The sequence below is a fragment of the Culex quinquefasciatus genome, chromosome 3 (assembly GCF_015732765.1).
Source record: "Culex quinquefasciatus strain JHB chromosome 3, VPISU_Cqui_1.0_pri_paternal, whole genome shotgun sequence".
NCBI lineage: Eukaryota > Metazoa > Arthropoda > Insecta > Diptera > Culicidae > Culex > Culex quinquefasciatus.
Window position 1 is genome coordinate 102,240,578 of NC_051863.1, and position 72,089 is coordinate 102,312,666.

The 72,089-nt window shown below is 36.2% G+C and overlaps 2 protein-coding genes and 4 long non-coding RNA genes across 7 annotated transcripts; 3 read left to right on the forward strand and 3 right to left on the reverse strand.

The window, feature by feature from the left end:
• Positions 1-6,776: 6,776 nt before the first annotated feature.
• Positions 6,777-10,119, reverse strand: LOC119770426. Its single transcript, XM_038265301.1, has 3 exons — positions 9,958-10,119; positions 9,705-9,878; positions 6,777-7,292 (listed from the first exon to the last, which is right to left on the reverse strand). The coding sequence occupies exons 1-3, from the start codon at positions 9,983-9,985 to the stop codon at positions 7,174-7,176; spliced, it is 321 nt and encodes a 106-aa protein (XP_038121229.1). The 5' UTR covers positions 9,986-10,119; the 3' UTR covers positions 6,777-7,173.
• A 6,211-nt stretch (positions 10,120-16,330) lies between these two features.
• On the forward strand, positions 16,331-18,636 carry LOC119770427. The gene is made up of 3 exons (XR_005278816.1): positions 16,331-16,482; positions 16,563-16,851; positions 18,211-18,636. It is a non-coding gene; the product is annotated as an uncharacterized LOC119770427 (long non-coding RNA).
• Positions 18,637-25,186: 6,550 nt separating this feature from the next.
• LOC6053753 lies at positions 25,187-30,241 on the forward strand. Of its 2 annotated transcripts, XR_005278679.1 has the most exons (6): positions 25,187-25,278; positions 25,433-25,691; positions 25,758-25,877; positions 26,006-26,759; positions 26,823-27,066; positions 29,821-30,241. It is a non-coding gene; the product is annotated as an uncharacterized LOC6053753 (long non-coding RNA). The 2 variants fall into 2 exon arrangements; XR_005278680.1 differs by lacking the exon at positions 25,433-25,691.
• LOC119770153 lies at positions 28,276-28,997 on the reverse strand. Its single transcript, XR_005278681.1, has 2 exons — positions 28,582-28,997; positions 28,276-28,520 (listed from the first exon to the last, which is right to left on the reverse strand). It is a non-coding gene; the product is annotated as an uncharacterized LOC119770153 (long non-coding RNA).
• A 24,731-nt stretch (positions 30,242-54,972) lies between the features above and the next one.
• On the forward strand, positions 54,973-55,578 carry LOC119770127. Its single transcript, XM_038264473.1, has 3 exons — positions 54,973-55,042; positions 55,106-55,404; positions 55,465-55,578. The coding sequence occupies exons 2-3, from the start codon at positions 55,106-55,108 to the stop codon at positions 55,520-55,522; spliced, it is 357 nt and encodes a 118-aa protein (XP_038120401.1). The 5' UTR covers positions 54,973-55,042; the 3' UTR covers positions 55,523-55,578.
• A 3,760-nt stretch (positions 55,579-59,338) lies between these two features.
• On the reverse strand, positions 59,339-60,189 carry LOC119769806. The gene is made up of 2 exons (XR_005278530.1): positions 59,512-60,189; positions 59,339-59,455 (listed from the first exon to the last, which is right to left on the reverse strand). It is a non-coding gene; the product is annotated as an uncharacterized LOC119769806 (long non-coding RNA).
• Between the last annotated feature and the right edge of the window lie 11,900 nt (positions 60,190-72,089).

Consider the following 72,089-nt stretch of genomic DNA (forward strand, 5'->3'; position numbering starts at 1 on the left):
ACTTTTATAAAATAAAAAAACAGTGCATATTTCAGTTTAAGATGATTTCTTGAAAAGCAATCTCAATAAATGAAGCAAATTGCAAAAATAATATAAATAATTCAATTAATGCTCAAAATGTGCATTGCTGCACAAAATACATTTTTTTATAAAAAAATAAAATCAAATGTTGTTTATTCTTGCCACAAAAGCTTTCTTTAAAAAAAAAATTTACCTTTTTAACGATTTTGTTCTGTAAATGCATGGTAGTATCAACATTTTTAAACTTTTATATTAAAAATGTTGAACTTTCTATTAATATTCACTTACGCGATCTTTTAACCAAACAAACGATAGTTTTTACCGAATAGTTTTTTTTTCTCTGTTGTGTCTACCTCATAATATTTTTGTTTATCTTGAAACAAAACATAGTTCAGAAAATATTATTCTAATGAATAAAACAAAATTATGTGGTAAATTGCTGCAATAAAAATAAAATATATAAACTGAAATAAATGCCGTTCCGCTATATTCGATTTCTATTATATGTCAAATCAATTTTCTCTTCAAATTGTATTTATTGTAGCTAAAGTTATGGATTCAAGCGCTTTTGATATTACCGTAGATTAGATTATTCAATGTTACATTTAATCATGATCAAAACAATGTTTAAGGTCATTTTATTTATAAATACCTTCAAAATGTACTGTGCTTATCATATAACAACAAAAAAACATATTTTATTCCATTATTCTTGTAATGCGTAGATGTATAGATTGCAATCTGACTACTTTCTCAAAGGGTTCCAGCTCAGGCGAAACATTTTTCAAACTACCACCGCAGAGGTCTGTCAGGCTCCAACACGGAGGAGACAATATCCTAACCATAAATTCCTTCAAAACGTATCTTGCTTATCTAAAAACAGCTGAACGATTTTTTTAATGTTTTATTTTTAAATATTTTGTTTTATTTTTCTCGTAATGTAAAATGGGTTCCAAGCAACTTTGATATATTATTTAAGTATATTGTTCACAGAAACTTAATTTTTTTAATCACGATCTTTACGATCCCTGTCAATGGTTTCTTTTCTTATTTAAAATTTTAACTTTTTCTTTGCTGATAAACTCCTGTTATGTAATTTGAAAAAGTTTGGTTTCATAATTATGTACAATCGATTAAAGAACCCCAAAGTTTCTTTAATTTATTTCAAAATAATGTTTCTCTTAATTTAATTTTGATATATTTTACTAAAATTCTGAAAGTTTTTTTTTAACTCAATAAAATGATACATTGTTAAAATTTAGTTTCTATCGAAATTAATGAATGATTTTGAACTATTTTGATACAAATCACAGATATTGCATTGAAAAATAAATATAATAAATATAAATATTTCCTAGTTTTTTTTTTAATTATGTTTTTTTTTCGTTGCTCAAATTGTCACTCATACTTTAATATTAAATTTAATAATATTAATATTTAAATATTAGTATTATTTTCTCTTGTGACGCAACGCTCTCACACTTTAAATTATATTTTAAGCATTTCTTTTTTTTAAGGTAGTTCACAGACATAACGCCAAAATACATATTGCTTTATCTGTGGATACCAAAAAGTGCTCACTTTCACATTTAAATTTATTTATTCATTTTCTTAGGTCAATTTCTTTTGTGATGTTAAAGACGGTCCTTAATTGAATGAAAAGATTTGCTGAACAATATATTTTTAAAATCCATAAGGCTCCTTTTGCGAAGTTATTTGAAAAAAAATCATCACAAAAGTCTGTCGGGTTCCTTTATTTAGGAGATTGTTATCTGACTGCTTTCGCAAAGAACTCCAGCACAGATTTTTCATTTTTTTTAATCTGACTACCATCGCAGAGGTCTGTCAGGCTCCAACACAGAGGAGACTTTTTTCTGACTACCATCGCAGAGGTCTGTCAGGCTCCAACACAGAAGAGACTTCAAAATTAACTATGACTAATCAATTATAACGGCAAAAAAGTTGCTCAAATCAAATTTCAAAGCAAAACATTGATTGTAAATTTCTGCATAAATCTATAAAATTTTCATTAGAATTATAAAACGAGAGTTTTCAATTTCCACAGCATCAAGCAACAATCTAATATTGCATCAAATTCACAGTAAAAAAATATCGTCAATAATAACAACAATCAAATCTTCATTCAAATGAGAACTAAACATTTTTCATTAACCATTACATTAATAATCAAATTTTGCATCAACTTCAAAACAAAACATTGCCCAAGTAACCAATCAGCACTAAATAAAGTCACTGTTCAGCACTAACAGCGCATTTACAGCTGCGGATAAAAGCTAAAATGTTTTGACATCTGCACCAAAAGCGCTTTTACAGCAGATTTGCAGCTGGTTTTGGACTTTATATTTCTATTTTACACACGGAAAGGGGATCGATCGCCAAACCAGCGACCGAATTTTGCTGGGTTGGTTTTGCTGATATCTGCGAAATTTTTCTCTAAACCAGCGAAATTTTTCGCTGAAAAAGGTGGCTGCGCGAAATCAAATCCAGCAACTTGGTTTCGCTGGTTTGTTATTTCCGAAACGGTTTCTTTTCCAGCGAAAGTTTTCGCTGGTTTGATACACATCCTTCCGACAGCCGTCATAAATGTTTGTTATTGTTCACGTTTGGAAGCGATTTGTGGCAATCGAATTGCTTTAGGGTTTTTTCAAAACAAAAAGCATGAAAAAGTTCTGCATCAAGTGTTCAGCATTAAAATACATACTCAACAGGTGATGGTTCTTTTCAATGAAAAAAGCACGTTTCCATAAAGTTCTCGCAGCAGAAAAATACGGTGCAGTGAAGCTGGAGATGTATTTGTACTGCTGCATAGATGAGTGCACAAATTGTCGCAGGTGGCAGCAAGAATCGTAGGCGAGGAACTTGACCATGGCCGCGGAACAGTTTGTACTGTGGCAAGTAAGTACAACGAGGAACTTGACCATGGCCGCGGAACAGTTTGTGCTGTGGCAAGTAAGTACAACCTGGCTGGACTTTCTTTTAATTCTGCTTCCGTTACTGCGAAATCTTTTCTGACGATTGTTCCATCCGTAAACCTCCGTCAACCGGAATGGAACTTTAAGATTTTTAGGTCGGTAACCGGTCACGCGCTGGAAAAAAACAACATTTGTTCAAAACTGTGTCTTTCTTTACACCACCTAGACTTTTTTTTATAAAACTTTACATTCCATTTTTCAAAAATTGTCTATCATTTCGCAATCAATTCTAGCCTTATTAATAGCATAGCATAGCATTGGTGTCTACCCGTAGCTGCTACTTCGTTATTGACCGGGACCCCCAGAAATTGCTCCGTGGACCACAGATGAAAAGTAGGAACCAATCATCACCCCTTCGCAATTTTCAAAGGTCCCTATCATGCTGATCAATACCGACGCCGGCCACGACCAGTGGTAAGACACGGGGAAGTGGATGGGAATGTTAGTCCGATACTTGAGTGATGGGACCGCCAAATCGACTGCGTCTCCGACAAAGTATCACATGAGTTTTGAGGGGTTAGTAAGATGGGTATGAGGTCAGGATTCACTGTGGTAGGTGATGCGACCATAAGCAATTTGTTTATCGGTTGAAATTTAAAATCTTAGGCAGCCGGCTGCGGAAAGATACATAATTAATTATTTAAAAAAGTTTTTTTTATTATCGAACGCGTGCCAACCGAGCAGTAATGCTGTGGGATGGACTTATCAGTATGTCGTACTATTTGTACAATTTAGTTACCGAACGCAAAGAAACACCGCGTAAACAATTGTTATGAAATTAAAACAATAACTTAAACGATCTAAACCGGCGGCGTGCCTTCCGATCAACGATGATTAAAGAAGGACTTATGAAAAATAAAATATCAAATAAAAGGCTTCAAAAAACAGGATGCAAAGTAACTCCGAAGTCCCGCTACACAAAATCGAATCTTAACAGCGATACAACGATAATGGAAAAAATAGAATTGCAAAAACGAGCATGGCGTCCCCGTTGCCAGCGCACTAATGGTTTATCCTAAATGTCAGCGTGTCTATTATTATAAAAATTTATGCACAATTTACCCGACGCCGTGCCTTCTGATCGACGATGATATAGGAAGGGCTTTAAAATCACAATAAAATTAATGCACTCTTAGTTAAAGCACAAAAAACACCAATTACTGAAAAAATAACGCTCGAAACACGAATAATCTTGCAAGGCGTGCGCGCTGCTCCACTGTCCACAATTGACACACTAACTAAACGATCAAAAACGCGTATACTTAGGGTAATAATAAATAATGAAACGACGAAAATATTTAAAAGGAAAATTTATATTTATCGACCGATTTTTTTAATTTTACGCGGCTTTAAATATTTATTGAGCTGAAAAAAAGAAACAATAAACTCAACCACGCTCTCAAACACACATAAACCAATACGCTATTCTAGCCTGAACCATTAGATTTTCGACATAGATTTTTATCATAATCAAACTTCCAAAATAGCTAAGTACCCAAAATTGGTCTGAATTTCCAGTAATAGTAGAAAATCAATAATTACGGACAAGCGTGTCTACTGTTAAAGCATAGAGTTATCTACGTGCGCGTGTATTGCGTGTACGTACACGAAAAAAAAAGTGAGGTTAAATTTTGTACCGTCCAGCAAAACAAATGGCGTGCTAGTGTGCGTGAGAGCGGGCTTAGATAACTCTATAGCATGCCACTCAGTGGCACTCACACACACTCATCATCCATTCTTCTACACACACACTCACACATTCTTAAGACGTCATCAAGAAACGAGCTCACCCATGTATTACAGGCTGGCAACCGCTCGCTTTTCCGCATCTGCTACTGCAACATCAATATTGGGTGTAACCCAACCGCACCGCCCAGACGACGGCAGCGTTGAACAAATCCATTTGTCGTCGGGCCCGCTGCCTATGACGTCCGTGTGTCCAACTTCCGGTCTACACCAACCGTTTCTATTAGAAAGCACCAACACAATCAAACGATTTCCGTAAATTTCACAACAATTTCTTCTCCGAAACACACCCTTTCTTTCCGCTCCCCCTAGACACTCACAAACCCAAGCTCGACATAAAACGAGCTCACCCGATCGGCTCGTAGTAGGCCTCACAAACACTAATCCAGCCATAAATAATAAATAAATCCAATAAAACTAACTCTTGAATTCAACGTATTTTACACAAAACATTTAAATCAAATCCTTCCAAATACATAAGTAGATATATCCAGCATAACTCTTGACGCATTCATGCATATTCCGATTGGATTTCGCTCGGCCGATTTTCAAACACTAAAATCCAGAGAGCTTTTGAACGCATTTACTTTTCTGATCGGGTCACCACTGCGGGCGGCACTTCATTCGCACGCGTGCTTTCTTCTTGGGATGACAGCAGCTGATTTTCTTTTCTCTTTTCTTTCATGCGCTATCCCATGTAAACGATGTAAACGCCACCCGGTCGGAAAAAAATCTGGTAAATTTGAGTGTCTGGCGCAGGCGGACGTTTGTCGTGCAGTTCAGACACACTTGGCACATTTCTTTTAGCCAGGTTTTGCGTGACGCCCGACGAATCTGGCGAAAATCTGGCGGGATAACTCACAGCTGTCTGGCACAAAAACCAATCGGTTCAATCGGTTGAACCGTGCACGACCGGTTTGTTGCATATTCGCCAGAATTCTGGCAACATTCTTGGGCCAGTCGGGGGGAAAATCTGCCAGACGTCTTGCGCAGCTAAGTGCAGCGCCCAAGACAAAACGCCCGCCAGGCGCCCCCCTTTTCCGTCTGGGCACTAGCGCATCTTCCGTTACTCTCACTCTTCCTTCGTGTATTCCCCACCGACAGCGACACCGAAAAAGCTTTACAAAAAGCTTCAATTCAAACCACGTGACGTTTCTAAGGGACAAAGTGAAACTGAAAAACACAAGCGAGCAAAAACAAAACAAAGATTCCTTCCATGATTCGACGAATTCAAAAGCGAATATTTGATTCTAATTTTCGATATTCCGGCTGAACTCCATAATATTCCGACTCAAAACTTCAAAAACTATTATTTACTACAGATTACAAAACCAATGAGCGATTATTCACACTTATTTTCACGATTTGCCGCGGAGCCTCTTCACGACCGACCCGATCCGACCAGTGCTGCCAACCCCTCCAATCAATTCTAGCCTTATTAATGTGGAAATACATAACGTCTGCAATGTGAACAGCTTACCTTAGCTTAGGTAAAACATTATTAAATAAGATTCCCAAAAATTGAACTTTTTGCCTTAGGGAGCGTTCTTTTATTACGTAACGCAGTAGGGGGGGAGGGGGGGTCGGAGGCCGTGTTACGCTCCATACAATTTTTTTAAAATTTGTATGGAAATTTTGTTACGAGGGGGGGGGGGAGGGGGTCTAAAAGTCCGATTTTTCGCGTTACGTAATAAAAGAACGCTCCCTTAAAACTGACAAAGCAACTTCTATCAACTACCCAGACGGAAAAGAAGGGCGCCTGGCGGGCGTTTTGTCTTGGGCGCTGCACTTACCCTGACTGAAAAGTCCGTCGGACGTCCGTCGTTTGTCGTCCGTGCAACCGTACGACGTCGCACGACAATGTCGTGCGACATTCGCACGAATGTCATACGTTTTTGCACCAAAATGTCGTATTTGTCGTGCGATCGATCATCGAAATTGTTCGACATTGTCGTACGACATTCGACCGACGTCGCACGGTTTTGTTATTTAGGTTGTCGTGCCTTTGTCGTGTGCTGTTTTTTCAGGTTTTTAGGTTATGTTGCAGTTAAAAAATAGATGATTGTTTATTTTTAATTTATTTTATTTTTTCATGTAATTTGCACATTTCCCCACAGTAAAAAATCAATTATTTCATTATAATTGTTGTGTCGCGGATCTTCACGTACATCTTGGTGTCGTCTTCCGGTTGGTCTTCCAGATCTCCTCGTCGCTCGGCATCTTGGCCGGATTTTTTTGGCGTTGTCTTCCGGGTCCGGATTTTGTCAGCCATCTTTTCGAGCCGACGCCAGCGTGCGGGGAAGCATCTTGATCAAGAAGGACTATTGCTCCTCGACTAGCCGCAGATACGGCGGGGTGCGGCGCCACCGTTTATGTCCCATGGATTGATGGCCACCGGAGTACGGGACAACGTTTACGAACTTCTGGAGCAGGTGTTTTTGCGGTCGTTACAGCTTCCGTTCAACAAGCTGCGTGGAACAACACGGAGACGCTGGGTTGTTAGCAGGATCAGATTGGAATATGTTTGGTTACCTGAAAAAAGATAACGTCATTCGGCTGAATAATCATATCCAAATCATATCTAGAGTTTTGTTGTTGAAACAAAGGGAATCTCATGACAGATATCATACTCAAAAAATCTGTGAAAATTCATAAAATAATTAATTGTGGAATATTCAAAAGTTTAACTTTCAATGTAAAATTTTGAAAACAAATTAATTAAAAAAGTAGTTAATTAAACCTTATTTTATTCAGAAAATAAAGATTAAAACAAATTTAAGACAACAAAATATTCTAACATTTTAAATTTCAAATTAAAAATCAACATTTACGCAAGTTTAATGAAGAAACCCCACCTGGACCTGTTTAAATATTTTTGATTTTTTAAATTAAAATGCATGTGTTTCTGAAGACTTGGGGTCTTCATGCTTTGAAGAAGCTAAGAACTTAAAAGACTTTAAATAATTTTAAAATGTTCGAATGTTTAAATTAATCGTAAAAATTCAAAATATCTGAATAATTTAAAAATGAAATTTAATGTTTGATATTTTGAAATTTACAAATATCAAGAATTAAAAGAATACACTCAAAACCCGATGGCTTGACACAAACTGTTGTCAAACGAAAGGGGTCACTTTTAGTTTGACACCCATTTTACAAACGAAAAAGTGACCAACCACCGGGGCTGAGTGTAATACAACATAATAATTTAAGAGATTAAAAATTGTAGAACCTAAGAATTCAAAATTATTAAAAAAAATTTTAGAATTTAGAGTTTTAGAACTTTAAAATTCTAAAATTCTAAAATTCTAAAATTCTAAAATTCTAAAATTCTAAAATTCTAAAATTCTAAAATTCTAAAATTCTAAAATTCTAAAATTCTAAAATTCTAAAATTCTAAAATTCTAAAATTCTAAAATTTTAGAATTTTAGAATTTTAGAATTTTAGAATTTTAGAATTTTAGAATTTTAGAATTTTAGAATTTTAGAATTTTAGAATTTTAGAATTTTAGAATTTTAGAATTTTAGAATTTTAGAATTTTAGAATTTTAGAATTTTAGAATTTTAGAATTTTAGAATTTTAGAATTTTAGAATTTTAGAATTTTAGAATTTTAGAATTTTAGAATTTTAGAATTTTAGAATTTTAGAATTTTAGAATTTTAGAATTTTAGAATTTTAGAATTTTAGAATTTTAATTTTAGAATTTTAGAATTTTAGAATTTTAGAATTTTAGAATTTTAGAATTTTAGAATTTTAGAATTTTAGAATTTTAGAATTTTAGAATTTTAGAATTTTAGAATTTTAGAATTTTAGAATTTTAGAATTTTAGAATTTTAGAATTTTAGAATTTTAGAATTTTAGAATTTTAGAATTTTAGAATTTTAGAATTTTAGAATTTTAGAATTTTAGAATTTTAGAATTTTAGAATTTTAGAATTTTAGAATTTAGAATTTTAGAATTTTAGAATTTTAGAATTTTAGAATTTTAGAATTTTAGAATTTTAGAATTTTAGAATTTTAGAATTTTAATTTTAGAATTTTAGAATTTTAGAATTTTAGAATTTTAGAATTTTAGAATTTTAGAATTTTAGAATTTTAGAATTTTAGAATTTTAGAATTTTAGAATTTTAGAATTTTAGAATTTTAGAATTTTAGAATTTTAGAATTTTAGAATTTTAGAATTTTAGAATTTTAGAATTTTAGAATTTTAGAATTTTAGAATTTTAGAATTTTAGAATTTTAGAATTTTAGAATTTTAGAATTTTAGAATTTTAGAATTTTAGAATTTTAGAATTATTTTAGAATTTTATTCTAAGTGTTTGAAATAAAAAAGATATTGCTTTTACCTTTTGTAATCTGCATTTTTTCAATTTGTTATAATTTTATCATAAATTTTTTTCATTTAAAAAATATTTTTGTAAACCTTTAAAAATAATTAATTTTTTTGTAATCTGCTTTGTTTTCAACCTTTTTATTTAAATTAATTTTATTTTTCGGTAAAAAATATAAAAAAACTGTAAAATATTAGAGAATTCAGGATGTTGGTAGTTTTTAAATATTGCAACTCATCATCAAGATGTTCCTGGCGGAGCACTTACACCATTCCAAAATCCGTTTTTTCAATGTTAACTACTTTTAGGTAATAAAAACTGTACAAAAGTTCTGGGCCTTGAAGGGTTAAATCAGAGATACTAAAAATTTCCTTAAGGAGTTAATTTTTGATTAGTCAAATGTTAGAGTTTTTATTATACAATTCTGAAGTCCAATAATCATAACACCCAATATTAGCCCTCATACTTCCGGTCTTCCAAGCTCACTCCCGATACTTTGAAATGCGCCTCTTCCATCATTTCAATGACTTGAAGCAACAGTTCTATTGATTAAAAATCCGGTGGATCAGAAACACCGCCACGAGATGATTATTCTGTACCCTTTTTCTCTTACCTTGGGTAGAACTTTTGACATTCGGTGATTCATCCTCCTCCTCCTTTGGAATGAACCATATCCTCCATAAGCTCGGTTCCTCCCGGTCCTGTCTTCCGCCACGAAGATCTGGCCCGCCGGATTCATGCGTCTCGTCCTCCTCCTCCACCGCCACGAAGACAGAATTCTGAATATCTGGAACATAAGAAACTATAATTTGGCCACTTGCCCACTCCGGCCGGAACTTTCCGACAGAAAAAGAAGCACAACTTACCGGTCAAAATCCTTCCGAAGCCCAACATCAACAATAACTGGTTCGATTCGGTTGCATTCAAGTCCAAACAAGACAAACTGAAGAGAACTGTCAAACTGTTTGCGTCGACGAAAATCGTGACGTCGAATTGAAGGGAAATCGATGGAAAAAACAATGTCGGGCATGTCGAGTGTTTGTCGTCCTTTCGACCAATCGATATCGAAACGGTAAAACCAAAACCGCGCGACAGCTTGTACGACGTGCGACATTTTTCAAACAGGGCTGGCACAAAAACCAATCGGTTCAATCGGTTGAACCGCCCTGTTTGAAAAATGTCGCACGTCGTACGAGTTGTCGCACGGTTTTGATTTTACCGTTTCGATATCGATTGGTCGAAAGGACGACAAACGTACGACAAACACTCGACATGCCCGACGTTGTTTTTTCCATCGATTTACCTTCAATTCGACGTCGATTATCGTCGACGCAAACAGTTTGACAGTTCTCTTCAGTTGAACTTGTTCGGACTTGATTGCAACCGAGTCGAACAAATTGTTGTTGGTTTTAGGCTTTGGGAGGATTTTGGCCAGTTTAAAGGTAAGTTGTGTTCTAGATTGAATTACTTTTTCTGCCGGAAAGTTCCGGCCGGAGTGGGCGACAACCGAATCAAATTGTCTTGTATTCCAGATTGCGGTCTTCGTGGCGGTATAGGAGGAACAGGAGGACGGGAAATATGGATTACTCGGCGAGCCATTCCGGAAGACGGGACGGGAAGGAACCAGTTTGCGATCGAGGAAGCCGTTAGTGTTTGGTGTTTTACTTTCCGCGGGAGGTTGCCTCCATATCTAATGGAACTGGTGAGTCATGTTTTAGAAACGATGGAGGAGGTGTGCTGGGAGTGCGATTGGACGATCGAAATTAAAAATTAGATGAACATCACAAATTCTTAACTTTTTAATCCAATAATGCTTAAAAAACTTCAACGCTGATTTGATTTGATAATTGTAAAATTAAATTATAAAGTTTTTCATTATTAATTTAAAATTCTAGCATTCCAGAACTTAAGAATGCAAGAAATTGAAAATTCTAAATTTATTTAATTTCTTGATATTGTGCAAATTGTTAATATTCTTAAATTATACAATTCATTAATTTAAAATTCTCAAAGTCTTCAAATATTAAAAAAAATTAAACTCTAAAATATGAAAATTTTAAAATTGACAATAATTTAAATATTAAAATTCCCCTTATTCTTAAATACAAAATTTTTCAATTCATAAATACTAAAAATCCAACATTATAAAGTTCATAAATTCCCAAAACGTTAGTCGCACGAGTTGAAATTTTGAATTCTAAAATTCTAAAAATTATATGTTCTAAAATTCCAAAATTGTAAATTCTAAATATGCTAAAATTCAAATAATTTATATTTTTGAATAAAAATTATCAAAAATTCTATTTGTTATAAATTCTACGCATTTTAAAAATTAGTAAGTTTCTTAAAATTCTAAAAATTAAAAAAATCTCTTTTTTTTGCACATCTTAAATTTTTGATAATTTTAAATAAAACAAATTTAAAAAATTCTAAAAATTAAAAAAAAATACAAAAATTTTACAAAATATATTTTTTAAATTTTAAAAATGTTAAAGTTTTTATTTCTTTTAAATATTTTAAACTTTTAAAAATTCTTTTAAAAAAATCTAAAAATTCTTAAATTTTAAAATTGGAAAAAATCTAAATGAGCATGAGCATGAGCATGAGAGATCACCCATGGTTGCCCCTCCGTTGCTGAACAGAACCGTAATATCCTTTCAGCACTACTGATTATAGGCTTCGACGATCTAGTGGTGTTTCCCTTATCAACAGCATGTATGAATGCGCTGAAAAGATAAAACACCATGATTGCTAAAGCTAGATCAGTTGCGAATAGGTAACAGTCATTGGCCACCAACGGCGCCCGCCATGTCAGTTTGTAGACCTCGATTTTAAGGGACGGGAATGTTAGTTAGCGCAGGTTGCTACTAGGGCAGCTGATTTACTCTGTGCTTACACCCCACGAGCGCCAGGAACCTGAAAACTTGTTAGTAGGATAGGGTGTTTGGTCAGGATTCATCATAGAAGATGATGATGCGACCCAAAATCATAGTGTTTGTTAAAAGATGTTATATATTATTCTCAAGGCAAACAATCGGATGCTGCGGATGAGACATTTCCCGTTTATCGGTTGTTAAATTTTAAATGAAATGGTCTAGTCTTAGACAGCCGGCTGTGGAAAGATAGAACAAAAATCATTTGTAATTAAAGAATGAAGGATTAAACAATGTAACTTTTAACTTGAGATGATTTTACGAGTTTTAAATGATTGATGTTCAGTGAGGTACTGATTAACGGTGCGAACGACGAGTTTCGATGTGTATCGAGCTGAAATGGTATGATAGGGTGTTGATAGGGTCAAATCAAACTGGCTAGCTGTCATCGGGAGAGCCAAAGCCAGCCGCACCTTCACACGCACGCGAGAAAAACGAAAAACACACCGACGGCGGACGCGAAAATTCTTACGACCCTACGGAAAGGAATCGCAAATCTGACTGGCTCAACTGTCATCGGGACAGCCAAAGCCAGCCGCACCTTCACACGCACACACGCACGCCAAAAACGAAAAACACACCGACGGCGGACGCGAAAATTCTACGACCCTACGGAAAGGAATCGCAAATCTGACTGGCTCAACTGTCATCGAGACAGCCAAAGCCAGCCGCACCTTCACACGCACACACGCACGCCAAAAAACGGAAAAACACACCGACGGCGGACGCGAAAATTTTACGACCCTACGAAAAGGAATCGCAAATCTGACTGGCTCAACTGTCATCGGGACAGCCATAGCCAGCCGCACCTTCACACGCACACACGCACGCGAGAAAAACGAAAAACACACCGACGGCGGACGCGAAAATTCTTACGACCCTACGGAAAGGAATCGCAAATCTGACTGGCTCAACTGTCATCGGGACAGCCAAAGCCAGCCGCACCTTCACACGCACACACGCACGCCAAAAACGAAACACACCGACGGCGGACGCGAAAATTCTACGACCCTACGAAAAGGAATCGCAAATCTGACTGGCTCAACTGTCATCGGGACAGCCAAAGCCAGCCGCACCTTCACACGCACACACGCACGCGAGAAAAACGAAAAACACACCGACGGCGGACGCGAAAATTCTTACGACCCTACGGAAAGGAATCGCAAATCTGACTGGCTCAACTGTCATCGAGACAGCCAAAGCCAGCCGCACCTTCACACGCACACACGCACGCCAAAAAACGGAAAAACACACCGACGGCGGACGCGAAAATTTTACGACCCTACGAAAAGGAATCGCAAATCTGACTGGCTCAACTGTCATCGGGACAGCCAAAGCCAGCCGCACCTTCACACGCACACACGCACGCGAGAAAAACGAAAAACACACCGACGGCGGACGCGAAAATTCTTACGACCCTACGGAAAGGAATCGCAAATCTGACTGGCTCAACTGTCATCGGGACAGCCAAAGCCAGCCGCACCTTCACACGCACACACGCACGCCAAAAAAACGAAACACACCGACGGCGGACGCGAAAATTCTACGACCCTACGAAAAGGAATCGCAAATCTGACTGGCTCAACTGTCATCGGGACAGCCAAAGCCAGCCGCACCTTCACACGCACACACGCACGCGAGAAAAACGAAAAACACACCGACGGCGGACGCGAAAATTCTTACGACCCTACGGAAAGGAATCGCAAATCTGACTGGCTCAACTGTCATCGAGACAGCCAAAGCCAGCCGCACCTTCACACGCACACACGCACTCCAAAAAACGGAAAAACACACCGACGGCGGACGCGAAAATTTTACGACCCTACGAAAAGGAATCGCAAATCTGACTGGCTCAACTGTCATCGGGACAGCCAAAGCCAGCCGCACCTTCACACGCACACACGCACGCGAGAAAAACGAAAAACACACCGACGGCGGACGCGAAAATTCTTACGACCCTACGGAAAGGAATCGCAAATCTGACTCTTTAAAATTGGAAAAAATCTAAAATCTATTAACTTTTGAAATTTTTCAAGGACTTTACAATGTAGAAATAAAAAAAAATGGTCTAATGAAAAATAGGAGTTGAAAATATCACGAATTGAAGTAAATGATTTTGGTATTGAGGTACTCTCCAATTTTAATATTCAGAAAATTAGAATTTTAGAATTTCAGAATTTTAGAATTTTAGAATTTTAGAATTATAGAATTATAGAATTTTAGAATTTTAGAATTTAGAATTTTAGAATTTTAGAATTTTAGAATTTTAGAATTTTAGAATTTTAGAATTTTAGAATTTTAGAATTTTAGAATTTTAGAATTTTAGAATTTTAGAATTTTAGAATTTTAGAATTTTAGAATTTTAGAATTTTTTGAATTTTAGAATTTTAGAATTTTAGAATTTTAGAATTTTAGAATTTTAGAATTTTAGAATTTTAGAATTTTAAATTTTAGAATTTTAGAATTTTAGAATTTTAGAATTTTAGAATTTTAGAATTTTAGAATTTTAGAATTTTAGAATTTTAGAATTTTAGAATTTTAGAATTTTAGAATTTTAGAATTTTAGAATTTTAGAATTTTAGAATTTTAGAATTTTAGAATTTTAGAATTTTAGAATTTTAGAATTTTAGAATTTTAGAATTTTAGAATTTTAGAATTTTAGAATTTTAGAATTTTAGAATTTTAGAATTTTAGAATTTTAGAATTTTAGAATTTTAGAATTTTAGAATTTTAGAATTTTAGAATTTTAGAATTTTAGAATTTTAGAATTTTAGAATTTTAGAATTTTAGAATTTTAGAATTTTAGAATTTTAGAATTTGATGATGAGATGATGATGCTGAAATTTGTAAACGTTTGATCATTAAATATTTTTAGAATTCTCAAATTTGGCACAATTTTTAAATGATAATAATATTGTCGGATTTTTTAATTATTTGCAGTACTTTGAGTTTTATACGTTTTTAAATTTAAATTTTTAAGATGTCTTCAATTAGAATTCTTTTTAAAAAACCAATGCGCTATGGGTTTTCTATGTACATAGGACATTTTGTATAAGTAAGCGAGAATAAATAAATTTAGTTTTTCTTTCATAGATACAAAATATTTGAATATTTGAAATTGTATTGTTTTAAAATTTTATTATTACTATTATTGAATTCTGAATTTAATTTATAAATTCTTGCCAATTGTTGATTGATGTTATATTTTTTCAGGCAACAAACATATTCTGGTCTGATCCTGCCGGAAACCATGCGTCCCCGTGTGGTCCCGCGTGGCTTCCGTAGAACCCAAGGAAGCAGCCTCTCGTACTCCGGTAAACATCAATCCGTCGGAGGTTTAAGATCGTCGCCAAGGTGTCGCATCCGGGTTTTCATCAGCGCGTCGAGGAGCAAAAGTCCAAAACGGCCAAGATGCTGCCACGGCCGCCTCCAACATCCAAGCCGGAAGCTGCGGTCAAGGCCAATCCCGAAGGAAGCCAAGTTGGAGAAGAATCGGCGATCCGCAAGTGAAATTAAGTGAACAAGTAAATATTTTTGTGAAATTTTGACAGTTGAAATAAAAAAAAACAATAAAAACAAAACAACAGTTTTTTCAACTGCAACATAACCTAAAAATCCGAAATGACAGCACACGACAATAGCACGACATTCTAAATAACAAAACCGTGCGACGTCGGTCGAATGTCGTACGACAATGTCGTACAATTTCGATCATCGATCGCACGACAAATACGACATTTTGGTGCAAAAACGTATGACATTCGCGCGAAAGTCGCACGACATTATCGTGCGACGTCGTACAGTTGCACGGACGACAAACGACGGACGTCTGACGGACTTTTCAGTCAGGGCGTGCACGACCGGTTTGTTGCATATTCGCCAGAATTCTGGCAACATTCTTGGGCCAGTCGGGGGCATGGCTTTCTACCTAAGGTACTCGCGATTGAGTGTGTAGTAGTGCGGTTGTCAAAATCGATATCTCTGACTCTCTCACTCCACTGACACTGACTTTGTTTATGTTTTGGTTTTCCGGGCACGGTCCATTGTTCGTTTGTTATTGTTTTGGTTTTAGTGGCACGGAGTCATGCACTCACACTAATGCAAAGCAAGATCGCGAGTACCTATGATATACAGCCTTGAGTCGGGGGGAAAATCTGCCAGACGTCTTGCGCAGCTACCCTGTTTGAAAAATGTCGCACGTCGTACGAGTTGTCGCACGGTTTTGATTTTACCGTTTCGATATCGATTGGTCGAAAGGACAACAAACGCACGACAAACACTCGACATGCGCGACATTGTTTTTTTCCATCGATTTTCCTTAATTTCGACGTCACGATTTTCGTCGACGCAAACAGTTTGACAGTTCTCTTCAGCTGATCTTGTTTGGACTTGATTTCAACCAAATTGAACCAGTTGTCGTTGCTGTTGGGCTACTGGAGGATTTTGACCGATTGACAGGTAAGTTGTGTTACTTTTCCGGAAAGTTTCGGCTGGAGTGGCGAACGGCCAAATCATAGTCTTATGTTCTGGATTTCCAGATTTCGGTTGTCGTGGCTGTGAAGGACGAAGACGGTGGGCCATGTTCCGGTATCGGGAAGAATCGGTCTGCGATTGAGAAAGCGGATTGGTGTTTTGCTTTCCGCGGAAGTTGCATTCCCAAAGGAGAAGGAGTTTCCGAGTGTTGAATGTGACGGAAACAGAAGGAGGGAGACGGAACATTCAAGCTCGGGAGTCAATCACTGTTCCGCTTGAATAAAAAGGTGGAGGAGGACGAAATAATAAACTCCCGCGACGTTTCTAAACAGCCAGAATTTGTTAATGGAACCGGTGAGTAGTGTTTTGGATGAGGTGTATTGGGAGTGCGTTTGTATGACGCAAAACAAAACATAAACATAATTCGACGAAGAAAAATATTCAATTTGAAATTGCACAATTTTGTATTTAAGATTTTTTCATTTAATAATTCTTAAAATTTCAAAATTCTTAACTTAACTTCTGAAATCCTAATTTCAAAAATTCTAAAAAGATTAAGTTTTTTTAAAGTTTGGAGGGTAAATGATGTATTTAAAATTTTAAAATCCAAACATAAATAAATATATAACTCTTTCGTTCTGAAATAAAAAACTAAAAATTCTTAAAATTCCAAAATTCTTAACTTCTGAAATCCTAAATTTAAAAAAAATCGAAGGTTCTAAAATTCCTAAAACTATCAATCTAAAATTCCATAAATTTTTATTTTTAATTCAAAAAAAAATATAAAAATTTTAAGTTTAAAAATTCCAACATTCTTAAATTTTTAAATTTACACAATTCCTGGCTTCTTTTAAAATTCTTCAAATTGCATAATTTAAAAAACCATTGAATCTTGAAATGAGAAAATTCAAGGTTATTTATAATCTTGAGAATTTGAAAAAAAATAATGTTCCTAGTTTTAATAAAATTCTCAAGATAACATAAAATGCTAAAACTCTAGACTACTATCATAAACATAAACTACAAACATAATAAAATTCTTAAATTCCTACATTTATAGATTCTAAAATTGTGAAATTTTCGGCTTAACAGAACTCTTAAAATCTAGTATTTGAAAATCCTAAAAACAAGTGCTTACATTCTGATATTCTGGAAAATTGTAATTTAATTCTTCAAGTTTTAATATTCCAAATAATTTAGAAGTTTTAAAATTCCTGAAAGTCTTAATACTTTCAAATTTTTTCGTTTTAATATTTTAATATTATAACATTTTAAAATTTCTGATTCCTAATATCTTGAGGTTTGTAATTCTAAAAAATACAATAATAAACTAGATAATAAGTTTTTAAAATTATCTATTTTTATGTTTTACAATTTTGTGATTTCAACTATTTGGGGTTTTTTTTTTATAAATATTATTTATGAACTTTGATATTAACTTTGGAAAATATTTGCAACGGCATTTTGAAAATATTTATTTTTGTCATTGGATATATCAGAACCTCACTGCTACCCACAATAAAATCAAACATAACATGTTTAATTTTTTTAAACCCAAAAATTCTAAAGAAAGTCAGCTTTAAAATTTCAAAACATGAATCTTTCTTTCTCAAAATTTTGAAATGCAAAATATTTATAAAACACGTCATGTCTTAATATTTTCAAATTCTTGAATCCTGCAATTTTTTTTTTAAATTATTTTATTCGTTCCAGCTCTGTACAAACAGTTTCCAGAGTGCTTTTTGCTGGACGTGGACCAGCAAGAGGAAAAGGACAATGAAAATGCGTTGGTGGTGTTGGACTTCTAGCGGAATCTCAAAAGTGCAATTATCAAAACTCAGTCTTCTTCCTGGAGATACTTTCGGCCGAGAACATCCACCGGGTGAAGGCGATCGAGGTGGACAAACTTCCCACGGGGCAGCACTCGAACATTGGAAGGGTAGACAAGCAGAACCATTCCAAAAGTGGTTGGCCATCGTCGGACCAAAAGGAGTCGGTTTGTATTTCCTTCTTGTGCAACGGCCAATCCGTCACTAAGCGAAATTAAGAAAAGTATGGCTGCAGTGATAGTGAATATTTCAAAAACAAAGTGCCAGGAGAGTGCAAACTAATACAAATGAATAAAAATAATGAAAAACATAAACAAAGTGAATTTTATTTTGAAAATAACCTCAAAATACCAAAATGACAGCACACGACAAAGGCACGACATCCTAAATAACAAAACCGTGCGACGTCGGTCGAATGTCGTACGACAATGTCGTACAATTTCGATCATCGATCGCACGACAAATACGACATTTTGGTGCAAAAACGTATGACATTCGCGCGAAAGTCGCACGACATTATCGTGCGACGTCGTACAGTTGCACGGACGACAAACGACGGACGTCTGACGGACTTTTCAGTCAGGGCGTGCACGACCGGTTTGTTGCATATTCGCCAGAATTCTGGCAACATTCTTGGGCCAGTCGGGGGGAAAATCTGCCAGACGTCTTGCGCAGCTAAGTGCAGCGCCCAAGACAAAACGCCCGCCAGGCGCCCTTCTTTTCCGTCTGGGTAGTTGATAGAAGTTGCTTTGTCAGTTTTAAGGCAAAAAGTTCAATTTTTGGGAATCTTATTTAATAATGTTTTACCTAAGCTAAGGTAAGCTGTTCACATTGCAGACGTTATGTATTTCCACATTAATAAGGCTAGAATTGATTGGAGGGTTGGCAGCACTGGTCGGATCGGGTCGGTCGTGAAGAGGCTCCGCGGCAAATCGTGAAAATAAGTGTGAATAATCGCTCATTGGTTTTGTAATCTGTAGTAAATAATAGTTTTGAAGTTTTGAGTCGGAATATTATGGAGTTCAGCCGGAATATCGAAAATTAGAATCAAATATTCGCTTTTGAATTCGTCGAATCATGGAAGGAATCTTTGTTTTGTTTTTGCTCGCTTGTGTTTTTCAGTTTCACTTTGTCCCTTAGAAACGTCACGTGGTTTGAATTGAAGCTTTTTGTAAAGCTTTTTCGGTGTCGCTGTCGGTGGGGAATACACGAAGGAAGAGTGAGAGTAACGGAAGATGCGCTAGTGCCCAGACGGAAAAGGGGGGCGCCTGGCGGGCGTTTTGTCTTGGGCGCTGCACTTAGCTGCGCAAGACGTCTGGCAGATTTTCCCCCCGACTGGCCCAAGAATGTTGCCAGAATTCTGGCGAATATGCAACAAACCGGTCGTGCACGGTTCAACCGATTGAACCGATTGGTTTTTGTGCCAGACAGCTGTGAGTTATCCCGCCAGATTTTCGCCAGATTCGTCGGGCGTCACGCAAAACCTGGCTAAAAGAAATGTGCCAAGTGTGTCTGAACTGCACGACAAACGTCCGCCTGCGCCAGACACTCAAATTTACCAGATTTTTTTCCGACCGGGTACGTTTGATAAATAAATATTTGACATATATGTGACACAATGTAAACAGAAATTTGATTACCTCACTTAACTTAAATTTAAGTTGTTTTATAGCCATAAAATTCGAGCAGAATTTCGTATAACAGTTTGTTTTTCTTGTAGTCTTTATTCCAACCACTCGTGATTTCAACTGTTTTACAGCTTTTTGCTTGTAATTTTTCAAATGATCCGTTATTAAGTAATAAAATAACGCTCCCTACACAGAAAAAAAAATGTAAATGTACACAACATGTAAACAGTGTTTCATATGGAAATTCATAAAATGTAAAATTTAAATACGATGTAAACGGCCAAATTTCAATTTACATGAAATTTGGATGTCATGTAAATTTTAATTCGATGTAATTTTCGAATCTCATGAAAATTTACATTTTTATACGAGTCTTGACAATAACAAAATTAAAAAATTTCGTGTAAAGAATACTATCGATGTAAAAGTTGCGTCATGTAATTGATAAAGCGTGTAAATTTTAATAGACATTCTTAATGACGTTTGCTGTTCATAATTGTTGTTTGGTGCGAAGCGAGCGGAAGTGTAAGATTTGCTAAATAGTAATGTTTAAATCGTTTTTAAATTATTAAGCCTTTGTTTATGCAACTCGCGTCCAAAAAACATCGTCACAGCAAAGAAGCCCCTCGGGGGCGTAGTGGCCCGCGACCGTGAGCCGCTACCCACATTTACTCAGTGCGGACGTTACGCATCGGCGGCCGTTACTGATCGTGTGGTCCGCCCTAGAACCGCCCTGGCGGGCCGAGGGCGAGCCGCCTGGGCGGTTGAAATTTGACATTTGAAATTTTTCAATTTCGTCCGCCCTCCATCCGCCTTGGCGTGCCATGGGCGCATCGCCTGGGCGGTTCAAACTGATCGCTGAAATGTTTCAATATCGTTCGCCCTCAATCTCCGCGGCGAGCCAAAGGCTGATTGCCGTGGCGGTTTGCATCTGAAGGAATTTATCTCGAATTTGACATTTCAGTCAGTTTTCAACGAGCTTCGGTGGGTGTTGTTATTTAATCGGCGGCTGCTGATTTTCGTGGTTAAGTTTGTGTTGGGAGAAGTGTTGTGTTGTTTAGATTGTTTACTTATGTAAACAAACAGTTGAAAGTGCGTTTGAAATAGTGATTGAAGGTTGTTTTGCAAGAATCGTTATTGTTGGTGTAATTTATGTGACACCCTTATAAATATTGTTGGCAGATGTGCAATCATTTGGAATACTTAGAATTTGATATGTTTCATTGTTGTTATGATTTGATTTGTTCTTTTTGTATGTTTGTATGGAAATTTGGTGTACATTTTGGTAAAAAGTATATCTTTCCCAGGGAAACCTCTTGAAGGGTATCGAGGTGGCATTTACAAAGCGGATTTTGTGCCAATGTTTACTCAATTAATGTTAATGTTTTTTTTTTTGTGTGAATGTTAACACTCCAAAAGTTGCGGGTTCAGTGCCAGCAGTGGAGGCAATTAGTGGTGCAGCAGCGATTTTTGTCTTTCATTTGCTTGACGTTTTTTAGGTGTGCATGATGCAGGACGTGGGTAAGAAGTAATTTCAATTATTTTCAATTATCAGTTCAGCGGCAACAATATCATTTAAAATTGTGTTTAATTTTTTTTACAGCTTCCTGGATCATTTATAAATGAACTGCTTATATGTATTTATCTATTCTTCATTTGATTTATTTGAATGTTTATATCATTCCTATTCCTTGTCCTTTTTTCTACCATTCCTCCATACCATATATTATCAAATTTCATGAACTAACGACAGTTACTGAAATAGCAATGGAACCATCTGAAGAATTTTACTTTAAAATATAATTATCTTTCTTCCAGCTTCCGGAAATCTTCTTCAATTTTAATGCCTACATTTATCTATTCACTAGATGATTTATTTAAATGTTTATATCTTTCCTTATCCTATTCCTTTTCTTTCAGCAATGGGACCATCTGGAGCATTTGTCTTTTTAATTATAGTTGTTTGTTTTGCAGCTTCCCGGAATCATCTTTAAAATTACTGCTTTTTGTATTTATCTTTCCACTGTAAGATTTATTTTTAATATTCATATCTACCATTTCTCCATACAATATATGATCAAATTGAATGACAAGTATCTTGGCCACCACAGCCGGAACAGTGAAAAACCAGGATTGTTGTAGATAGGACGGAAAATAAGTTTTATTTCGACTGTTCTTTAGCGAGAGTAAACACACAGTGAGCTCAGTTCATCTGCTTGCGTCAAACCCAATCAACTGCCAGAAAAAAGTACCCGTCACAGAAAATGCCTTACTCTTGCCCACTGCTCTACCTGTCAACACTCCTCCACAAGAGTACAGCAACCTAACCTCTAAGGCTTTACTCAATTGAGCTTGTACAATTTCCCCACCTTCTCTGCTACTAACATCACTTTACCATCTTTCACTACGCAACAATCGTTCTTTCGGAAAACAACTTCAAATCTTTTAGCTACAATCGCGGACACTGACACTAGATTCACCGTAAGTCCGGGAACATACTTCACATCCACCAGCTTAACTCCTCTTGCGTAGCCATTGCCATTCCGTGTGCGTAGATTGACCTCTCCTTTGCCAGCTGACTGCAACACTTGGCCGTCCGCAAACTTTACGCATGTAATCGGTGTTAGTTTAGCTTGATCCAAAAGATCTCCACGACCAGTCATATGCACAGAAGCTCCTGAATCCAGATACCAATCCTCCGTTGTCTCCTCCTGTATCGCCGCCAAGCATATCTCTCCTGAAAAAGATCCACTCTCCTCCTCCACAGTAGCAGACAATGCTCTGTTCTGCTTCCCGCCAGACTTCGATCGTTCGTCTTCAGCTCGTACTTTCTTCAGCAAGTCACAATCTCGCATCAGGTGGTCGGGACTGCTACACGCGTAACACAGCCGGCTCGGTCCAGTGTACCGCTTGTCCTTCGCAGCACTTCGAACTACCATGGCCTTCTCCGACTCCGTCTCGATTTTGTTCTTCCGGCGGTCGTACTCCTCCATAAGCTTCGTCTTTACAAACATCATCGAAAGAACTTCCATCCGACCATGAATCGACGACACGGTGCTGTCGAACGAATCGGGCAAATTTGCCAAGACAAAACAAGCCTTGAGATCCTCGTCCATTCGAATGCCAACGTTACCCATTTTCTCGAAAAGCTCCTCCATGTTCAGCAAAAACTCCCGAACGTCACCTCCTTCAGCTAGCTCCATCTTCGAAAGCCGTTTGATCAGCGCCACCTTCCCGACCGAAGAATCCTTCACAAAGTATTTCCGCAGCATTTCCCAAGCTTCCTTCGCCGTAGCAGCTTCCTCAATCTCCCTCTGCAGCGCATCATCCACCAGGTGGCCGATGGTTTGCAGTGCCAGATCGTCTTTGGCCGCCCACTCGGGAGATTTCTTCACCTCTGCCTTCGCATCGCCGACAACATAGCTCCAGAGTCCCTCCCGCGTCAAAAACTGTCTCGCGCGCCGCTTCCAGGTTTCATAATTGTCGTAACTCAACCTCGTGAACCCGAATTTCGCACCTTCCATCCTTCCGGCAACTTCCTTCGTAAACTTCCAGCAATTTCCTTCGTCACCAAGCTCCACACTAAATCCTCCTTCTTCTACAACTTCCTGTCGCCTGGGCCCATAACCTCTTGGCCACCACAGCCAGAACAGTGAAAAAAACCAGGATTGTTGTAGATAGGACGGAAAATAAGTTTTATTTCGACTGTTCTTTAGCGAGAGTAAACACACAGTGAGCTCAGTTCATGTGCTTGCGTCAAACCCAATCAACTGCCAGAAAAAAAGTACCCGTCACAGAAAATGCCTTACTCTTGCCCACTGCTCTACCTGTCAACAAAGTAAGAACATGGGGTGTAATCTACTAGGATACTTTCTTCGGATTAGCTGCGCTTGTGTTTGATTAGATTAGAGTATGAATTGTTAACATTCAATGCGTTGCCTGTTTATATGTAATTACCAATAATACATGAACATTTTAAATAATTTAGTTTTTAAGAATTAGTTAAAGAATTGTTTTTATTTGCAGGAAATGGAAAATCTTCGCAACAAGTTTGCTTATCAATATATTATTTTGTTTCTTTATTTTTTTCATCATTTCACCTCAGTGAACTAACAACGCACGTAAGATTTATTGAGAACAAAATTATGTTGAAAATTATGTTTTTTTTTTTCATATTTTTGTTTTATTTCTAAATTTCAGCACACATGAATCTACAAAGATCTGCATTTCTATATAAGGCACTTTGTGTTTTTTTTCAGATTTAGACGAACTTGAAAAAACACTATCAGAATCCTGAAGGAACCTGAACGGGTATTCTGCTTGGGCGGATGAAATATGTATGAAAGGCAAATCGAGGGCGGGCCAAAGCGGTTGGGGCTTTTTGGGCGGATGAACTTTATATGGGGGGCGTATCAAGGGCGACCCGCTGGCGAACCAACCTACAGGGGCGGCTGAACCGTATATGAAAGGCGCATCAAGGGCGAGCCAAGGCGGTTGGGGCGTTTTGGGCGGATGAACTTTATATAGGGGGCGGATCGGGGGCGATCCGCTGGCGAACCAACCTACAGGGGCGGCTGAACCGTATATGAAAGGCGCATCAAGGGCGAGCCAAGGCGGTTGGGGCGTTTTGGGCGGATGAACTTTATATAGGGGGCGGATCGGGGGCGATCCGCTGGCGAACCAACCTACAGGGGCGGCTGAACCGTATATGAAAGGCGCATCAAGGGCGAGCCAAGGCGGTTGGGGCTTTTTGGGCGGATGAACTTTATATGGGGGGCGTATCAAGGGCGACCCGCTGGCGAACTAACCTACAGGGGCGGCGGAACCGTATATGAGAGGCGCATCAAGGGCGAGCCAAGGCGGTTGGGGCTTTTTAGGCGGTTGAACTTTCTATGGGAGGTGTATCGAGGGCGACCCGCTGGCGGACCATCCTATAGGGTCGGTTGAACCATACAAAACGGCGTATGTGGGCCGGATGAACGGCGGGTGAAACATTTCAAGGCAAACCTGGGCGACCCCGGGGCGAGTCGCTGGCGGACCAACGTCACGATAAAAAAAAACTGATCGTGCGCCAAATTGTTGCAAATTTTATCCGCCAGCGGGTCGCCCGTGGTCCGCCAAATCAAACGCTGGTGGATCGCCAGAGCGGTTTGGCGGTCCGCCAGCGAACCACCGGCGGGCTGCCCAGTCAATGTGGGTACTGTCGGAAAAGTCAAATCCAGAATGTTTTTGTTTTGATCCGACGGCAATCGGGAGAAAGCGGATCAGGTCTCCGATTCTCGCCGGATGCTAGCGGTGAATGCAGCCGGAAGTTCCGATCGATGGTAAGCGAAATTAACGTACCGCTGGTTGAAGGAGGAAGGAGGAAGCCGTCCCGGTTTTGGTCACCAGGAAAACCGGGACTTTCTGAGAAGTTGAGTTTTCGAGTTCGAGAAACGTCAAAATGTTGTTTATGTTTTTGTCCGTCGTCCTCTTCAGTGCATTCGTGTAGTTGTTGGAGTGTTTGGGTCAAGAATCGGGGGAACCAGATTCCGGATTGTGTTACGACGGTCAGCAACACTATCTGTGGCAGCAGTTCCGGTACGATTAAAATGAGTGGAGCGATAAGGCGGTGGCAGTCAACGTTCGGCGGAGTGGGTTCTTCTCCCGGACCCAATTTCACCTCGAATTTTGATCGAGCTGTGGAGGAGGCATTATAATCGTTCCCAGAAACGTATCAGTCTGCATTAAATAAGAAGTTCTGCCGAATAATCGTTTCTTAGTGGGTATTTTTTTTTAAATAGAATTTATTTTTCTATTTTAGGCTCGTTCCTGATTTACATGTGCAGAAAATAACCAACCTCAATCGATGGGTTGACGGCACCCAAGAAAAAAACAACAATACGGGACAAAAACATCTGAAGAAGATCATGCGTATCAATTGGTAAGCGAATTGTTTTTTGAGTCATTTTTAGTTGGTTTCCGTGAAACATAAAGTAATATAAAAAGAGATTTCTTGCTTTTTTTGTTTCTCTCAAATTAATGAATCCAATTCTTTTCTTGTTTCAATAGTTGTCGGACCCGTTCAACGAGCCAATGCTGGCCACTTGTGGCTGCGACCGCACGATAAAGCTGTGGCAGTCATATTCGCGCATTTGCTACCGGACACTTCAGCTCACCGATTCCGTAGTAATCACGTCGGTCATCATTCCGAACGGGACGATTCTGGCCACCGGCGGGTACTAGTACATCCGGCTGTACGACACAAACTTAAGATATCCGCTGGTTAACTGAAGTGCGTAATGAAGAACGTGACCCTGACCGGATTCCAGGGTGATGGCAAATGGATCGAGGGCCTCGTGGCGCGGTGGTTAGCGGCTTCGGCTGCCGATCCCTAAGTTGCTATGGGGCGCGGGTTCGATTCCCGCCTAATCCTATGGATTGCTTTGCTTTTGCTTTTTTGGCAAGTGGATATTCGGCCTGCAAGTGGATGCCTAGTACCAGTCAACGCGGGTCAAATTGGACGAGCACGAGCAGCTGTTTCCGCAGGTGGAGGCTTCCAACCAAGACACTGGTTGAAACGGAGCCTTTTAGCAATGGTCAACTATAAAGTAAATTGTTGTGCTTGGAGCCTTTGGAACAGCTGAAACAGCGAAACTCAGCTCAAGCGAACGGATCCTAATGTTACGCGTTAGGATGTGAATTCAGTCTCGTTTCAAGCCTGCTGGTGGCCTGTTCCATCGACAGAACAGCGAAGATCTAAGTCACTAAATGCCCTTTAGGTGCAAGACCAACAATAAAAGACAATATTAGCAAAGCCATAAAGGTAATTTTGTATAATTTGAATTTCGAACTCGTCCAATAAAACTAACATTTGTTTTTCTCCTAGGTCAACGTGTAAGCAAATATGGCACGTGTACTGGCGCAGATGTTCTTCAACAAGGTACTAGTCGTATTCAGCTTCAAAGGTTAATCAGACGAGCGACCTTCCGAATAAGAACCTACGACGATATTCACCTCGCATCGTTGTCAACAATTACCATAGCGTTGAGAAACAGACGTGACGCTAGATCAGGGCGAGACGTCATCAAGCAGACCATGGACTGGATGGATTCAGCCTCGGATACTAGCATGTGAGTTAACATACCTATGTGAGAATATCTCTGGTTTGCAAAGTTCTTAACACGTTACCGACCCCCACAGTCCCCGCCCTCTCCACTAACCATTCGGTACCTTTGCTCTGTTGAATTTAGTATCCTAAAACTACAAGGGATTCTAGATTCAACGGGGCAAAAAAAAAAATTGGTTCGTGTGAGTTTACATCGATTTTATTGGAAATTTAAACGTTTTTGAAGTGACTTGGTCAAGGCTCATTTCCAATGAATCTTCTCAAATCCTCTGGTTTATTATGGCATAGGCTTCTGCCGCCAAAACAAAAAAACAAACGTCGGTGATAAAAAACGCTGATCTAGTGCAAAAAAAACACTGGTTCAGTGGAAACATTCGCTGAACCAGCGGATTTTTCGCCGAAACCAGTAGAATAATCTCCTGGTTGATTTTGGTACGAGCTGCTGCCGCCGGAAAAAAAAAACCGGACGTCAGCGATAGAAAACGCTGATCCAGCGTAAAAGAACACCAGTTCAGTGAAAAAATCCGCTGGACCAGCGAATTGTTTCCCAAAACCAGTACAATAATCTCCTGGTTGATTTTGGTGCCCTGCCGCTTTTTCCAAACCAGCGAGAAAATTTTCTGATTCTAGCAAAACTGATCCCCCAAACAGCGACATTTTCACCAAACCAGTGTTTTTTTACTGGTTTGGTAGAATTTCATCGGTTTCCAAACCAGCGAAAAAATTAGCGATTCTAGGTAATTTTGTGCAGGCTGAGAAATTAGCGACATTTTTCGCTAGTTTTAGTGAACTTTATCGCGATTTGGCGATGGATCCCCTTTCCGTGCAGCTGGGCTCCTACTGTTGTTGTTCCACCCCTGCAAAATGTCAAAAAAATTGAGAGGCAAAAATATTGTGGTCTCTTTCCATCTCTCCCCTGCTTCTCTCGATTCTATTTTTGGGTTGTTTGCTACTTTGCCGACTCAGCTGACTGAGAGGGAAGTTGAATTATTTGCTTGAACTCGCGGTGGTGCCGATGTGATGCTGGATGTTGATGATGTTCGATGAATCCTGAGACCTTGTCCTCACGGCCAAATGAGGTATGGAAGTCCAGATTTGTTTTGAGAGCTACATAAGCAGTTTTGTTGTTAAGTTAAATGCACAAATCCTATGTAAAAGGAGCATTCCAATCGACCATGCCACTAGGAACTTTCTCAATATTTTTCAAAACACATTTTTTTTTGCGGATTCAGGATGAATTTATTATGATTTGAAAGCAATCATTCCACAGGCTCTCTTAACATACTAAACCGTTTAATTTCATATTATTCACCGCACCGATCAGCCGTGTGTTGGAAGTTCCTCGGGAAATGCCCATGTTGGGCGTTCGAAGCCGGTTGTTGCTTTCGTGCAATGAAATCTCCGCATAAATTTGCCATTTTTCCTCCGTATCCGTAATTTCATGTCAGCTGGAGGTTACTGCAAAGGTCGTAGAAGTTTTTTTATCATCAAGAAACTAAAATAATGAAATTATACTTACCAACATAATAAAACGGCTTCAACAGCTGCGTAAACTAAATCTTCTAAGCTGACTGAATTTTTCTCCCCGCTCGATTTGTTATGGTTTAATGGATGAGAGAGCAAAGAATATTTTTGAATCTGCTTGCTGGTGATCTCTCTCTTTCGCTCTTACACGGCACAATGTAGTGTTGCCAGTTTGATGAAATATTTGGTTGCAGTGTTGCTAGTAGCAGCATCAAATCAGCTCCATTCCAGCTATTATTAGAGCAGTTGTTTTACAGCTAATTTGCAATCACCGTAGCTGTTTTGTGACTGATTAGCTTGTGAATGCTGTTTAGCAGCTCATTTATGATTTCTTTTAGTGCTAGATGGTTACTTGGGTGTTCATCAATTACCATATAAACAATCAAATATTGCGTCAAATTTAAAACTCAAAATTGCCTATCATAAAACCACAATCAAATATTGCATGAAATTTAAAACCTAAAAAAATACCATTCTATAAGGCTAGTATGCAGATCGGAAGGAAAGGGGTCAAGAAACAGCTTTACGAACAGCAGAACAAATTAGAGGGAGCGATTTCTTGGGGCTTTTCTTCACCCTCTCTGACTTGCTTGCGCTGCCGCTGCTGCCCATTTGAATTTTTTCTTGACCGATTCCTTCCGAAGTGCATACACCGCTATAATAACAAAACGTTACTTAATCCACGTTTAGGTGGTTGGTGCCTTCCTCTCATTTATCGAGAAATTAAAAGTGCAACATGGAGTAAAACTTTTTGGCAAGATGGTGTGAAGTTTTCTATGACAGCTGCGAAAGTTTCACTGCATGTTACCGGCTCACATCTCTCTTTTTAATTTCTCGATTGAATTACCCCCTGTTCAAGATATTTGCAAGAGAAATCCCAATTCGGCATTGTATTCATTCGAACAATCCAGCAAATGCCACCACCTGTCATTTTTGACACTTCGCACAGAAACGAAACAAAAACACTGCGCTGTCGAATCGTCAGAAAAATTTTCACGATCCTTTGCCATTCGGATGTTCCGTGTGCTATAGATTAACTGCCTGTTTGTACGGATAAAATCGTCGGAGGTGCAGGTGAGGACCCGGCTGCAGTTCGGGCCGCGAGTGGCCTTTTACGGAAGAGGTCACTTAGCGCGCATTTCCGATTAGCTGCCGAAAATTTTCCGTCTAGTTTGCTCAAGTAATTGCCACTCATAACAAAGCGATTTTCTACTATTCTTGGTCCTCTTTCTAGCAATAACAATGTTCGGTGTGTTCCGAAATGGCGTCCACTTCCTGAACCGGACGACGCCCATGAAGCCGATTCTTGAGTTGCGAGTGCTCAGTCTACTGACGATCAGTTCGTGCTACATTTCCGACAAAACGCTGCGCGGTTCGAAGCTGTGCAGTTTGGCATGGGTATTGCACCGGCTGTAATTTCCATTTAAATGTTTAAAGCACTGGTGTAAACTTGTGAACTCATTAACTTTGAATAAAATTGAAACTGGAAATGGGTATCACGACATTTAATTCCCATAAGAATCAAGAGGTCCCCATGTTCGGATTTGACTCGCTACAACAGATTTTAGTGTATGTTCAAACATATGATTACTTACCAGACTACGAAACGTTAAATGAATACCTAATAAATGATGTTTAAGTGCTTATTACTATTGATAAAGTTGTCAGATCTATCTATTATCCAAATAATGACTGGTCGCATGATGGAACCGGACACCTTTTTAATCAAAATAACTGAGATCCGGTCTCCAAAAAGTGTATAAATAACACATAAGTGTTTATAACTTTTGATAGCATTATCAGATCTTCGATGTTTTAGGCTTATTTTGAAGGTCTTTCAATTATCTAACTAACGACGAGTTGCATTATGGACCCGGACATAATTTTCTCAGAAATATCTGAGATCCAGCCTCCCAAAAGTGTATAAATAACACATAAGTGCTAATAACTTTGGATAGGGTTGTCAGATTTTCGATGTTTTAGGCTCATTTGAAAGGTCTTTTGATTAGGGGAGAGTGGGGAGACTTGATCCCCTTTTTTGTATCGCACATAACTCTGTCAATTTCTCACAAAACTATGATCTTTTTGCATGAATTGAAAGCTTAAACATTCAACTATGTTTGGCTGATAAGGGTATTTCATCAGATAAACTCTTAGAATAATGCCAAGCGTTTTATAAAAATATTTTAAACCGGCATTTTCAAAATGTTGGGAGTAATTTGATCCCCCTTTCAACATTTTGAAGAAATCTTAAGCAAAATGTTTCTTATTAATCCAAACTTTTATTTTTTTTTAAGATACAGCAATTTCACATTAAACCTGTACGTTTGTGTTCAAAATATAACAAGTTTAGCATGTGAAATATTTAAAAACTTAAAATTTTCTTTTTAGACCAAAATTGAGCATGTTTACAAAAGCTGGTAATTTTTGTTTACAAAACTTTTGAGAAATGGTTCAAACTGCAGTTATCTATGTACAACTATACTGAAGGAAACTATGTACGAAAACCCAGCCAAATTATTTAAACTTGAGGCTGATTCCAGTGACTGTAAAAATGCAGGGATCAAGTCTCCCTAAACGCACTTTTTAAAACAATTGATTGTAAAAATAGTATGACGATAAATTTAACGTCAAATGCGTAAGGGTTTTAGAGTTGATATGTTTATCAAACAATTCATGTATAAAAATATTTTTTTGAATAATTTTTGAGTGTTTTCTATACTTATCAAAACAAAGAAAAAAGATCTCTTGGAAGATTTTTGCAGCACTTCTTCGAAAAATGTGTGTAACTCAATCTAAACATTTTTTATTTTTTTTCTTTGTTTTCTACAATGAGTTTTAGTCAATTTCGCACAACTTTCTAGAACAAAGCTAATTGTTTTACCCACATGCTGACGAGATACAGGCTTGGGATCAAGTCTCCCCGGGGATCAAGTCTCCCCACTCTCCCCTACCTATCCAACGATGGGTCGCATGATAGATCCGGACAACTTTTTCACCAAAATATTTGAGATCCGGCCTCTGAAATGTGTACAAATGACACTTAAGTGCTCATAACTTTTGATAGGGTTATCAGATCTTTAATGTTTTGGGCTCATTAGAAAGGTCTTTCAATTATCCAACTAGCAACGAGTCGCATAATGGACCCGGCCAACATTTTCATCGAAATATTTGAAATCCGGCCTCTAAAATGTGTTCAAATGACACTTAATTGCTCATAACTTAGGGTTATCAGATCTTCAATCTCTTGGGCTTGTTGGAAAGGTCTTTTGATTACCTATCCAACGATGGGTAGCATGATAGATCCGGACAACTTTTTCATCAACATATTTGAGATCCGGCTTCTGAAATGTGTGCAAATGACACTTAAGTGCTCATAACTTTTGATAGGGTTATCAGATCTTCAAGGTTTGGGGCTCATCAGAAAGGTCTTTTAAATACCTTTCTAAAAATGTATGATCAGACGGGTTTTCTTACAAAAACCACCCTTTTTACAATCTTTCAAACTTTAGCCAGAAGCGTTTTTTTAGCATAACTTTTGAAATACCTTACAAAACTTCATAATAGTTAATATAGGTCTTGTGGGACCCTAAGACGGATCGAATGAGACCAGTGTGGCATCCTGAACATTGTGGTTCCTAAATATTAGTGTAGTTTAGGTAAACCGCTGGAAGCGTGTAGAACTGCGAGTGTAGTAGTGCGCAGCTGGCGTGAAGGAAGTGAGTCAGAGTTGGACCAATAAAGATGGAGCATCTGTCTCCCGTTTGTATTATAAATAATAAAGTTTTAATATTGGATTAAACTCCAGAATATCACATTGGCGATCCTGCCATGTTGATAAATTGTAATATTGTGAGTAAAGTCTGGATAATTTAAAAAAAAAGTGGAAAAACTCGATTCTTTGAGTGTGAAGAAAGAGACGCAGTGGCATTTTCGCGCAGCAGGACGGCATCGTAGCGACGATGGCGGCGGCAGCCGAGCATTGCCATAACGAGACAGCGGGCCTGATGGAGTTCGGTGAGCATGATCCGGTTGTTTAGTTAATGTGAGGCGAGCGTGTGTGTGTTTGTGTGTATGGCAGTCGCGTGCGCGGCCTCCTGAGTTGATGTGTGTCTTCCCACCCTCCCATGACGGGACAAAAGCACACGAGGCCGTAGTTCTCCTTTTTCAATTCCCCCGCGCTGCGCCTTGTGACCAAGCTGCGCTTATTTTCTGCATTCGTTGCGTCATGCAGGAGTCACAGCAATCGTTGATTTCGCGTTTGGCGGCCATCCGCGGATTCGTCGACGCACACTAATCTGGTCCGCGGAGTGAATGTTTTCGTATGTGTGCTGCACGGACAGCACACTCGAGGAGTTTGTTTACATCATGCACGATAAAGGGGTTCTGATTAAAAGTGTCAATAATATTGATCCTTGCACTTGAAACTTGAAACTTGAATTATGCCCGCACTTTTCTCTCGCACTTTTGACAACAAGAATTCCAAAACTAGGCAACCAGTAGTTGTTTAGTTACATTTCCTGTCGCAGTTTCCACCAAACTGAACATTCGCATTTTTAAATTGCGATTGACAAGAGAGAAATAAAAGTTATATAGACTGACTTTTTGATTTTTTTGCTGCGTTGTTTTTCATTGAAAATTCTGAGATCCGGATTGAAAACGCGAGAATGAGGTTAGATTGCTAATTTTGAAAATCATTCCAATTATCATTTTTCAAGCAGAGCTTTGCTTTTATGGTAGAAGTGACTTTGAACAAATATTTGTTGACTTGGATAATCTACATTCTCAATTGATTAGTTAGGTTTTGGTTGATTAAATCATTCCCTTATTTTGAATCACAAAAATATTTTCGTTATATCAATTAAGCTATTTATTTTCTTACCTGAAAATGGTATAATTTGCTACCAATGTCGATTTTATGATGAAATAAAACAATTTCAAATTTCAAATCAATTTATTCGCTGTGGGTTATAATGAAAACATCACCCCAAGTTTCAGCGCCTTCTAGTGGGGATATTTTTTTGATGTTTGATTGCCTATAGTGCGATCGATAGCAATAATTTAGTGCGAAGTCCAAGCTAGTGGGAATTGCGCAATAACATTACCCAAACTTGGGTGAGCGGAAGGGCGATGTTTACTTTATACACGGTGCCGAGTGTTAATAGGAATTTTAGTTGATGTTTAGCTACTGTACTTATAACAAAAAAAAAAAAGCTGTACAGCCAAGAGTGACTTTAGGATAGATTTTTTTCGAAGACAGTTGGAAAGAACCAACTAAAAATGTCAAAGATAACTAGCGTTTAGCCTGTGGATAATAACTGTAAGGACGGGGATGTTTTGGCTGTGTGCTGATCGGAGGCTTAGTGCCTGGGGGATGTGCCGAAGAGTGGCTTAGTGTCGTTGATTCACTCATGCCTGGAGGAGAGATGGCTTGTGGATGATAACATGGAAGCTTGGTGAAGAGGAGGCTTGAGGATGGCGTAGAGTTGGCTTGTGATGATTCAGGGTTAGTGTATAATCATTGGATTTAGAAATACATACTGTAACTTAAGTATTCTAAACCAGTTGAAAAAAAATTGGCCGGTTTAGTTTCGTAAGGTCTGGTTTGTACCCATATGTACCCATTGAAAATATATTAAGTTCGGTAAAGTGCTTTTAAATTTATAAAATAAAAATTGTTAATTTTCAGATATCCTCAATAGTTCTTGTCTAGGTTTTTGCTCAGACAATGTGAGTCATAACCTATTTGCTTTGTTGCGTTTGTTGTTTAATAGTTCGGCAGATATTTACGAATATACATAACATGAAAAGATAATGTTTATAAGTGCATAAATAATTGCTTGTTGAACCGAGAAACAAATTTTCAAAATAAAATAAATTTTCATATTAAACTGAATGCAATTGCGTTTTTGGGAGAATTTCTAACGGTTATATTAATAAAGCCAACTATTAAACATTAATTTGAGAAATAATAACGACATGAAAGTAATACCGATGCTACTGTTAACATGCATGATATTAAAAAAAAGTAAGAGAAAAGAGATGGAATGTGCAAAGATTAAAAATTGAATGAATGAAATTGAAGATTTGAGGGCATAGATAAAGAGATAAAAATAACTGCTACAAAGAGTTCCAGAAAAGTTGAGTCGGGTTTAGCCCAAGGCCAACTGCTGCAATAGATTGAGTCGGGTTTAGCCCAAGGCCAATCGTCCGGAATAGTTGAGTCGGGTTTAGCCCAAGGCCAACTGCAGCAAAAGAGTTCCAGAAAAGTTGAGTCGGGTGTAGCCCAAGGCCAACTGCTGCAATAGATTGAGTCGGGTTTAGCCCAAGGCCAATCGTCCGGAATAGTTGAGTCAGGTTTAGCCCAAGGCCAACTGCAGCAAAGAGTTCCAGAAAAGTTGAGTCGGGTTTAGCCCAAGGCCAACTGCTGCAATAGATTGAGTCGGGTTTAGCCCAAGGCCAATCGTCCGGAAAAGTTGAGTCGGGTTTAGCCCAAGGCCAATCGTCCGGAAAAGTTGAGTCGGGTTTAGCCCAAGGCCAACTGCAGCAAAAGAGTTCCAGAAAAGTTGAGTCGGGTTTAGCCCAAGGCCAACTGCTGCAAGAGATTGAGTCGGGTTTAGCCCAAGGCCAATCGTCCGGAAAAGTTGAGTCGGGTTTAGCCCAAGGCCAACTGCAGCAAAAGAGTTCCTGAAAAGTTGAGTGGCATTTAGACCTAGAGAGTTGCTGAAAATTTTAGTAAAATTTGATCCGAAGCTAGCTGCAGTTACCGAAGAAGTCGAGTTGAGTTATTTTAATGAGAAGTATATTGCTACTGTGAGGGCAGAAGTCGGCAATAGAATAGATAATATCAGGCAAGAAATTAAACAAAAAAAAAAAAACAAAGAAGAACCGGGAAGAACTATAATCTTTAACCATTCGAATTAAAAACAGACGCAGTCTGTCCAAAGAATGTTGCTAATAAGTCTTAGGTAAATGCTTCAATGTAATGAGTCAATATTAATGGATACAGTAATTCTAAAACAAACGAAAATGTATCGCAAAAATTTAAGTGGCCAGCCTTACTGAGTAATGTCTACCGCAGAAAGGATTCGCTGAACAGTTCACATTTCAGAATTTACCGCGAAGGATGGGGCACTATTGCCTGCACAGAACTCACCAAAAATAATAATGAAGCTTATAACAAATATAGCAACACAATGGATTACACATTGATAAGTCCCACTATAGAAAAAAACGGTTCTACATACAAATATTATCCAAACAAGGTTTCATTGTATTTAGATTTTAAGCAGGGATCTATGTAGTCAACGTATGTTTGACGAATAAATAAATAAAGAACAAGTATAATATATTACTACAGTTAAACACACATATAAAAATATAAGGAGAGAATGTACAAGATACGAAATTCGAGATAGCGGGCGACGAATGTTCGCTAATCAATTTCATAGGAAGATTCCAGCGATTTCAGTTTATAAAAACGATTTTCATCTGAAGCCAAGTGATAAAAAGCTCAATAGGCGAAGAGCAATCAAGGTTATGTAAAAGATTTAAATAATATAATTTGAATATAAGTAGAATATAATTTGTAAAAGTAGTGGATGGAAATAGGACTGAGTTCTTAACAAACTAAACATATTTACTTTAACCCTTGGATGAAGTATTGTTCTGAAATTTATGTTATTTAACAATGCTTTTGAATAATGTCATTCAAGCCTTGTGTAAACCCTAAACAAATTTCATCCAATTTATTGCATTGTTTTAGCATTATTTGTGTACAGTTACTATCCTTAGCTGAGATATAGACTACCTTTCAACGGATAATACATTCAAAGTTAAGCACCCTAGCGTAAATCTATCGCAGGAAAAAGAAACCTCCGAATAGCCAATAGAAGGGGATAGTTCGATGAAAAGAGTATTCTTATATCACAGTTTAAATAACTGTAAAGAAGGAAGTTCACTGAAGTTTATACCATAACGACATGACACACGTCTGTCATAAACACATTAATTTTAGTTAGGAGAGGAAGCCTTATACAGTTTTCAGTCAAATTGATGTTATATTGATACGGTTAAATATGTTACAAAGAGGTTTATGATTTCCTATATGCATGATATAGGGAAATATGCCCATTCTAATCACTCTAAGCCGTTCGACCAATTCTCATCACTTTTCCGTTTTCCGCTATTAAATCAACATTTTCAGATGTTTCAACAGTGGAGAGTTGGTTGCTCACTTTTATTTGAGCTATTCATTACTTTGGAACAGTCAAAAACACTTTATGAAAGCTGTAATTCATGAACAAAGTGCTGATAGGCCGATAATAGAAATAGGCTGAGAAAGGGTATAGTTCCCCTACGTGGTTTTCATTTTTTTTTATTTTACTTTTCAGAGCTTGGTATACTGCTGATTTTTGTTTTTTTTTTATTCATTTTTTCCTTATTTTAGTTGACTCGGAGGAAGACAGGAAAGTTGGACGATCAATGATTACGCAAAGAAGGGAACTGGATCCGCATCACTGGCATCGTTGGTATCGGCTGGTATCAGCATCATTGGTATCGGCAGCCTAAGCCGATAGCCTTTGTTCTATGGGAAGGACACTTCACCAGGCGTTGCAAAACTTGAGACGAGAAGCGGCAGAAAGGATTTTAGTTAAACATTAACTTTATTGTTTCGTTAGTGTACTTATTATAACTTTCAATTTGGCAAGGGAGGATGTGGCATCCTGAACATTGTGCTTCCTAAATATTAGTGTAGTTTAGGTAAACCGCTGGAAGCGTGTAGAACTGCGAGTGTAGTAGTGCGCAGCTGGCGTGAAGGAAGTGAGTCAGAGTTGGACCAATAAAGATGGAGCATCTGTCTCCCGTTTGTATTATAAATAATAAAGTTTTAATATTGGATTAAACTCCAGAATATCACAACCAGAACGGCCCAAATCGGTTCAGCCAGTCCGGAGATAACAGACATACACACGCACAGACATTTGCTCAGAATTTGATTCTGAGTCGATAGGTATACGTGAAGGTAGGTCTACGAGGTCGAATTAAGAAGTTCATTTGCGAGTGATTTTATAGCCTTTCCTCAGTAAGGTAAGGAAGGCAAAACTCAAATTCAGAAAACAAATCTTGGCCTTCGATTGCCACAACAAAAAGCAAATCTATCATCATATTCAAAATAATAACTGGTTTTAGATTACCACAATATCAATCAAACCTCGTATCTCACTAGAAACAAAATATTGGTTTTCATTTATCGCAAAAATAAGCAAATTTGTCATCTTATCATAACAAAACATTGGTCTTTAATTCCCTCATCAACAATCAAATCTTTCAATCAAAATTAAACCTGTAAATTTTGTAATTTGTGATTTTGTTAGACTTTGCATCAAGTCATTGCCACAACAAGCATATCTTTCATTAAATTTGAGCATGAGCATGAGCATGAGCATGGTTGACTGCCAATGAGCTGCTACTCCGTTATTGACAGATCAGCTGAAGTTAAACAATGAATCAAAAATGATTAGTGGGAGCCAACCATCCGTTCACTGTTTAACCTCTGAAGATCCCTGCTTTATTAGTCAATACCGGCGCCCTCCCAAGAAGCCTGCAGTTCAACGAAAGGGAGGAATGTTAGTCCGATAGTTTAAGTTGCAGACTCATCAAGCACACAGTTTTTCGCTATATACTTGTTGATACCGCTTGAGACCGTTGAATCCACAGCATCTCCTTCAAGCATCACGTGATTAATATTTTTTTGGGTTAGTAGGATAAGGTATTGGCTTTTCGATGCCTCCCGAGCTACGATGCTATGGGGAGGACTTTCATAACAGACTCGTCGGCGAGCCTTCCGAGCAACGATGCTATGGGAAGGTCTTTCTGGTTAACACACAAAATCACTCACTCACAATTATTTCACTCCACTATTAATTATTCCAAAATGTCAGTGCGTCTTTCGATCATTATATAGAAATGGCTTTTTCACCATAAAAAATAAAACCTTAATCGAAAAAAATTAAACACAATTTACCCGACGCCGTGCCTTCCGATCAACGATGATATAGGAAGGGCTTTGAAAATCACAAAACAATTAATTAAGATCACAAAAAACACCAATCACTCAACGCAAATTACGCTCAAGACACAAATAATTCAGTAAGGCATGCTATTATTCGATTACCACAATCACTCACCCCAAACGAATAAAGACACAAAAGCACACCAAAAAAATTAACCTGCATAATCACGACTTCGCGTCCCCACTTCCAGCGCACCAATGATGCTATTATTCGATTACCAGCACACAAAAAAAAATTAACCTGCATAATCACGACTTCGCGTCCCCACTTCCAGCGCACCAATGATGCTATTATTCGATTACCACAATCACTCACCCCAAACGAATAAAGACACAAAAGCACACAAAAAATTAACCTGCATAATCACGACTTCGCGTCCCCACTTCCAGCGCACCAATGATGCTATTATTCGATTACCACAATCACTCACCCCAAACGAATAAAGACACAAAAGCACACCAAAAAAATTAACCTGCATAATCACGACTTCGCGTCCCCACTTCCAGCGCACCAATGATGCTATTATTCGATTACCAGCACACAAAAAAAATTAACCTGCATAATCACGACTTCCACAAGCATATCTTTCATTAAATTTAAAACAAAACTAACAAGAAGCAAATATTTATCTTATTCAAAAATAAACATTGGTCTTCAATTACCAAAATAACCAGCATCCAATCCAAAATAAAAAATAAAAATAATGATCATCCATAACAATTAAATTTTGCATCAAATTCAAAACAAAACATTGGTCGTCAATTATAATAACAACAATAAAATTCAAACAACAAATTATCTACCTTCAATCGCAAACTAATCCTCCATCAATTTCAAAACGAAATATTGATTTTCAATTTCCACAATCTTGTCAAATCTTTTGTCAAATTATAAACAAAATATTGACTTTCATCAATCACAAAAATAAGAAAAAAAATGAAGTCTAATTCGTAACAAAACATTGGAGTTCAATTTCCACAACAACAATTAAACATTGCATCAAATTAAAAACAAAACATTGGTCGTCAATCAAACCAACAACAATCAAATCTAAAGCAAAAATGTGATTGTACAAAAACAATCAAATTTCGAGCAAATTATTTGCCTTCAAATTCCATTATAAACTTAAAATAAAACATTGGTTTTCAATTATCACAACGAAAAGCCAAACTTACTACTTCAAAACAAAACATTCGTTCCCAATATCACAACAACAAGCAAATCATTCATTGAATTCAAGACCGGCAATTATCGCAGATAGTTTTATGCCTTTCATCAATTTCAAATAAAAAGTTCAAGCATAAATCTACAAAACAACAAAGCGAAACTTTGGACCTGCATCCTGGCACTTAAATAAAACTGTTGGATTTCACAACACAACAATTCAAGCAAAATAAATGATCTTTCATGAATCAAAAGGTTCGACTTACCGGACTGTGCCATTGTCGTGATCGGGGACTTTCTTTTATAATAAAAACACAGATATTTTGCAATTAACAAACAACACGTCTTATTCCACAGAAATTAACCACAAAACTGATTTGACAATCTTCATTCTCTCTTTCGCCGGCCGCGCGCATCTCGTTGTTTTCTCGCTCGTTGTTCTCTCTCGCACTCAATCCACAATCAGCTAACAAGGCAATATTCATGAAGGTGCGCACTTTTGTTGCGCTCTTAACTCTTATTTATGAATTATATCAATCTTATAATAAATACTCATTTGATAATTTATTACATATTCAATCCTGCAACCCATAATCCCTACATGGATGACTCCCGATCCACCAACACAGTCGTGCCACCGCTCTGCTGCAATCAACAACACTGTTCCTGCCATCCAAGTCGTCCCGGCCCTGTGTTCGGCACCGGAAACGGAGTCATCCAGAATCTGTTCTCTGGCGAGTATTCACGTTCAGCTGATATTGATGCTTGCCCTGATGTGTCTCCCAGTTTCAGTCAACAACTCTCCATGACTTCGCAACACGGGTGCTCGAGCGACCCACCGGAAGTTCATCCGCCAGTACAACTAATTCCGCCGAACTCTAGCTTAAAGCCGCTCTCTGTATATTATCAGAACGTGCGAGGCCTCAAAAGCAAAATTGATGAATTCTTTCTTGCCTGCAGCGAATTGGAGTTTGATATAATAATCCTAATTGAGACTTGGCTGGATGATTCGGTCACTTTTGTGCAACTGTTTGGGGACGAATATCATGTTTACGCTGTAAATCGTGGCTATTCTGAATCGTACCTCAAGAAAAGACGGTTGCAGGTGAAGATTGTGAACGGCCCGAGCGGTTTAGGCTTTCAGGATTTTTGTGATATTTACTTGTAGAGTCAAAACAGATCAGTAAACTTCACTTATTTGTGTATTACACTTTTTGAAGATTACATTTTTGCGGTAACACTCTCAACTTTTACGCGCACGATCACATCACTCAACTTTTTGTTGCTAATTTCATTAAGACCTTCGTCGAGCCAATTCTCTACGTTGAAGCCAGACTTGTCCTCCAGACCTCTTCGCCGAGCCATGCCAGACCCCGAACTCCTAAGTCCCGGGTGGACTCTTCACTGCGGCTAAGTCCCGGCGGACTCTTCACAGCGGCTAAGTCCCGGCGGACTCTTCACAGCGGCTAAGTCCCGGCGGACTCTTCACAGCGGCTAAGTCCCGGGGGACTGCGGCCTCCACCGCTAAGTCCGGCTGGACTGGGGCCTCTGCTACTGGTGGCTGCTGGCGGGTCCGGCTGGTCTGGGGCTTCTTCAGGGTCTGGAACTGGACTGGCTTGAACTGACTGGAACTAACTGGAACTGACTGCCCTCCTCAAGAATTTTGGGGTTTTTATAGTCAGTCCCCGAAAACTCTACTAAATTTTGTTCTACTAAAAGTGGTCCGTTTCGATGAGAAGCATCGATGAACCTCATGAATTAAATTATGCAGACCTCTGCAATTCTTCATGACTTTCCGTATGGTGTAGTGAGTACACCTCAAAATCGAAAGTCATGGGTTCGATCCATTGTCGTGAAACTTTAAATTATGTTATTGGAATATCAAAATTATGTTCCTAAAACATTCTCAAAAATGTTGGTCAATAATGAGAAGGTCGAATTCTCCATTGAACAAACATGCCAATGAATTTGGTTAAGCCACACCTACAATTTCCCCTGTGTAATAACATCGCACATTCATAATTGAAAGCTTAACCATTTTTTTGATTGCCTAACAATTGGCGAAATTTAATAAAGGGCTTTTCAGGTGAGGATGACTCATGGTGTCGATCATGAGTCATCCTGTACATAAGCTTAATTATTTGTCGCGCAACGCGAGTCGACGGGTAAAATTATTTATGCTTGCGTAAGCGCGCATAGTCAGAACTGTGGTGAGGATTGAAAAATGGACAAATTTAATGATTTAAATTTGAGGTCGCTGCAATTGGAAGCAGTTTATCAGTAGAATTTTCCAATTGGTCTGGCGTTCCCCAAGGTAGCAATCTTGGACAGATCGAGTTTGCACTCTTCTACAACGATGCTATCACTTCACGGAAATTGCAAGCTAATTTACGCAGATGACCTCAAGTTATTCACAACCATCGAGAGCCTTGCTGATTGTTACGTTCTCAAATCGCACATTGATGCCTTCGCTGAATGGTGTCGCCTTAATCGCATGACATTAAGCATCAAAAGTGCTTGGTCATCTCATTCCATCGCAAAACGAAACGACACGTTTTCACATTCGACTACACACTCCTCAACCAGCCCATACAGCGAGTCGATTGCGTGAAGGATTTAGGAGCCTTGCTCGATTTTAACTTGACATTTCGCCAGCAGCAAGCATCAGTCATCGAAAAGGCTAATCGCCAACTCGGCTTCACTGAAAAAACCCAACATAGCAAAATCAAATGTTTTTCACGTGAGCTACTCCAAAACCAACACGATAACTTTACGTGATTTTCCTTTGACTCTCACATGCTTTTCATTTCAAATGAATGTGAAAATCATTCAGCTCCAGCTGATCATTAGGAAAAAACATTCACTCATCTTTCGCATGGTGTTCACGCGGGATTCAAATGAATTTCACTTTGATTTGCCCCAATCGGCTTGTCCTTTGATTTTGAAGTGGAAGTCACGTGAGATTCAAACGAATTTCATTCTGATTTGACCTAATCGACTTGTCCGTTGATTTCCAAGTGAAATTCACGTTAGTTTCAAATGCTATCGATGATGAAAATTAATCCTAAAGCAAGATGGCAATTTTCAATGGGTACGAGTTTGAGCTCGCACTTTTAATTTTAATTTGCTCCCGAAAAAAGTGGTTTTAATATTTTAAGTATTGCAGGATTATGTGGTAAGTATTTTCTTATTAATTCTTAGCAAAATTGAATACTAAGCAGACAATTTTATACCATTTTTCCAGGAAATCACGGATAGGCATTAGTCCAGCGAAACTTTCCATGGAAGAGACTTTTCCAGGACCTCTGTGAGGTGAGAGATTCGGTGTGTGGCCAAGGAGTCACGGATCGCTGATTTGAGGTCGCTGCAATTGGAAGCAGTTTATCAGTAGAATTTTCCAATTGGTCTGGCGTTCCCCAAGGTAGCAATCTTGGACAGATCGAGTTTGCACTCTTCTACAACGATGCTATCACTTCACGGAAATTGCAAGCTAATTTACGCAGATGACCTCAAGTTATTCACAACCATCGAGAGCCTTGCTGATTGTTACGTTCTCAAATCGCACATTGATGCCTTCGCTGAATGGTGTCGCCTTAATCGCATGACATTAAGCATCAAAAAGTGCTTGGTCATCTCATTCCATCGCAAAACGAAACGACACGTTTTCACATTCGACTACACACTCCTCAACCAGCCCATACAGCGAGTCGATTGCGTGAAGGATTTAGGAGCCTTGCTCGATTTTAACTTGACATTTCGCCAGCAGCAAGCATCAGTCATCGAAAAGGCTAATCGCCAACTCGGCTTCACTGAAAAAACCCAACATAGCAAAATCAAATGTTTTTTCACGTGAGCTACTCCAAAAACCAACACGATAACTTTACGTGATTTTCCTTTGACTCTCACATGCTTTTCATTTCAAATGAATGTGAAAATCATTCAGCTCCAGCTGATCATTAGGAAAAAAAACATTCACTCATCTTTCGCATGGTGTTCACGCGGGATTCAAATGAATTTCACTTTGATTTGCCCCAATCGGCTTGTCCTTTGATTTTGAAGTGGAAGTCACGTGAGATTCAAACGAATTTCATTCTGATTTGACCTAATCGACTTGTCCGTTGATTTCCAAGTGAAATTCACGTTAGTTTCAAATGCTATCGATGATGAAAATTAATCCTAAAGCAAGATGGCAATTTTCAATGGGTACGAGTTTGAGCTCGCACTTTTAATTTTAATTTGCTCCCGAAAAAAGTGGTTTTAATATTTTAAGTATTTCAGGATTATGTGGTAAGTATTTTCTTATTAATTCTTAGCAAAATTGAATACTAAGCAGACAATTTTATACCATTTTTCCAGGAAATCACGGATAGGCATTAGTCCAGCGAAACTTTCCATGGAAGAGACTTTTCCAGGACCTCTGTGAGGTGAGAGATTCGGTGTGTGGCCAAGGAGTCACGGATCGCTGATCGTCCAGAATGTGCGTGCATCTTATTTTTAAGTGTGAATTGTCAAACAATTGTGAAAGTTAAATTTCTCGAAAAAGTTAAGTTTGTACGTTTAGAAGTTTGTTAAGTGTTATTTATATTATAAAAATAAAAGGCAAAAATCAAAAACATTTGAAACGTATTTTAATAATATGCTACATAAAATTTTCACTTGAAGCTGAACAGAAAATCATTTGATATTAATGTGCAATCCATTTCATTCTCATAAACATTTCATGTAATAATCATGTGCAATGACACGTGAGGTTAACGTGATTTGCCTTTGAATCTACCACGTCGCGCGATGAATTTTGTTCAAGTGATTTGCACATGACATTCCCATGTAAAGTCGTATGGGGCAGAATCACGTGTAAAACATGTGATATTGCTATGTGTCTTTCTTTCAGTGTTCATGTTCCGAGCTACCCGTGAGTTCCAGTGGCGTACTAAGGGGGCGGTGAGGGCGGCCCGCCCCGGGTGTCACCCATCTTGGGGTGACACCCGAGCTGAAGGGGTGACACCTGACTCGAACGAAGAAAAAAAATAATTTACCTAAAATATGATCATCATATGATCATCAAACTTTCTGAAACATTGTTTTTAGATAGGGGCGACACCCAAAAGTAACATTCGTGTTTTATAATACGTTTACATAGTCATGATGGAGTTAACAATTCACAGTTAGTAAAAGTGCACGTTTTTAATACTTCAAAAATTAAATATTCAGGGGTGACACCCGATCATCAAATGAAGCAATTTCGATAAAGAAACTAATCTGTAAGGGGTGTCACCCCTATATAATTTACAAGGTTATAAAAAGAGTTAAAGGAAAATGTTTTCTTGAAAAAAAATATTTTGTAACATACCACTCTAGAGTTTGAAAAATATTTAAAATTTTCTTGGAATATAAGTTCATATTTGTTTTATTCGGCAAAGTTCCAATTAAAAGCAAACATTTAAAACAAAAAACAGTTTTAATTGAAAATTAAAAATAACAATTGATAGCTATCAAAATTGGATAAATATGAAATTGGTAAAACTAAGTGTGCTTTTAAAATCTCATCTGACGAAATTTTAAAGTCCTTAAAATCTAATAAAGGGTGCAGAAAACGGCAAATTATTTTTTAATGACAACCAGGGAAGGAGCAATCGTAAAAAATCTTTTCCGCTTACGAACTTTCACCACCCGGAGCCGAATAACGCAAAAGAAAAATGCCCCAAAAATAAAAAAAAGAAAACTTCATAATTAATTTGAAATGATCAAAATCATTGATTACATGAAATGAACTTTCAAACACTGATGAGTTATTTAAACTAAAATAGTTTGATATTATTGTCAATTAATGTTTTTCACTTTATATAAAAATGGTAAAGTAATCTACAACTAAATTCAATTCAATTCATGTTTATTTGTACTAATCAGAATACAATTTGCTTAACTAATAACAGAATGCAGAGTTTTGGAGATCCTTACAACTACAAATTAATTCAAATATAATCAATTGGATGAAATAAATTCAGTTTCAGTCGGTTAAGCGAGAGCAGAAAAAACTTTCTAAAATAACTGCTACTATTACTATGGAAAGAGAAGGAGGATAGGAAAGCTTAAATATATATCACAGAAAAAAAATCAGTTCGTTACTGAAGGCGAAGACTGTTCCACAGTGTGTGAGCTTGCACCTATGCAGGGCATAGGTACTTCCCCATCAGCTCTTGCAGCGCGAAGAACTGCTCCAGCTTGTTTCGGCAAGTGTTGAGTCGCGTAAACATGTCCCTCGCAAGGAGAGGAATTCGGTGAGGGTGAATAAATCACCATCACTGTTGCTGTCCGAGGTTGGACCGTTTGCGGTAGCCGCCACGCTGGCGTAGTACGCCCGAATCCAGGAGGATTCGTTTGACGGGGTTCGGTCGAGGGTTGACCTGTCGAAGTCCTTGAGGAATGTGGTGCTGGCTTTCCTCTTCTCCAGCGCCTCGAGGTAGGTCTTCCTAGCGGTGCACCCGCGGTAATTGGCAGTGTGGTTACCGTCACAGTTAGCACACTTCACGTTCCGCTTGTTCTGCTCGGCTTGGTTGTCCTTTCCCAGGGATGCTTTCTTGGGCAGCGTGCATGCAGCCGTGAGGTGGGCTGCGCTGCACTTGACACACTTCGGTGCCAAAGTGCAGTTCCGGGAACCGTGTCCAAAACGTTGGCATCGGTGACATTGGGCAGCATCGGAAGGCCGCTTACTGAAGTATCTCCAGCTCACCATGAATCCTTCCAGCGATTTAACTTTGCGCAGGTCCTGGATCTTAACGGAACCGCGTTCGAAGTACAGCAGCCAGAGAATCTGGTCTCCGACCTCGGTTACCTTATGCGAGAGCACTTTAGCTTCTCGCGGATAAATATTTTTTTTCGCGAGAATTACATCCACGAATTCCTTGGGTGGCACTAGGATGGAGAACCCAGTCACCACTACCTTTACCGGAAGGTTTTCCGGCGAATCATGCGTGTAGTACTGAATGTTTGCATCTTTCAGCGTTTTCAGCACTTTCTCGAAACGCGGGCGATCTCGTGTGATGATGTTTACGGACGACTTGTTAATCCGCATCAGGTATTGACAGTCGGCATCCGCCAATGCTCCCTCGATTTCAACAGCTGGGCGACCAGGCACTGTAATCGGGGCATTTTTTTGTTCGATTTTTTTGACTCTTGCTCCCCCGCGGTGGAGGTGCCCTTAGCCTGCGACGGTGTAGTAGAGCAATTCTCTACCAAAACCGGAAATGGATTTTATTTGTATTTTTTGATTTGGCTCAAACTTTGTGGGGGCCTTCCATATGACCAAATATGCTATTTTGTGTCATTGCTTCACCCATACAAGTCTCCATACAATTTTGGCAGCTGTCCATACAAAAATGGTATGTAAATATTCAAACAGCTGTAACTTTTGAGTGAATTTTCTGATCAATTTGGTGGCTTCGGCAAAGTTGTAGGTATTGTTGAGGACCTTTGAGAAAAATAGGTACACGGAAAAAAATTTGCAGATTTTTATCAACTTTTTTCACTAAAACTCAATTTCCCAAAATACGTATTTTTGATTTTCGAGATTTTTGATATGTTTTAGGGGACAAAATCCGCAACTTTTGAGCCATAGAAACATGGTCAAAATCTGCCGCCGAGTCATTAATTTTGAAAAATAGTGATTTTTGAAAAAAATCCAAGTTTCATGCAAAAACAATTTTTGACATTATTTTTTATTGCAAAATTGAATTTGCAATCGAAAAGTACTTTACAGATTTTTTGATTAAGGGCTCCGTTTTCAAGATATAGCCACCGAAAGTTTGATTTTAGCGAAATATTTGCAGTTTTTCGATTTTTAAAAATAGTGACCATGAGTGACCATTTCTAAAAATATTAATTTTGAAAAGTTCAGAAAATTTGCTATAAAATTGTCTAAGAGACATTGAAGATTGGACCTCTGGTTGCTGAGATACAGCGGCTTAAAGAAAAAGAAACACGAAAATTGAAGTTTTCTAAGTCTCACCCAAACAGCCCACCATTTTCTAATGACGATATCTCAGCAATTAATGGTCCGATTTTCAATGTTAATACATGAAACATTCGTGAAATTTTCCGATCTTTTCGAAAAAAATATTTTGAATTTTTTTAAATCAAGACTAACATTTTAGATGGGCGTAATATTCAATGTTTGGCCCTTTTAAAATGTTAGTCTTGATTTAAAAAAATTCAAAATATTCTTTTCGAAAAGATCGGAAAATTTCACGAATGTTTCATGTATTAACATTGAAAATCGGACCATTAGTTGCTGAGATACCGTCATTAGAAAATGGTGGGCTGTTTGGGTGAGACTTAGAAAACTTCAATTTTCGTGTTTCTTTTTCTTTAAGCCGCTGTATCTCAGCAACCAGAGGTCCAATCTTCAATGTCTCTTAGACAATTTTATAGCAAATTTTCTGAACTTTTCAAAATTAATATTTTTAGAAATGGTCACTCATGGTCACTATTTTTAAAAATCGAAAAACTGCAAATATTTCGCTAAAATCAAACTTTCGGTGGCTATATCTTGAAAATGGAGCCCTTAATCAAAAAATCTGTAAAGTACTTTTCAATTGCAAATTCAATTTTGCAATAAAAAATAATGTCAAAAATTGTTTTTGCATGAAACTTGGATTTTTTTCAAAAATCACTATTTTTTCAAAAATTAATGACTCGGCGGCAGATTTTTTGACCATGTTTCTCTATGGCTCAAAAGTTGCGGATTTTTGTCCCCTAAAACATATCAAAAAATCTCGAAAATCAAAAAATACGTATTTTGGGAAATTGAGTTTTAGTGAAAAAAAAGTTGATAAAAAATCTGCAAATTTTTTTCCGTGTACCTATTTTTTTCTCAAAAGTCCTCAACAATACCTACAACTTTGCCGAAGACACCAAATTGATCAGAAAATTCACTCAAAAGTTACAGCTGTTTGAATATTTACATACCATTTTTGTATGGACAGCAGCCAAAATTGTATGGAGACTTGTATGGGTGAACCAATGACGCAAAATAGCTTATTTGGTCATAGGGAAGGCCCCACAAAGTTTGAGTCAAATCAAAAAATACAAAAAAATAAAATGGTCGAAATCGGCCGATTTCGTAGAGAGTTGCTCAGTAGTAACACCATCGCCACCTCTGACGTCGTTGTCGTCGTCTCCTTTGTTGTCATCAGACAACGCAGCGAAACCGTTTGAGGTTGGAACCGCCGTCGAGGAAGTTCCCGGCTTGTTGGTGGACAATCCACTGGTTCCAGGTTGATCCGGGTTGGCAAGTGCCGCTAGTCCACGCGTACGTATGGGGCTACGCGCAGGTACGTAGTTGGATGGCAGCTTCAGCAGGTTTGTTGACCGTTTGGAGCCAGACGAGGAGGTCTTTCCGATGCTGCTGCAGGAACTGGCCCGGCCACGTCCTCGAGGTGCACTCGAGCTGCCACGGCCGCGGGTGTTCCTGCACATCGTGCGGGGAAGAACTCGCGATTAATACAACGCACTTTCACCGTAAATCGAAAAAAATTCGCGGAGCATCAACACAGGCGATGTTACTGCGAACAGGGTAACGACCCCAAAGTACAACTAAATTAAATTAAAATATAGATTGCGCAATCTTGGCCCGTATTGTTGCCGTGCTTCTAGAATATATGAAAACCTTTGTATTGGGATTCGATTTTTTTTTTCATTTTAGATTATAGTATATTTTAGTGAATTAAAATCACAACTTTTGAAAAATAACTGTGTGTTTTAAAATTAATTGAACACTTGCCCAGTTGTTTTGCTATCATTAGTTTCCAAGATATCGTGTGAGTGTTGACGAAAATTTTAATTTTTACGAAAAAAACAGTTTAAGCGATGCTGTAGGAATTTCATAAAGATTCAAAACATTTTTAAACGAGCCCAAACATGTTAAATATGGTTATAAATGCAGAAAAATGCATTTGAGATTGTTTTCAGTTGATTCGACTTCCATTTTCATTAAACATTTTTAGTTTTTTTTTATTTTTAAGGGATTAATTTTCGGACCAATTTTGAAGGGGGTGACATAAAAAAATTAAAATAAAATAGTTCAACAATTTTCTATTAAGTTTAAAAAAAACCGGAAAAACAAAAATCAGTTCAATTCTTCAATCATCAATGAATATTATTTTTGTTTCAACCAATAAAATATTTTGTTTGCTTCAAATATATTTGTAAATTTAATAATCAGTTTTTTATATAATCATAATGTTACAAATACAAATATGCGAGAAAATCCATAAAATACTTGAAATTCAAAAAACTTAGTTGACTCCATTCTTTTTGTAGGTGTTTTCAAGTTAATGCAATATATTCACAATTCATTGAAAGGTAAATTCTGAAGTCTTAAGGATAAAAACTAAAAAGTTTTTTGACAACTGTGTAACATAACTTAAGAAAATCATAGATTTTCCAACATGATGCATAAAGTTCTAAAATTTTATTCCATTAGAAAAGTTTCTTTGAAAAAAACAGTTTGTTCAAAAATTCTTAATATGGATTTATATTTTTTATACGCAACTTAAAATGTTTTTTAAATCATTTCATAAAATGAAAATAAACTGATTCTGGAAATATTTATTAAAAAAATCAGAATTAAAAAAAACGTAAAAACTGAAAAAACACAGAATTGATCAAATCGCGGATTTGGCGCAGATTTTCTGGTTAATTTTGCTCAGGTGCGGATGCTAAGTTTGAAAAAAAATAATGAAGAGTGAATGTAATAGATTAGATTTTTTAGAAGTTGTTGCTGAAACCAAATTGAATTTTCTTCCGAAAATGTTTGTTCGTATTTTCTTAATAAGAATCGTCAAAATAATCTTCATGTACAGATTGGCCTTTAAAATTTATTTTTGATGATTAGTTAAATAAATGTATTACTACACTCAATTTTAGATGGGCTTTAACCCGTAGAAAGACATTTTTTTCTAAATTTTTACATTCTTGGGAAAAAAAAGATCTAAACATTCAAATATGAAAGCTCCAACATTCAAAATTCAATGCTTAGGAAATCCAAAATTATTTTTATTTTATTTTTATTAAACAAACAATCCAAAAATTAAAAAAAAAATCGAAATCGAAAATCAAAAACAAATCCAAAATTTTTATATTTAATTCTTTTTTCTCTTAAATTCTTAAATTCTTAAATTCTTAAATTCTTAAATTCTTAAATTCTTAAATTCTTAAATTCTTAAATTCTTAAATTCTTAAATTCTTAAATTCTTAAATTCTTAAATTCTTAAATTCTTAAATTCTTAAATTCTTAAATTCTTAAATTCTTAAATTCTTAAATTCTTAAATTCTTAAATTCTTAAATTCTTAAATTCTTAAATTCTTAAATTCTTAAATTCTTAAATTCTTAAATTCTTAAATTCTTAAATTCTTAAATTCTTAAATTCTTAAATTCTTAAATTCTTAAATTCTTAAATTCTTAAATTCTTAAATTCTTAAATTCTTAAATTCTTAAATTCTTAAATTCTTAAATTCTTAAATTCTTAAATTCTTAAATTCTTAAATTCTTAAATTCTTAAATTTAAATTTAAATTCTTAAATTCTTAAATTCTTAAATTCTTAAATTTAAATTCTTAAATTCTTAAATTCTTAAATTCTTAAATTCTTAAATCTTAAATTCTTAAATTTAAATTCTTAAATTCTTAAATTCTTAAATTTAAATTTTAAATTCTTAAATTCTTAAATTCTTAAATTCTTAAATTTTAAATTCTTAAATTCTTAAATTCTTAAATTCTTAAATTCTTAATTTTAAATTCTTAAATTCTTAAATTCTTAAATTTAAATTCTTAAATTCTTAAATTCTTAAATTCTTAAATTCTTAAATTCTTAAATTCTTAAATTCTTAAATTCTTAAATTCTTAAATTCTTAAATTCTTAAATTCTTAAATTCTTAAATTCTTAAATTCTTAAATTCTTAAATCTTAAATTCTTAAATTCTTAAATTCTTAAATTCTTAAATTCTTAAATTCTTAAATTCTTAAATTCTTAAATTTTAAATTCTTAAATTTTAAATTCTTAAATTCTTAATTCTTAAATTCTTAAATTCTTAAATTCTTAAATTCTTAAATTCTTAAATTCTTAAATTCTTAAATTCTTAAATTCTTAAATTCTTAAATTCTTAAATTCTTAAATTCTTAAATTCTTAAATTCTTAAATTCTTAAATTCTTAAATTCTTAAATTCTTAAATTCTTAAATTCTTAAATTCTTAAATTCTTAAATTCTTAAATTCTTAAATTCTTAAATTCTTAAATTTTAAATTCTTAAATTCTTAAATTCTTAAATTCTTAAATTCTTAAATTCTTAATTTTAAATTTAAATTCTTAAATTCTTAAATTCTTAATTCTTAAATTCTTAAATTCTTAAATCTTAAATTCTTAAATTCTTAAATCTTAAATTCTTAAATTTAAATTTAAATTTAAATTTAAATTCTTAAATTTTAAATTTAAATTCTTAAATTCTTAAATTTAAATCTTAAATTCTTAAATTCTTAAATTCTTAAATTCTTAAATTCTTAAATTCTTAAATTCTTAATTCTTAAATTCTTAAATTCTTAAATTCTTAAATTCTTAAATTCTTAAATTCTTAAATTCTTAAATTTAAATTCTTAAATTCTTAAATTCTTAAATTCTTAAATTCTTAAATTCTTAAATTCTTAAATTTAAATTCTTAAATTCTTAAATTCTTAAATTCTTAAATTCTTAAATTCTTAAATTCTTAAATTTAAATTCTTAAATTCTTAAATTCTTAAATTCTTAATTCTTAAATTTAAATTCTTAAATTTAAATTTTAAATTTAAATTCTTAAATTTAAATTCTTAAATTCTTAAATTCTTAAATTCTTAAATTCTTAAATTCTTAAATTCTTAAATTCTTAAATTCTTAAATTCTTAAATTCTTAAATTCTTAAATTCTTAAATTCTTAAATTCTTAAATTCTTAAATTCTTAAATTCTTAAATTCTTAAATTCTTAAATTTAAATTCTTAAATTCTTAAATTCTTAAATTCTTAAATTCTTAAATTTAAATTCTTAAATTCTTAAATTCTTAAATTTAAATTTTAAATTCTTAAATTCTTAAATTCTTAAATTCTTAAATTCTTAAATTCTTAAATTCTTAAATTCTTAAATTCTTAAATTCTTAAATTCTTAAATTCTTAAATTTTTAAATTCTTAAATTCTTGAATTTTCAAATTCTTGAATTCTTATATTGTTTAATCCTTTAAAAATCAGACAAAATTCAAAAATTCTGCACCTACTACAAAATAAAATAAAACTGAAGAATTCTTAAGTGCTACTATTTTTGTCACCATCTGATAACATTGGTACAATTTTGGAGTCATAGTTTAGGTTAGAGAAAATTTGAGAAGAGAATAATACAAATTTCGTGCTTCGATTTTCCTGAGTTTGCGGACGTTTATCGAGTACGAACTGTATTAAAATTGTCAAATCCTAAAATTTTATTATTTTTAAGTTTTAGATTTTTTTATTTGTTTTTATTTTTGAATTTAATTTTTATTTAGTTTTTATATCTAATTTTTTTTAATGTTTAAATTTCTATTTTTGCCAAAATTATTGTTATGGCTTTTCTCACTGGTTAACTTTTATATAGCAAATGTAAATTCGCCATATAATTGTAAGCGTTTGAAAAATCTGCGTTCTTATATTCGGCGTCATGAGGCTATTCTGGATATAAAGTTGTATTTATTGAATACAATATTATTTAAACGTTTGTGATTGTTGTTGTCCTTCCGACGAAGCCCTTGAATATAAAACGAGTTTAATTTTTGTCCTCAAATACTCTCTTTATCATAAAGAATGAAATTATTATAAAACTCTCTTGTATGCCTTCTATGCATATCCGTAACAACCCTGCATGTTACATATGTTTGGTGGGAATAAACCTAGAAAGGGGGGGGGGGGTGTGAGAAAAGGGGGGGGAGAGGGGTGACACCGGGCAGCCCGCCCCGGGTGACACCCGGCCTTAGTACGCCTCTGCTCAGTGAGTTCGACGATCCCGCTTGCCTTCGTACTCTGTATTATGCTCTCGTACGATCCCATCTGGAAACCTCCTGTATTATCTGGGCACCTTACCATCAGAACTGGATCGACAGGATCGAACGTATTCAGCGAAAGTTCGTCTGGTTTGCTGCTATAAACTTTAACTGGCGTGACCCTTCAAATCTTCCCCCGTATGAACACAGATGCGAGCTGCTGGGATTGATGACGCTCGAGAACAGACGGAAGCTGTCGAAAGCCATGTTTGCTGCCAAGCTGCTCACGGGTGAACTGGACTGTCCTAACCTTCTCGAACAACTAGGCGCCGCAGTTCAAGCTAGATCTCTTCGTACTCGCAGCGGATTTTTGCATCGTACGCTCAGCTTTACCGAGTACATGCGACACTCGCCATTCCGTTCGATGTGTTCGACATTCAACGATTTCTTCGACTTGTTCGAGTTTGGAGAATCAACTACATCATTTCGAACTAAACTAACAGAATGAACGTCCTCGTCGATCCACCAGGTGATTACCATTCCATAAGTTATGCTCTACATTCAGTATTCTACCGGACCTTTTTTTTGTAGGTGGTGATGATCGTGCATTCGTCGTTTAGCGTTTTCTGTTTAGTGTTTACATGCTGTTTTTTTTTAATTACTTGACCATTTTGTACTATATTGTAAAGCGAACAAACAACAACAAAACTTCATTAAGACCATGTGGTCGGATGATTTTACTAAATAAATAAATATTACACCCTAATGGAACAACTTTCTTGATACAGTACGGGCACCTCGTATGATGTTCTACACTGAAAGAAACCAACATTGCAATCTCAAGTGTTTTTTCACGTGAGAGTCTCCAAACATCAACACAATAAATTCACGTGCTTTTCCTTTGGTTTTGACATGACTTTCATTATGAATGCATGTGAAAACCGCATTCGTTTCATCAATTTTTATCCACTATTTTTTCATTGGATTTTCATGTTTGATTCAAGTGAATTGCTCTTGGATTCACCCCAACTGCCCTATACAATGAAGTTCATGTGTAAAGCACGTTACTTTGACTTGATTTGATTTTGAGTGTGAAGGCACAGGCACAGGCAATCAAGATGGCGCGTGATCACGACGAATCATTTGCACGGTTCAATTTCCCGGACCAAATTGTTAATTTTCTCCTTGGTAAATATAGTTTAAATTGTTTGCAATGAAATGCAGTTTACTAAAAGTCTTTTGTGTCCACAGATGCTCAGGTTGACCCCGATAATCCGGATAAAATTGTTGAAATCGAGACACAGCAGCCGCTTCAATCAACATCCGGAACAAACGCTGATCATTCACTGCGCCGGCCCGGAGGAGCGCACCAGCGGCTTCAATCAACATCCGGCAAAAACGCGGACCATTCGCCGCACGCGCCCGGCGGAGCGCACCAGCAGCCGCAATCAACATCTGGCTGGGAAAAGATTCCGAAGGAAGAGGGCGGAACGGAACAGGTGCTGTTGGGATATTTTGTCCGATCGCCACCTTGCCCCAGAGGCGCTCAGGTAAAGAAGAAGATTCTCGGTTCTGAGTTGGTTTATTTAGTTCTTGTACGCTTTTTCCAGATACCTGCTGCGAACGAGATACAGCAGCCGCTTCAATCAACATCCAACATTCAATTGAATTCGAGTGCTGCAGGTTATTTGATTTTAAATAAAATTCTACGTAAAAATTCAAAAGATTATCTCTTGAAAATGAAAAAAAAATTGATTTGTATGTGAAATCCTATCAATTTCATTATGAATTTCACATGATAATCATGTGCTATGACACGTGAAGCTAACGTGTTTTTCATTATATTGAGATAAGAATTTCACGTGATAATCATGTGTGATGACACTTGAAGTATACATGCTTTCCATATGAAGCTAACGTGGCACGCGATTGATTTTTTTTATATGATTTACACGTGACATTCACATGCCAAGTCGTATGGGGCAGATTCATGTGTAAAACATGGGAAGTTGCTATGTTGGTTTCTTTCAGTGTAAGCTGATTGGTATAGTATGTATACAGTGCACATGATTCAAAAAATTAAAGTTTGGAGAATTAATCTGCATTATAACAAAAACTCAAAGTCAAAAAGTTCATAAATTGTGTTCAATTTTAGATAACTCATACAGAAATTTTCGACTCCGGCTCCGACTCCGACTTCAGCTCATACAATTTAGCCGATTCCGACTCCAGCTATTCGAGTTTTGACGACTCCGAATCCAAATCTAGGTCCCCAAAAAGACCCGACTCTACCGACTTCGGCTCCGACTCCGACTCCGACTCCACATCCCTGCATTCGGGGATATTAAATTTTCGGGAAAATGATTTTCGAGGAAGTGGCATTCTGGGAGAAAAGATTTTCGGTGATGTGGCATTTTCGGGGATATGGGATTCGAGAAAGTGGGATTCGGAGATAAGGGATAAAGCCTAAGACAAGAAATGTGGATTATAGTGTAGAAGGTTTCAGTTTCCGCGTTGTTGGACCCAAAAATGTATTGACTTCAAAGCTTTGAACGATTATAGCTTCGAATGTCTTGAATCTTTCGTTTCACTTTGATTGTACTCGACTCAGGTCAAGATGAGTGATTTTTGGGCCAACATTTTGGAAGAAATAACTTGAAAACAATTTTTTATTGAGTGAACAAAATACTCAACTTTATTTAAGAAACAATGTTATCTTTTGATTATTATAAAAGATCAGATGTAAATGTGTTATTCTTATAATGAATTAAACCGTCGAATAACAAAACTATATATATATATATATATATATATATATATATATATATATATATATATATATATATATATATATATATATATATATATATATATATATATATATATATATATATATATATATATATATATATATATATATATATATATATATATATATATATATATATATATATATATATATATATATATATATATATATATATATATATATATATATAAATATATATATATATATCTGCATTATATATATATATATATATACAGCAATTCCCCACGAAAACAGCATGGAAAAAAGTGCTCGGATCGAGTTTTTTTTTCTGGGGGTTCCCTGGCCGAAATAATTAGACCCGCATTTTTTTGTTTGGCCATTACGGTGACCTACGCCGTGTTTGGTGGTTTGAAATATGGCCATTTTCGCCAATTTTGGCAAAAACCACTTTTTTTCGAAAAATCATATCTCCGCGTCATTTCATCCGATTTCAATTGTCTTATACGCAAATGAAAGGTGATAAGTTGGCCTTTCAAAGAAAAATAATACGAAGTTTCAAAAATCTAGCCTAACATATGAAAAGGGCGTATGAAACATTAAAATGCCATTTTGACGGTGTCTGGACCAAAGAGCCTATGTTTGGAAATATTTTTATCGGATTCCCCGGAAATTTTTACGTAACATACTAAAAAATGGGAGGATCAACAGGATTCCGAGATATGATTTTTTGAAAATAAAATCCGTGTTTTCGACGCGCCGCGTGCGAAAACCGGAAAATGACGAAATCGGCAAAAAATTATCTTTTTTCACTAAAACTGAAAAAAGTAAATCTTTCCCAGTTCCTGAGGGGAACACCCATGAAGAGTATCGGGGCCGGCATTTACAAAGCGGATTCAGTGGCAGTTTTTCACTCAACTAATGTTAACATGTTTAGGTTAATGTTAACATTCCTTAGGTCGCCTCCCTAAGGTGTCGTGATAAGGTCCAGTTTGTGACGATACCTAGGACGATACACTACCTTCCCTTTACTAAGCAATCGAATCCAGAAGAGAAAAGATCACCAGTTGTGTTGGTCCGAGCCGGGATTTGAACCCCGATCTACCGCTTACGAGGCGGAAGCGTTACCACTAGGCTACGTGGCTCGGTCACTGAAATAACTTTAAAATTTCAGCGATGACCTATACATGTCTGGGTACCAAAATTGTCGTAATTAAAATACGCAACTTTTGGTACCGTAAACTGGGGTGACTTTGATAGCCCGGGGGACATTGATAGAAATTTGATTTGGCCACTAATTTTGATACATCCAATGTAACAGTCACATTTTTGCATATATGTTCGATAATAAGCTATCCCTTAATATTTACATACTCAAAATTCTCAAAAATGTTTAGATATTAATTTGACGGCCATTTGAAAAACCTATCAAAGTCACCCAGGGCTATCAAAGTCACCCCAGTTTACGGTACCCTAACATGTATAGGTCATCGTTAAAATTTCTAAGTTATCGCAGTTTTAGTGAAAAAAGTTTATTTTTTGTCGATTTCGTCATTTTTTAGTTTTTGCGCGTGGCGCGTCGAAAAAATCATTAATTTATTTTTAAAAAATCGTATCTCGGAAACGTACGGTTTGACATCGCCAATTTTTAATAATAATATGTGAAATTTTCCGAGGAATCCGATAAAGATATTTTCAGACATAGGCTCTTTGGTCCAGACACGGTCAAAACGCGATTTTAAGTTTTCATACGACTTTTTCAAATGTTAAGCTGGATTTTGAAATTTCTTACTATTTTTTCAAATAGCCAAACTAATCACCTTTCTTTTGCGTCTAAGACAGCCAAAATCGGATGAAATGACAAGGAGATATGATTTAAGTGGTTTTGGAAAAAATACGAAAATTGCCATTTTTCGAACCACCCTAGCAAGATGTAGGTCACCCTAATGGCCAAACAAAAAAATACGCGTCTAATTATTTTGGCCAAGGAACCCCCAGAAAAATTTTGAGTCCGATCGGAGAACTTTTTTTTCGGTTTAGGCTCTTTTCAAATGAAATTGCTGTATATATTAGAGTGTAACAAAATTGACTTTTTGGCGGGCATTCAGGGGTTTGTTCCGGTGGGCATTCTGAGCCCAAATCCCAAATATGAGCTTGATTGGACGTAACAGGAGCTGGCGCTCCGCCTTTCTATTTTAAATGGGATTTAACCCGTAAAAAAAGATTTTTTCAAAAATGTCACTTTTAGAGGTAACAAAAAGCAAAGTAATCCACTTTAACGACCCCCGGGTCTTTTGTGGTCTCTGTTGCAAGTTTCTGCTCATTTCTAGGCGTCCGAAGGTTATGTGTGGTGAGTCGCCCAAAACCTCTTTTACGCAAATGGACCGACGTTTTACTTCCCCATCCGATAGAAGGCGTGGTCAGGCAAATCTGAGCTTGATTGAGTCAAAATCTCGTTTTCGAAACGAGATTTTGACTCAATCAAGCTCAAATTTTGATTTGGGCTTAGTATGCCCACCGGAACAAACCCTTGAATGCCCACCAAAAAGTCATTTTTGTTACACTCTAATATATAAGTACGGCAAGTTTGATTTGATTGCAACTTCAGTAATTTGTACTGAGTGTATAAAAGGAAGAGTAACATATATGCATTGTCATATTGAAATCCTTTGATTGATATTTATGGTCTACAGGACTTGCAAATTCTCACAATTTCTAAACTTGGAGTCCTCTTTTCCAAATATCCAAGTGATCATTTGGCGAGCCTTCATTGAAGCTCGAACTACATTACGATTTTTGTACCAATGCGCTGATGGTGATGGTTCTCGATGCCCCTAAAAAAGATGATGATTACAAGATTTTTTTTTTTTTGCTACAACGATTAATTTACCTGAAGAGCACAATGCACCTTTTTCAGGCGTATTTGAGACAAAACTCCAGCCAGCAACGTGTCAACGTTATGATTTATGGCCACTGATACCTCGATGAATTTTATCTTGTGTGTACAGGCCATACATTTTCCATCTGAATAAAAGATTACAGTTTTTTTTATTGGAATAGCGGAAAAACAAGAAAAGAAGACTCAATCTAAATTCCATTCGGAATAGAAAAATGACGTTATACCGGATGCTGTGATTATGAAATGTTGAACAGTAACAGTTTTTGTTGCATTTCACTAAATAACCCATCAACACCCTGTAACAAATTGTAATGTGCCAACCTGTTTTTTTTGCCGAAATTTAGATGTGAAGAATCGGAATTTTATTATAAAAAACGTTACTTAATCCACCCTTAGGTGGTTGGTGCCTTCCTCACATTTAAAAGGTAATGCTATCCAAAATAGGGCGGACCTTTAAGTGTTCTATCAATTTGACTAATTATTCATCTCATTATTATTTCAGGGCACTTATGTGCTTACAACTTATGATAGCGTAGTCAAATCTCCAATTCAATTTGTGCCCGTTGGAAAGGCTTATTAATTATCTATCCAAAGATAGGTCGCATGATATATTTGGACAACATTTTCATCAAAATACCTGAGATTTGGCCTCCAAAAAGTGTATAAATAACACTTAAGTGCTTATAACTTTTGATAGGGTTGCAGATCTTTTATGTTTTGAATGTCTTTCGATTACCTATCCAACGACAGGTCGCATGATAGATCCGGACATCGTTTTCATCAAAATATCTGAGAACCGCCCTCCAAAAGTGCATAAATATCACTTAAGTGCTTATAACTTTTGATAGGGTTGTCAGATTTTCAATGTTTTGGACGCGTTGGAAAGGTCTTTTGATTACCTGTTCAACGATAGGTCGCATGATAGATCCGGACAACGTTTTCATCATGATATCTGAGATCCGGCTTCCAAAAAGTACATAAATAACACTTAAGTGGTAATAACTTTTGATAGGGTTGTAAGATCTTCAATGTCTTGGATGCGTTGGAAAGGTCTTTTAAATACCTTTCTAAAAATGTATAACATGCCGGGTTTTCTTACAAAAACCACCCTTTTTACAATCTTCCGGACTTTTGTTAAAATCGTTTTTTTAGCATAACTTTTGAAGTACTTAACTAAACTGCATAATTTTTAATACCGACTTATGGGACCCCAAGACGGATCGAATGACGCCAAAACGGACAAAATCGGTTAAGCCAATGTTGAGATAATCGAGTGACAATTTTTTTATCAACATCCCACCACACACACAGACATTTGCTCAGAATTTGATTCTGAGTCGATAGGTGTACATGAAGGTGGGTCTAGGAGGTCTAATTGAGAAGTTCAGTTTTCGAGTGATTTTATAGCCTTTCCTCAGTAAGGTGAGGAAGGCAAAAATACAGCAAAATAAAATTGTTCGAGTGAGCGGGATTGATTCAACTCTGCCCCGTAAAAAAATGTTCTTCGTGGTGCGAAATGCTCCGAGCCATGTACGAGTAGAGCAAATAAAGTTCGTTTTGTTTCTACGCTCCGCGGTTTTTAATTTGTCCGGAACAAGCCGTTCGTTCGAGTCTGTTAATATATGTAACGATAGTGCAAATTTGGAACATATTACAGATCGGTCAATGTTTAAAAAAAATAGAAAATCCATATTTGAACATAATTATTCGTTTTTACCTGCATTTGAAAGCTTTTGTTGTGATCTTTCGACTGATGTTTCGATAAATTGCATATTTTAGTGTTTAATGTTAAAATGTAAAAAAAATCATTGGCCCATGTAATCCACAAATTCGGAACACTTTTTTTTCTTACAAATGTAAATCCAATAAATTCTTAGTTTAACTATGGTTTTGTAAATAGTTTGATCAAAAAATTTGTGCATTGGGGGTCGTGCATAAACCACGTGGCCTCCTTAGGGGGGGGGAGGGGGTCCGAAATCCGACCGAAAAAAAACCATGAAAAGCCATGGGGGGGAGGGGGGGGTCGACGGCTGACCACGTGGCCTTTCAAAAGAAAATCTGTTCTTAAAAAAATACGCGCTTTGAGTTTACTTATATGCATACATTTTTTGTTACACTTCAAAACCATACAATTACTGTGTTTAAAATTATTACTTATATTTCATAATATGTCATAATATTTTCAAATTTAATATTTAATTATATATTTCAGCAGATTCATATCAATACATTGAGCCTGTTATTGAATGTATACTTTTTAATACTCATGTAACTACGTCTTACAAAAGTTTAAAAGCTGTTAAATTATAAAGTGACAGTATCCAAAGCTAATATACCCTAAAAAATGCGTACCAAAATGCAAACAAAATTTCATTTTTTTGTTGATAGTATCTTGTAGCTAAAAATGTGCTTGCAAATTTGCATTGAAAGTAGATGTAGTCTTCGATAGTTCTATTCTCGAACAGCTTAAAAAATAAATATTGCTGAAAATTTTCGTAACAAGGCAAAAAACTAAATATGTATTATAAATGAAGTGTCTAAAAATGATCCTCGGCGAAAAAAAAATATTTTCAAAATCTTAGATCTTAGCTAATTACCGTAGCTGGTCCTATAAGTGATCGAAGAATCTTTTTCGAAAGATTTCCTTTTGACACATAAAACAAACTCAAGATATCTTGTATCTCCTCTCTCATACAATTTTTTTAAGTACAAAGAAACTAAAAACCCCAATTTCAGGATTATCGCGCAAAATTTCAGTTTCACTACCTCATTTGCAAGTGAAACGTCTCACATTAAAAAATAACACTGGAACGCCCAACGCATGTCCAACTTACACGGACGCCCAAGCCTCCCAAAAAAGTTGGAACGGTAACTTCAACTCGCTGGTTCTCGGGCATTACTCAACCAATCGGGACGATTCTTGTTTCCACTGATTTGTAAGAATGTCTAGATGTCTAGTTCTAGAACTTTGCAGAACTTAATTTGATCAAATTTGTAATTTTTGCGACCGAAAACATCGTTCCACCTTTTTTAAAACGACTGCCTCTGCGGAATTTTTGGCGAATATTTTTACACGCAAAAAAAAAGTTGGAACGATGTTTTAGATCGCAAAAATAACAAATTTGATCAAATTGAGTTCTGCAAAGTTCTAGGATCATCTAGACATCACTGGAAAGAAGAATCATCTTGATTGGTTGAGTTATGACAGAGAACCATTGAGTTGAAGTTACCGTTCCAACTTTTTGGAGCCTTGGGCGTTGGAATGTTAATGTTAATAGGGACCATCTCTTGAGCCAAAGAGAAACATGGGCAAACATTTTAGATTTTTAGAGAAAAAAAACGAGCTTCAAGCATACATTGTTTTTGTTTCTTAATTAATTTAAGATTAAAAAAATAGGGGCCAAAGGTGCCCTTTCCTGAAAATATTAGTTTTTCTTTAAGCTGAGAACTTCATATTTGAGATAAAACCACTCAAATATAGAACTCGATTTGATCAAATTTGTAATTTATGTGATCAAAAACGTTCAAAAGTTGGAATGATTGCTCTAGTAAAATAATCGCCCGTAAACCTGTAAGCTGAAGTTACTGTTCCAACGTTTTAGGGAGGCTTGGGCATCCGTGTATATTGGACATGCGTTGGGCGTTGGTGTTAATAATTTCAAAGATATTGAAAAGATTGAAAAAATAACTTATATTTAATATTTTATTTGTATTTATTTTAAGGTAGTATTTCAGCAATCAGAAGTTGGATCAAAAATCTTAAATCGTAGATAATTTCCTATCCAAACAACTGAAAAAAAAATGTAAATAAATTCAATTTTTTACCTCAATCTTTTTTTAAATTTATTAAAACACGTAGTTGATAACAAATTCTATTTAAAGTAAGAGTAAGACTTAAACAATTTGGATGTCCATGACTAGAAGAATGATTTTTAGCCCGTTGTCTACAACTTTGCCAAAGACACGAAATCGATTTTTCCGATTATTTTCACATAACTTTTGTTTGAGCAATTTTATACAAAATCGGTCTTTATTCTTTAATTTTAATTTTTGATTTTTTAATCCGTCTGAAACTTTTTGGTGCCCAAGCCATTTTGCATCATTAGTTTGTCCATATAGTTTTCCATACAAATTTGGCAGCAATGAAAATTAAAAAATCATGTGAAGAAATTTTGGTCGATTTGGTGTCTTCGGCAAAGTTGTAGGTATGGATAAGGACTACACTGAAAAAAAGATAAATGGTAATTTATTTTGCTGATTTTTAATTTCACTTTTTGTCACTTAAACATGATTTGCAAAAACACTATTTTTTTGATTTTGCCAATTTTTCAGAAATTTTCAGAACGGGCAAAAATCTTTGTTTGAGTTATGAATTTTGAATCATTACTGATTAAAAAAATCGAAATATTGACCGCAACTTAAATTCAATTTAATTTTTGATGTAAAATCGAATTTGTAATCTAAAAGTACATTAGTGAAATTTTCATAAAGTGCACCGTGTTCAAGTTATAGCTGTTTTTAGGTTACTTTTTAAAAAAATAGTTGCAGTTATTAATTTTAATAAATTAGTGCCCATGTTTGCCCACTTTTGAAAAAATATTTTGAAATGCTGAGAAAATTCTTTGTTGCTTTGTTGCTGAGATATGCAAAGATTTTAAAACAGAAAAATTGATGTTTACTACCCAAACAACCCATAATTGTCTTATGTCGATATCTCAGCAACTAATGGTGCGATTTTCAATGTTTATAAATAAAACTTTCGTGAAATTTTCCGATCTTTTCGAAATCAATATAATAAAAAAAATAATTAAGACTAACATTTCAAAATGTCGCAATATTGAATGTTTGTCCCTGTCTCTGATTCTTGTATGGAGAAAAAAAATTACAAAGCTCGACTTTTTTGGACACACTGAATCATTTGAACCAATCATGCTTAATTAAAAAGAAAAGTTGCTTTAGTTTGGATTTTTATGAATGTTTGGAATAAAATAAATATTAACTAGGAGCTTTCATAACTAGATTTTTTCCTTAAAATAAAATGAAAATTTATTTTTTATTTTAAAATAAAATGAAAATTTTTTTAATAAAATGAAAAAATAATTACGAGTCATCTCTGCGATACGGCTTTACGCAGTAGGCCTGGCCGCTTTAACGCTTGTGATGTTTCAATGCATTTCAATGCAATGGCGCACTACAAATGTTAATAAATGACAAGAAGAGTGCTAGGCGTCATCTAACCTAAGACACTCTCCAGGAATCCGAGGTTCGTTTTTTGATACCTCGTGACGGAGGGGCGGTACGACCCCTTCAATTTTTGAACATGCAAAAAGAGGTGTTTTTCAATAATTTGCAGCCTGTAACGGTTATGAGATAGAAATTTGATGTCAAAGGGACTTTTATTTAAAATAAGACGCCCGATTTGATGGCGTACTTAGAATTTCGGAAAACGTATTTTCATCGAGAAAAACACTAAAAAGTTTTAAAAACTCTGCCATTTTCCGTTACTTGACAGCCATAAATTTTGGAACATGTCATTTTATGGGAAATTTAATGTACTTTTCGAATCTACATTGGTCATTTTTCATTTAGAACAAAAATTAAAATTTCGTGTTTTCTAACTTTGCTGGGTTATTTTTGGAGTGTAACAATGTTCTACAAAGTTGTAGGGCTGACAATTACAAAAATTGATATATAAACATAAGGTTTGCTTATAAATATCACGAGTAATCGCGGTTTTACGAAAAAAGTTTTTAAAAAGTTGGTCGTCGTTGATCATGGCCGTTCATGGTCACCCGCGACAGACACGGACGACGAAACAAAGAAAAACGCAAAAAGTAACTTTTTCAAAACTTTTTTCGTAAAACCGCGATAACTCGTAATATTTATAAGCAAACCCTATGTTTATATATCAAATTTTGTAATTGTCTGCCCTAAAACTTTGTAGAACATTGTAACACTCCAAAAAATAACCCAGCAAAGTAAGAAAAAACACGAAATTGTTAAATGAAAAATTTTGTTCTAAATGAAAAAATGACCCTTCTGCACGGAGAGACCGTGCCCAGAAATTTTAACAATTAAAATTGTTGATTTTACTTTCGTAAATTTTGACAAAAACGTACTTGTTGCTGCCAATTTTCAGTTAAAATAACCAAAATTCGATATTACAGTCATGCCTCGGTTTTGCACGCCTCGGTTTGCACTGCCCCGGTTTTGCACCGTTCAGCTGCACGGTCCAGTGCTTAACCGAGGCACAGAGCTTATGGGTTTTTGGCTATATGGGAGACATTGGCTTTAATCGTATGAAAAATCATGCAAACATCAAAAAATTATAGTGTTTTGGAATCGGGATGATGTCAGTTATCCATTAAAATTATAATTTCATGAAAATTTTCACAAAAATATGTATTTTTCTGTATTTCGAAAATGCATTTTTTTCTCTAAAGAATCCAAAAATATATTGTTATTGCAATATGGGTATCAAATGATCAGGGTTTTCCATACATTTTGGATATAATAACAACATTTTTAGAAAATACTCAATGTTTTTACAAAACTACGTTTTTTCGAAAAAAAAAAATACTCAAAATTTAAATTATTATGATATGGGTATCGAACGATCGGGATTTTTCATACATTTCGAATGTAATAACAACATTTTTAGAAAATACTCAAAATTATCACAAAACTACGTATTTTTGAATAAAATACTCAAAATTTCAATTTTTACAATACGGGTATCAAACGATCGGAATTTTTTCATACATTTCGAATGTAATAACAACAATTTTAGAAAATACTCAAAATTTTCATAAAACTACGTATTTTTGTAATTTTTCAAAATTTCAGTTTTACAACATGGGTATCAAATAATCAAATCAATTTTTCTCAAAAATACATAGTTTTGTGAAATTTTTTAAGTATTTTCATTTTTTAATAACTTTCGAAATGTATGAAAAAATCCTTATCGTTTGACACCCATATTATAAAAATAGAAATTTTGAGTATTTTGTTTTCGAAAATACGTAGTTTTGTGAAAATTTTGAGTATTTTCAAAAAACGTTGTTATTACATTCGAAATGTATGAAAAAACCCCGATCGCTTGATACCAACATTGTAAAAACGGACATTTTGAGTATTTTTTTCGAAAATACGTAGTTTTGTGAAAATTTTGAGTGTTTTCAAAAAATATTCTTATTACATTCGAAATGTATGAAAAAATCCCGATCGTTCGATACCCACATTGTAAAAACGGAATTTTTGTATTTTTTTTCGAAAATACGTAGTTTTGTGAAAATTTTGAGTATTTTCTAAAAATGTTGTTATTACATCCAAAATGTATGAAAAAAACCTGATCATTTGATACCCATATTGCAATAACAATATATTTTTGGTTTCTTTAGAGAAAAATAAATGCATTTTCGAAATACAGGAAAAATATGTATTTTTGTGAAAAATTTTTTTTTTTAGTTAATGTTGAAGTGGCACATCAAAGTGTTGCAACTGGGGAGGTGGAATTGGTGAGTAGGTTTGTTGATGATTTCTTTGCAGGTGATAAACTATGAAGAGCAAGAGGACGATTTGCCATGAGGACCTCCAATGCGAGTGAGTTGAACATGTTAGAAGAATGTTTGATGGAACGAGAGGGCAATAGAAGGGAAATGCGGGCCGACTCTTCACGGATAGAGCAGCCCGGGCAAATTTAACAAAATGTTGGTTAATCCAAGTAAGTATGGGTTTATTTTTGCACAATAATTTATCTAATGTGATTCTTATTAGAAAACTGAATCATTAAAAAGCTTCGTGCTTACGACGGATAAAATCTTAACGAACCATTCTTTTTTTCAGAATCATCAAAAGTAATTGTTAATTATATAATTACATTTATTTACGTTCCTTTTTTCAGTTTATAGCCGAAATTAAGAATTTTGTATTAAATTACTAATACATTTCACATGTCTATTTGCAGCAAAAGGTTCACTTTAGTGAAAATTCTGTGTCCAACCACAAGAAAAATAACTAAACTTGAGACCATTGTAGATGATGATGACTTATCAGATGATTTCACAGTGATAGTAAGTGAATACAACGCTTAATGTTATACAACATAATAAAAATATAAGTTTAAAACTTGGTGAAAATTTTGCTCGGTTTCTATTTTTAAGGAATTCACGAGAACTTAAACATCAATATGTTTAACAAAATATGTAATATGCTTTATTATTTTTTAGTTTAATGCAACGTAATTTAAAAAAAAATCAAACTTTACATGTTTTATAACAACAACTAAATTAAAAAAAAAAACAAATTAGTACAAAACGTTAAATATTTAGGCAGAATAAATGGTAATATAAAAAACTCAGCATTAACTTGTGAGGCATTATTACAAAATTTACTGCAAATTCAATAAAAATATTGCTAACAACTGCTAGTTATTGACTGCATGTACAAATATTTTTCTGTATTCAAGTAAGACATTAGTTAAAATATAGCTAGAAATTCGGCCCAGCCTGTATCGTTAGATAATTAAAGAAAATATATATATATATATATATATCAACACTTGCATAAATTATGTCTAATTATGAAATGTTTTGTTATAAACCACTAATAATATGCTGCATGCAAAAATATATCGGTTGATACAATGAAAAAAAAAAATGTTGAAAAATAGTTGAAAAATATTTCCCAGCTAGTTTTTAACAGAATATTCCACAATATTTCAGCAGAAAACAAGAAATTTTTAGTTAATTTTCTGAAAAAAATATTCTAGCAGTCGACTGCTAGAATTTTTTTCGGCCATTTAACCAACAAAAATGGCAAATCCAACTATTTTTAGTTAATTTTAGTTACTGGTGGTCAGCAATTTCGAGTTAACAAAATCAACAATCGATTGTTGAAAAAAAGCTGTGTAAAAAATTAACCCATACTTTAAGTTAAATTAACCAAGATTTTCTTGGATTTGCCCCGGCCGGTCTCTCCGTGTTAGTCAATGTAGATTCGAAAAGTACATTAAATATCCCATAAAATGACATGTTCCAATTTTTTTACAGTCGAGTAACGAGAAATGGCTGAGTTTTTTTTTTAATTTTTAGTGTTGTTTTTTTTCGATGAAAAATACGTTTTTCCGGAATTCTGAGTACGCCATAAAATCGGGCGTCCAATTTTACATAATAGTCTCTTTGACACCAAATTTTTATCTCATCACCGTTTCAGGCTGCAAATAATTGAAAAATACCTTTTTTTTCGCATGTTCAAAAATTTAAGGGGTCGTACCGCCCTTCCGTCACGAGGTATCAAAATACCGACCTCGGATTCGTGATCAGGGGCAAAAGTTACTCCTTAGGACAAAGTATCACGCAAATCGAAGAGGGGTCGGGACAACTTTTTCCAATTTCGTGTGAGTTGGTAGAGAATTACCCTCTTACGTAAAATTGTCCGGGGATCACGATGGTGACCAAAAGCCAAACTATATAAAATTATGGAATGGGTGAAAATAACGTTTTAATCCATTCTGAACTTTTCGAAAAAAAATCTTCAGGAATGAAAAATCATGAACACTATTTAAAAAAATAAAAAAACTTTTTAGAACAAACTTTCACTTTGAATGGCTATATTTTGAAAACGGTGTACTTAATCAAAAAAAATGTTGAGTACTTTTCGATTGCAAATCGATTTTACATTTAAAAAAATAGGTACTTTAAGCACAGGTAGGTTTAAGTATAAGACCTTATTTTTTTTACAAAAATCACTTATTAAAAAATTAAAACTCGTCGGCAAAATTTTGATCAATACTTCCATACATAGCAAATAAAAAAATATGGATTTTGGGAAATAGAATTTTTGTAATAAAAAGTTAATTAAAATAGTCCTCATCAATACCTACAACTTTGCCCAAGACACCATATCAATCAAAAAATGAATCTATGACAATTCCCCGAAACCCACATTCCCGAAAAGACATTTCCCCGAATGCCATATATCCAAAAAGACACTTTCCCGAAATGTCATTTACCCGAAAATTATTTCCCCGAACAATCCATTTCTCCGAACGGCCACATCCCCGAATGGCTACTTCTCCTAAAAACCATTAACCCGAATGGCCAAAAAATCAAACCACCACATTAACGACCCCCGGGTCTTTTGTGGTCTCTATTGCAAGTTTCTGCTCGAACCTAGGAGTCCGAAGGCTTGAATGGGAAGAGCACCCAAACCTCTTTCTACTCCAAGGAGCCTTCCACCCCAGTGTTTGGACTGACGACCTTTGGATTGCGAGTCCAACCGCCGCCAGCGATTCCACCGGAGTAGGCTTGGTTTGGTGGGGTCTAGCTCATTTCCCAGGATTCGAACTCCAGATTCTAAGATTTAGTTACTCCGACTGCCTTTCAAAAAAAACTGACTCAACCGAATCCAACAAAAACTCCAAGCGCCAGTGATTCCACCGGAGTAGGCTTGGTTTGGTGGGGTCTAGCTCATTTCCCCAGGATTCGAACTCCAGATTCTAAGATTTAGTTACTCCGACTGCCTTTCAAAAAGAACTGACTCAACCAAATCCAACAAAAACTCCAACTATGACAAATGACGTAGATAAGGAGAACATCTTGAGCAGAGTACATATTTCTAATGAACAAATATAAATAGCAGCGTGCCGTCTAATAAATTTGCATATTTTTCACATTTCGTCGCTGTCGTGCTATCTTGTCGTACGTCGATTTTGGGCCAAATTGAGTTAAGCACGCCATTTGCCGGGACCGTGGTGTAGGGGTAAGCGTGATTGCCTCTCACCCAGTCGGCCTGGGTTCGATCCCAGACGGTCCCGGTGGCATTTTTCGAGACGAGATTTGTCTGATCACGCCTTCCGTCGGACGGGAAGTAAATGTTGGCCCCGGACTAACCTAAAGGTTAGGTCGTTAGCTCAGTCCAGGTGTAGGAGTCGTCTCCCTGGGTCCTGTCTCGATGGAGTCGCTGGTAGGCAGTTGGACTAACAATCCAAAGGTCGTCAGTTCGAATCCCGGGGTGGATGGAAGCTTAGGTGTAAAAAGAGGTTTGCAATTGCCTCAACAATCAAGCCTTCGAACACCTAGTTTCGAGTAGGAATCTCGCAATCGAGAACGCCAAGGCAATGCTGTAGAGCGAATAATTTGATTACGCCATTTTGTGCAGCTCACAATGCCACATCTTTTGACCTACACAGATACCCAAAATTCGATTTTAATCCTGAGATATTAGCATAGCATTGCATATCATTGGTGTCTACCCATAGTTGCTACTCTGTTATTGACCAGGACCTCCAATAATTGCTCCGTGGACCACAGATGAAGAGTAGGAAGTCATCACCACTTCGCAACTTTCAAATGTGCCTATCATGCTAGCCAATCACAGCGCCGGCCACGATCAGTGGTAAGACACAGGAAGTGGATAGGAATTTTTAGTCCGATACTTGAGTGATGAAGACCGCTAAATCGGCTGCTTCATCGACAAAGTATCACGTGAGGTTTGATGGTGTTAGTATGATGGGTGTGAGTGAAGCCAGGATTAACCATGGTAAGTGATGTGGCCGGTCAATTTTATTTATAGTCCTTAATTCTTCGGATGTTCTTGGATTCATTTTGGAAGCCTTCCAATTCGGTTCACCAAGCTTTTGTGGTGAATTCTGGTCGTGTTGAAAGTTCAATATTCGCCTAACAATTATGCAACCAGTAAGTGTCCTTGAATTCAACATGCATTCAATATTGCATTTCCTGTTCTTAGGTTCACAGATTCCAATCAAGTTTCTTGGATTCTTATAGCATTCTTAATCCTTCTAGTCAACTAAGCCTCGATGGTCTGGTGATTAGCATTTTTGTCTGCTGAACCCAAAGGACGGGGAATCGAACCCCGCCGCGAGCTAATGAATTTTTCGTTCATATTCAAAGTGTTCAGAATTCCTTCTAATTCGATTTTAATCCAGAGATATTCTTACAATCTATCACTGGAAAAAAGAATCGTCCCGATTGGTTGAGTAATACCCGAGAACTAGCGAGTTGAAGTTACCGTTCCACCTTTTTTGTGAGGCTTGGGCGTCCGTGTAAGTTGGACATGCGTTGGGCGTTCCAGTGTTAAAAAGATTTAAGTTTAATCCTAGGTTTAATCTCAAATTTGAACTTGGGAACCATTTAATTTCATCGAGAACCTAATGTTGGCAAATCAGCACTTAGGTGTTAAATTACAGCTAGTTTAAATCATTTTCGACTGAAATTTAATAAGTATTCTAAAAGCGCAGGGTAGAGTAGTCATCAATGAGACCAATCAGGCTCATATTTGGGGGAAAGGTGTGTCTACTGGATACACGTCTTCCATAATAGTGGCTTTGGCTATGGACGCTACCTTGAAAAGTTATTTATAAATTATGGACAAAAATACTTTTCGCTCGTAGGCTGCCATTTACACCAAAACTAATATTTCTTCAAATTTCTTTCGACGTTCCATAGGGATTGAGTTGGGCTACAATGTCCTTTCATTAGGTTTGGCCAAAATATAGAATATACCCAGAATCCAGGACTGTCTCATTGTTCCCACTCATTTCAACCCAT

Excerpts from the sequence above, each read along its gene's own strand:
- LOC119770426 (XM_038265301.1), bottom strand. The coding sequence starts at position 9,985 with ATGTTGGGCTTCGGAAGGATTTTGACCG. Across the intron at positions 9,879-9,957 it reads CTTCGGAAGGATTTTGACCG|ATATTCAGAATTCTGTCTTC; the intron begins GTAAGTTGTGCT and ends CTTATGTTCCAG. Across the intron at positions 7,293-9,704 it reads TGTCAAAAGTTCTACCCAAG|GTAACCAAACATATTCCAAT; the intron begins GTAAGAGAAAAA and ends ATCTTTTTTCAG.
- LOC119770127 (XM_038264473.1), top strand. The coding sequence starts at position 55,106 with ATGCTCAGGTTGACCCCGATAATCCGGATAAAATTGTTGAAATCGAGA. Across the intron at positions 55,405-55,464 it reads CTTGCCCCAGAGGCGCTCAG|ATACCTGCTGCGAACGAGAT; the intron begins GTAAAGAAGAAG and ends CGCTTTTTCCAG.